This window comes from Vicugna pacos, chromosome 14 (genome assembly GCF_048564905.1).
Source record: "Vicugna pacos chromosome 14, VicPac4, whole genome shotgun sequence".
NCBI classification, from domain to species: Eukaryota; Metazoa; Chordata; class Mammalia; order Artiodactyla; family Camelidae; genus Vicugna; species Vicugna pacos.
In genome coordinates, this window is record NC_133000.1 from 65,226,762 (window position 1) to 65,298,850 (window position 72,089).

General features: G+C 41.5%; 1 long non-coding RNA gene across 1 annotated transcript; it reads left to right on the forward strand.

Moving 5' to 3' along the window:
• Positions 1-2,410: 2,410 nt before the first annotated feature.
• LOC140701177 (uncharacterized) lies at positions 2,411-45,918 on the forward strand. Its single transcript, XR_012080095.1, has 3 exons — positions 2,411-2,563; positions 44,785-44,856; positions 45,688-45,918. It is a non-coding gene; the product is annotated as an uncharacterized lncRNA (long non-coding RNA).
• The last annotated feature ends 26,171 nt before the right edge of the window (positions 45,919-72,089 follow it).

Sequence of the window (72,089 nt, forward strand, 5' to 3'; positions counted from 1 at the left end):
AAGGGACACAGTGAAGTCATTGCAGACTCACCATCCTTCAGTTCCCTTGGTGATTCATTAGCTTATAACGTATATTAAGATTTCTAACAGAGTATTTTTCCTGACTACTGGAGTTTTGGAGCAGCATTCCATTCAAGCAGTTTGCACAAGATTAGCCTGATAAATTCTAGAAAGAAAAGGCAGATCAAGATGGAAGAAGAGAGTTTTTTTCCCTACGATTGTATAAAAGATTAATAAACAGAAATCTGCTTATTTGTATAAATTAATAAACAGAAATCTGTTTATTAAAAACATAATAAAATTGATTATAGTTGGGAGACCAGAAGAGGGAGCTCTCACGCCCTGCAAGGATAAGGCCTGACCCCTTATAAGAACTATGACTCCTCTCTCCTGGCACGGCTTCAGCCAATAAAAAGCCATGGACTCTTTGTTTACGACAGCCCTCTCAACTTCCTTTTCCCCTCTAGGAAAGAGTTCTCCCTACCTTGCTGTTCTGGGACTTGCAGGTGGCTCACGGTGGTTGCAGACCCTAAACTGAGGTTCTCTACTGATCCCAAATAAACCCAACTTCGCTGGAGAAATTTCTGTCAGTCTATTTGTTTCAGGTTAACAGTTGTGAGAAAAAGGACACTAGCCACAATTAAATTACACTTTTCAGTTCCGGTTAGTCCTGCACAATTGATTTGTGTTCTGCTGGATCTTAGGTCAGCAGCTGGCTGTCACAAAGTCACCCGCTGCTGGGTTATAGGAGCCCTGGGAATCCTATCTCAGTCCCAGGTGGTGGCGTCACCTCACAGTGATGTCATGGCTTCATGAATATCAGGCTATCATTCTTATGATACTTCTGCCAGGAGATTCAATTCCTGGTCTGCAGTTTATAGCGTGGGCATAAGGGAAAAGAAGAACCTCTTTTTGGTTATAAGACTGAGTGATTCTGGTTAACTAATTACAGTAATGTCAAAGAAAGCCAGCCAACCAGCACTGGATGCTTGAGGCTAGTGGCAAGACAGTTTTTATCCAGACGACTGTCATAGGGAAGAGAGACTTGGGTACCAACTGAACTCAACTCCAACTAAGACAAAGTGGCTGAGCTTTTTAAGGGAAGAAGGAACAAAAGGTGGGAACGGGGAAGTTAAAAGTGGGGAACAAAAAAGGGACTAGGAGGGAGATGGGGAAATGGAAGATTGCAGAAGGAGAGTAAGTGGGGAATTACTGAAAATGACTTGGCTATGAGGATTGGGACAATGTACAAGTGGTGATTTGGCAGCATTATGTTTTCTTGAACACAAATGCAGCATGGAGGGCTGGGGTCGCCTTTAGGGACATAGCACAGTACAGCAGAAGCCAGGCTAAAGTTCAGTCCAGGTCCCTCAGCACAGTGTTCTGACGAGTTCTTTGTGCCATGTGGGAGTTCCCAGTAACCAGCGCTGGAACATAGTATAGGATTGTTTTTGGAACAATTGATTATCCGAGGGCAAAAACATTTCTATCATCAAGAACACTGACAATTCTCTGGGATTTTCTGATCCAACCACTAAGGAATATTTTAAATACAAGGGGATTTTAAATGGAGGTGGAAAAAAAAAACTTAAAAAATAAATTTATTAATAGTTAACGGGCCAATCTTTACATATCTGATCCATCCTGATAGGTCTCTGATGGTGAACACATTCATATTAACAACCTAGGTTTAATTTCACCTGCTGATGTGGGGAATTGAGTGTTTCTTTTTGATGCAGTAGTCCTCATATTGTTGACCTGGTAAACGGATCACCTCTCACAATAGTGCTGTTATTTAAGAACTGGAGGATGCCAGCCCTGCTTGTTTGGCTGCCCTTCCTTATTCCCAAGGGTGCTGGTCCCCCTCAAGGTTTCCTGCCTTGCCCTGAGCACCTTTCCTCGTCCACAGGTTCTGGTTCTTACTGGTCCCCAGAGCGCTCTCAGGATAGGGCTGAAGTACCTCGCTTCCACAGATTCAAGACCCTTCCTCCGCTCCTGGCTCAGTTCTCACCCCCACACCCCCCCAACCCCCCTCAAACTCTCAGGGTCCTACCTTTTCATTTTCAGGTCAGCTGACCAAACAAGAAGGGCTTAGGCGGTCCGTTACTGACCCTCCGGAGTCCGTCTCCATCAAGGCTTCTCCTGCCGGTGTCGGTCATGCCAGTAGAACCAGACTGAGTTCGGCTCAGAAGCAAAGGGAAGCTTTGTCCTTTGACCAGACAAGGCATAGGCGCGAGCTCCGGCTCTGGAGCAGCCGCTCTCCCGCGGGCGGCGGGCGGGGCGGCTTTAGAGGGATCCGGGGAGGGGGCGGGGTTCTCGCTGGCGGGCGCACGCGCGTTGCTCACGCTCCAGATCGCGGAGCCCAGGGCAGCGTCTCCGCACACGGCCCCCCGCCGCCATCTTGGGCTGTGCCACGCGCAGCCTTCTGCACGCGCCGAGCTGAGGTGTCGGCGCGGCCGCTTCTCACTTGAAACTCTGGTCTGAGCCGCCGGGTCGGGGGCCTCTGCTCGAGGCACCGTGTGAGCAAGTGAGACTGGACTAAACACAGAGGGGAAAAAAAGAGGTTAGACTTTGTTTTATTACCTAGATTCTATTTTTATTTCCTGGAAATTGTTCATGGGCTTTGCTGTGGCAGTTTAAATTCATCCTGTCTTTTTATTTTCTGTAATTTGGATGCTTTGGCATCTTGGGGCCTTGCTGACCCTGGAGGGATTAGCCACTTCCTAGAGATAGTAAATGGCTCGCCTGTGAGTATTGCTTTCCGCTGCAAACCAACCAGCCCAGAGCCCATGCCCCCAGCCTCCTCTTTTATTGAGCTCCCCCCTTGGGGCCACTTTCCATTTGCTCATCACCCCAGGGCCAGGTACCTGACAACTAGGGATAGCCCTGCACCCCAGAGCCTGCTGAAATGATCCAGATTTGCCAATCCTAAACCCTTACCTTGCACGCTCCTTCCCACAGAAACCACATTTTTCTCCATAGAGCCCTCGTAATTATAGCTGATCAGTTTCTTCTTACAACGTTTCAACAATATGTAATATAATTTGGGTTTATCTGTGCTAGTACCGTCTAAAATGATTCAAGAATAAGAGACTGTCTCTGAACGTTACAAGGAAAAAGATTTGAAATACTGTATACATGAGAATGGTGCACATCATTTTACTGTCAGAATTATCGGAAGTATTTGCAATTTACGTTAACTGAGGAGAATTGTTGGGATTTTATTGTAGGTAGTATGCTTACCCTTCATTTATTCCTGAAGCAACATGTTTGTTATAAATCATGCATCATTGTCATGCCCACATTTTCCCTTGCTCCCTTGGCCTCCCGTCCAACCCTGGCTCTTCCCCGTGTGACCCTGCACCATGGATGTGTCCCCTCCCCTTGGGTTCTGTAAGTATAACTAACTACCTCGTCAGTGAGAATCATCTCCTGATCTGTTGGCCTCACCATATCTGAATAATCATAAAACCTACATTTTAAACACTGTTAGAAAAACAAGGTGTTCCTTCCTCTCCTGAAAGTGTGTTAAGACTCAACCCCACCCCTGTCCCAAAGAACAAAAAATATTTCTCACACTTCCCTCTTGAGTTATTCCATCCCCACCCCTCTAGTGGTCAAGGGAAGTGAGGAGGGACTTCCTGTCACAGCAAGGAAGTTCTAGAAGTTTCATCCGATTAGATAAGATTTGGGGGTCTGCCCTGATGTACTGCTACCTTTAAAACCTCTTCCTGTTTTTGTATAAATTGATGCTTTGACATACCTGTACACTGTGAAATATTCACTTCAGTGAAGCTAATGGACACCCATCACCTCACGTGGTTACCTTTTGTGTGTGTGTGTGTGTGTGGTGAGAACACATAGGATCTACTCTTTCAGCATACTTCAAGTATCCAGTACAGTATTGTTACCTGTAGTCACCATGCTATGTATTAGAGATCCAGATCTTATTCTTTTTTGCATAACTTAAACTTTGTATATGTTGGCCAACATCTTGCCATTTACTGCTCCTGCACAGCTCCAAGTAACTACCTTTCTACTCTCTGCTTCTATGAGTGTGATTATTTTTGATTCCACACATAAGTGAGATCGTACAGTACATGTCTCTTTGTGTCTGGCTTATTTCACTTAGCACGATGTCCTCCGGGTTCATCCATGTTGTTATAAATGGTGGAATTTCCTTTTTAAAGACTGAATAATGTTATATTGTATGTATATACATTTTCTTAATCCATTCATCCATTGATGGACTTTTAGGTTGTTTCCATATCTTGGCTACTATGAATAATGCTGCAAGAAACATAGGAGTGCAGGTGTCTCTTTAAAATACTGATTTCAGTTTCTTTGGATAAATACCCATAAGTGAGATTGCTGGGTCATATGGTAGTTTTATTTTTAATTTTTTGAGGCCTCTCCATACTGTTTTCCATAATGGTTTTACATTCCCAACAACAGTGTACCAGGGTTCCTCTTCCTCCACATCCTCACCAATACTCCCTTTTTTTCATTTACATAATAGCCATCCTAGCAGGTGTGAGGTGATTTTTCTGGGTTTGGTTTGCATTTCCATGATGACTGGTGATGCTGAGCACTTCTCTGTGTACTTATTCGCCATTAGTATGTCTTCTTTGGAAAAATGTGTGTCTGGTTCTTTTGCCTGATTTTACATTGGATTATTTATTTATTTTGCTATTGAGTTATATGAGTTCCTTATGCATTTTGGATGTCAACCCCTTACTAGATATATGGTTTGTAAGTATGTTCTCCCATGCCTTTTCATTTTGTTGATTGTGTTCTTTGCTGTGCAAAAGATTTTCTGTGTGATGTAGTCCCACTTGTTTATTTTTGCTTGTGCTGCCTGTGATTTTGGTGTCATATGCAAAACTTTGTTGCTGAGACCAATGTCAAGGAGCTTTTCTCCTATGTCTTCTTCCAGGAGTTCTATGGCTTCAGATCTTAAGTTTAAGCTTTAGATTTATTTTGAGTTGATTCTGTGTATGGTGTAAGATAAAGGTCCAATTTTGTTCTCTTGTGTGTTGCTGTCCAATTTTCCCAACACCGAAGAGTCACAAAGAGGCTATCTTCTCCCCATGTGTATTCTTGGCACACTTGCTGATTAGTTGACTGTGTAATGTGCAGGTTTGTTTCTAGGCTCTCGATTCTGTTCCATTTATCTATGGTTCTGTCTTTATGCCAGTACCATACTGTTTTGATTACAACAGCTTTGCAATATAATTTGAAACCAGGAAGTGTGATGTCTCCCTCTTCATTGTTTCTCAAAATTGCTTTGGCTATTCAGGGTCTTTTGTGGTTCCCTGTGAATTTTAGGATTGCTTGTTCTATTTCTGTGAATTTTTTGCTCAAACAGTGCTTTGGGACCTCTCCACTGGACTCCCAGGTTCTCACAAAGGTATGTTTCTGAATGGTTGTCAAAATCGATATTTCTGTGGAGGTATGAGGGCTACAGTCTCCTGTTCTGCCACCCTCATGTCAGGCTTCCCAAGTCCCCTCTATGTGCTTATTAAGAATCAGCATTGAACTTGGGGTTGGAGGCCACTTGGCTCTGTGTCCATCTAGGTCTCTAAACTTTTATGAGACTCAATTCCTCAGGGCCTTGTTTTCTGATTCCATTGATAAGAATTTTGGGTTATATTATCAAATTCCTTTGTTCCTATTTCTTTAGGTTTAAAAGTTTTATCAAATTCTCATGCTTTGTCTAATTTGTGAACAGAAATCAAACAAATGCAGTATTTCCTTATCTTTGCTGGTAGACAGCAGTTGCAATGACTCACCAGTTTGACTTCCAGGACATTCTTAATTCAAGGGCTTGCTCTTCCCAATTTCTATTTGAATACCTATTTCTCCTCAATGATTTAATGATTTAATGGGTGATTTAATGAGTGGCTTCTCTTAGTCAATAAATTATCTATCCTCACTGCCCATAACCACCTTGGCCCAGAACTTAGTGCCTCTCATGCCCTCCAGGACCTACCAAATGCAAAAACTTCCAAACTGGTGTATCTGCTTCCAGCCTCTCTAAGTCACCCTGTGAAATAGTTTCCTAGTGGTGTCATAGCAAAATATTACAGATTTTATGGCTTAAAACAACACACATTTATTCTGTCACAGTTCTGGAGGCACAGTTCTGGAGGAACAGTTCTGGAGTCTGAAATCAAGGTGTCAGAGAGCCATGTTCTCTGACACCTATAGCCAAGGATCCTGCCTTGCCTCTTCCAGCTTCTGGTCACCCCGTGAATTCCTCAGCTGGGGGCAGCATCACTTTAACATCTGCCTCTGTCTTCCCATGAACATCTTCTCCCTGTCCTCACATGGCACACGTCTCTTCTTACAAGGATTCTAGTTTATATTGGATTCAGGGCCCACCCACTCTTTATGACTTCATTTTAACTAATTACATCAGAAAGGACACTATTTCCAAATAAGGTCACATTCATATGTACCGGGGTTAGGACTTAAACATATCATTTTGAGGGACACAATTTGATCTTATAATACCTGGCTTACTGTGAGCACGTCAATCCTTTGGCTGTAGTGCTGTTTTCCCCTGTGTCACTGTAATAGAGGGCACAAGGAAATGACCTTAGGGTATTTTGAGCAAGAAGTTGCAAAAAGAAGGGGTAATAGTGTCCTCAATAACTAAAATATCTGTAATGAGTTAGTGTAGAAAGGGGGAACATCGACCCAAAGAGATAAAGCAGATCCTAATCCAAGACCCAGCTGCAGCCTTGTCAACACTGTGGGGGGGTGGTATGTGTGTGTGTGTATGTGTGTGTGTGTGTGTGTTACAGTGGGTTAGTCAGCTATGGAAGCTCAAATAAGGGAGACAGGGAGACCAGTGAAGGGTGCATCTTCTATGCATCCATGAGGTGCAAGACCTGGACCTGGTGTCCTGGGAAGCTGGACAGAAAAGTGGTTAAGATGGAGATGGTTCTGGCTTTGTGTGTGTGCTCCCTTTCCTCATAGTTGGGTGACTTTGGACAATTTACACGATCTCTTTAAGCCTCAGATACCCCGTCTTTAGAATTTGAATGTTCATTCCTCCGTTTGGTTGGTTGTGTACCAAGAGCACGTGAGTGCCTGGCATAGAAAGTGCTAGGTAGTCATTACGATAATGATTGCACACAAGTATGTGTTAGGCTCTTGGGTGCAAATGGCAGAAGTAGCTTATTCAAAAAACAGAATTTGTGACTCCAGCTAAAATCACCAGAACTTTGTGCTTCTGTGGATTACTCAAGACCTTTTCATAACTGTGTTGCCTAGGTGAATGAAACTAGGTACTTCCCAAGTCTTCCTCCTTGAGCTTGGGTCAAAGAGCTCTTATCTTCCTCTGCGTCCAGCTGCCTACTCCTCTAAGGAAAAAGAGTAGGGAGAAAATGAATACTGCTCTGGCCACAAAAATGTTTCCAATAAAGATAACTTGAATTATTGAGAAGTTTAACTTGAAATGAAGCTCCATACAACAAAGACCTTCTTATGCATGTATATGATTCTCATTCACCATCTGCCTGGTTTTCGCTCTTGGTAACCAGCTTATCACTGTTCTGAAGTGTTGTCATATCTCTTTTGCGATCCCTGTGGGCCCTGAAAATGGAATCCAAGGGCTTTTTTTCTCTCTTTGTTTCTTTGTTTAGTTTACCACACAAGGCTTTGTTTTGGATAATTAAAATGCTGTATATGGTAGAATCTTTCTACTGGAAGGATGAGAAAAGATAAACTACACCGGGGCTTACTGTTTTCAATTTTGCTGTGACTTACTTTGCCTTTGCTCAATATCATTTCTTGCTCTTGGTGAAAAATGGAGCTCTCAATAAATATAGACTCCTGGGAGAAAGGTATCGCATTAATGAGCCCAAACCAGTGGACGCAGCCCATGAAAAGCGCAAGAAAAGCTCTCTTAGCTTCGGTTTCCGTTTCCTTTTTGTTCACTCTAGGCTATTTCTGAAGGAGGTGAAATACTCCGTTCTAATTAGTGGCCTAGGGAAATTATGTGACTAATACAGTTACTTCCTGAGAATATTTCTGTGAATGTTTGTGGAATATGAAAATACAATAAATATAATTTATAGACATTCACGAATACAGACACAAGTGCAAATTTAGTATCTGGCACTTGAATAGGTAGACCTAAGACCACAAAGGAATGATAGCTTTTGTAACTATCTTTGTTCCTACACCTGCTTGGGAGCTTTACTGTGTTAACGACAAAGCCCTATTGTGTCTACGTTCCCTCCAACCATCCTGGACTCGTTATTACCCTGATGAGACCGGAGGAAGGGTAGACGCACTCACTCCTTTCTGACCTTTTGTTCAGACTAGACCCAGGCTGTTGTGAGTGAAGACTGTGTAACTGATTTACTGCCGGGTTTGCAGGTCAACAAATGGTAAGCATTTTACTCTGCTAGTACCTAAAGAAATCCTGTTGTCTGTAGCAATTTCCAGTAGCCTCAGTTCATCCTGGGATTTAGTACTCATAATCCACATAGGATACAATGAGACTGAGGCACTTAGACACCACTGGCTGTTGATGGTGTCAAAAAAAAATAAGTCCATACTTAGTAAAGAGAGACCTTATTCCAAAGAATTGCAGGAATTGGGGGAGAGAATGCTGTAACCGTAAGGTCCGTTAAGTGTCTTGAGAGTTAGGCAAAAAGGGTTTTTCTCTTTCAGAGAGGACTGAGCAAGGCTAGAAGGACTGAGTGTGAGGAGGTGATGGGATAATGGATCAGACAATATCTGACCCAGAGGCCAGCCTGTTCTTAGGAAGGGTTGGCCGTCTGCTGCTCAGGCCAAGGGTGGGCCAACATTCAGGGCCGGGAGGAAGGAAAGAAGCTTAAACAAAGCTTGGTTAAAAAGCGTTTTGTTCCAATTTTTCATTGGGCACAAAAGCTAATCTTTTATGAGGCCAACAGTGGGAATTGGAGGGTATGTGTCTGGCCTTGTCCTAGGTCAACAAGGTGGGCATTCGTGAGTCTTATCTAAGTCATATGAGGAAGGAGGGTGTTTTGCAGTAAGCCAAAGAGTGAGGGGATCTCTTAACCTTCCCCTTTTTCCAGTATCTCTGGACTCAGGTAAAATCTAACATTGTCAGTGGTTGTGCTTCTAAGAGAGCTGGTATCTTTATAAATGCCAGGTTGCCAAGTCATGCTCTGACTTACCTGGGAGACGGTGGCTTCTCATCAGCTGGGGCAAAATGACAACATTTTCATAAGGAAAGTCAACCACAGGAGTGATTATAGTCAGGAACGGCTTTTGTTTAGGGAGTAAGATTGCTTTGGAAAGAGAAAAACTCTCCTGGAATCCCAGGAAGGGGCTGACGAGGCCCTTCTGCTCTTGGCTAAAGAGGAGAAAAGTGCTTAATAAGATAATTTTTAACAGAGAATCATGTTGGGGAGTGAGCAGTGATTCCAGTGATGAGAATGGATATCATGGAAGACAGGATTTTTTTTTTTGTCTTTTCACTTGGACTGTGTTTGGCATTGCTTATTGACAATGTCCACTTCTGGTCTGCATTTGCTTGAGAATTGTAAAAATTGTAAATATTGAGAAACTGTATTTCATATGTACAATAAATGTGGCAATCCTGACTGTATTCTTTGTTGTTAAAACCCGCTCTGCCCAGGGTTTGCTATATCACAGAAACTGGCAAGAATTCATTGCACAGCAATAAAGTCAGAGGAGAGCCCAGAGGAAGACGAAATCCTCTCTTGGGCTTGCCCCATCTCTAACCAGTGACAGGAATAGCAAACCAAGTGTGGTTGGCTTCTGTCATCTGTCTTTGGATTTGTGCCTCCAACATCATAAGCTTAAGTGATAATACAAATTATAAAGACTACCTGACACAGTGCTTTAAATGTATGTGTATTGCCTATGTTTCATGCAATTAAATAAGAGAATGATTTTGGAAGGAAGTCTTTCAAAACTCCAGGGTATATGTTGATCACTAAGCTTTGACCGTGTACTTGAAGACGAACAATAAAATTGTAACTCATCTTTTGTATTTACATGCATCATAGAGTGATTTTTAGTATGTGTGCTGCCGAAGCGAGCACATAGAGTGATTTTTTAATATGCAAGAGTTTTGTAAAATTGGATGGGACCTTTATTCTGGAGTCTCCTATGTGGCTATCAAAGGCATTTTCTCCTCTTCCCCTTTCTTTCTTTCTTTTTTTTTTTTCCTGCCTGGAAAGTTTAATCTTTCATATCCTTTAGCTTCAGTGTACATGAATTGATGATTGAATAAATTAAGGATAAGCATACTGTTCTGTTCTTCTAAAACCTGTATTTATTGCTGTGATTTATCTGACAATTTACATAAAGAGCTAGTTAGTACAGCTGAAATTATTAATTCTTCAGAGAATGAGATGTTCAACTGTTTCCACAGCTCCAGGCAATTTTTCCACATTGATATGCAGGAATTACACAGACCACAACTTGTTTTTTGAATTAAAAATGCATCATTGATGCTAATTTTAAGGAAGTCTCTATATTGTCCTCCTATTTAACCAAACATCACATTTCCTCATTAAAATATCAGCATCCATAATGAAGTACTTTGCTTTATAATTTAAAATGTCCCACTATGTTGAATGCACATTTGAACATTTAAATGTAATTCCGCTAATGTACTGATTAATTTATGTTATTCTCTTCCACTCACGTGGCAGATTTTAATTGCAATTAGTTAGCTGCTGTTGGATCTCAGCATGCCGAAGGCTAGGGGAAAGTCTGATCGCCGTGGAACAATTACCAGGACTTTTGAGCAGGGCTGGTATTAGAGGGAGCAAGGGGAACCATCAAAGTTGTGAATCTTAATTCTCCTGGTAATAGCTATGCTTGGGGGGCCAGCATTCGCTTGGAGGAAAAAGCCAAATAAATGGGAATTATCCAAGCACTGTAATACAATTAAGCTGTCACAACAACTTTGGGGACTGATCTTGTGCACTCTTTCCACGTCTGTCCCGGCTGCTTGGGGGTTGATGTAGCAGGGAACGTGCTCTCACTAGCGTCCTGGGCTTTTGATGTGTGTGATGTACAGCTGTGACAAGGCATGGGGTCCAACACCCGCCTTTCACTCAACGTTGTTGAGCTACAAATTCATGTAATTAATTTTAAAAAGCCATCACTTTGATCTTCATAAATATGCCCAGATTCAAATGGAAAACCTCGAGGGGCATTTTCTCAGAAGGATGATGATAGGGCCAAAATGCAATTTCCTTAGGGGCTACTACTTGTTCCTAAATGAGGCTCCCCTACTCCCCACCTCATCCTTTCTTTCAGCACCTGCTGTTGCCTGCTGCACGCTGTACTAGGCAGAAAATCTGCTTGCTTATCCTGCAAACACACTGCCTTGGTTCAGTGAGCTATTTGTAATGCTGTGCTAAACTTCACAATATATTGCTATAATTTGGATTAAAGCACCTTTAGTTCTTACGCCGGTTATATTGTCTTAACTATAGGGCACTGGCGTTTAGAAAGGAGATGAAAACATAGTCTGCAGTGCTTCTTAGTAGCGAGGCGCAGAGAAGGGAGCTCTTGGCCCCTTGAAATTGGATTCTAGTTGTACTTCTGTCACTCCCTGGTCTCTTTGGACCTCAGCGTTCTCAGCTCTTGGATGGGCATAAGAAGGAATGATTCCTAGCTCAGGGGTATTTAGTGGGGCACGTTGCAACTGCAAGTAAAATAGTTTGTAAACATGAGGTTGCAATGTAGGTTTAAACCTTGATGTTAGGGTAGCGTTTCACCTTTGCTTTTTATTATTGAAGTGCTTTAAAAATCTAACAAAAATGCTATCGGAAAGAAAGGAAATAAAAAACCAATATTCTCATTCTCAAGTACATTATTTCTAATAACTGTAATCAATAGCAGAGTTAAACAGTAAGAGTTTTAACTGTGGTTAAGTAGCAGAGTTCAAGAGGAATTACAGAAGCTTAGTCTACTCTGTGTTCAATAAAATGCAGCAAGATTGCAAGCAATCCCCAAATCTCACTGGCTTAACAAACAGAAGTTCATTTCTAGCTTATGCTGATCGTCCAGGGAACTTTGTTTATTGAAGCCACACAGGGACTTTTTTTTTTTGTTTATTTGTTTTTTTTTAATTGTGGCAAAATACACGTAAGATGAAATGTATCATTTTAACCATTTTGAAGTGTACCGTTCAGTGGCATTAAGTCCATTCACATGGTTGGACTACCCGGAGACCCGATCTATCTCAACGTGTGTTTCCAAGGCCACCATGGTGGGAAGATGAGGTGTGGGGACATGGGCACAGGCCCTTTAACCCGTCCCTTGGAAATGATGCAAGAAGCCACTGCCCTTGTTTCATTGGACCCCTCGAGTCACGTGGTCTTGCCTGGTTTCTAAGGGAGCCGGGAGAATTGGAACTATTTGGTGAGCAGCATGAATGACGACTACACTCTTCCTCTGCTGAACTTTTAAAAAGTATGTCATCAGCCCTTGGGGAGCTGGCTAGCTATTGACAGCCTGGGTGGGGCATCAGAAGACAGTCATAAACACGGGTGCTGGAGCCAGGGTGAACTTCTACCTGCCTCCGTCTCCTCCTTTGTGAACTGGGGATGCTAACGGCACGTGCTTCTAGGATCGGTGTGATGAGGAGACCACTTAGAGCCCTGCTACCGGGACACAGGATACGGGTGAGGTTGTTCTGTTAAGAGGACGGGGCGCTGCACTTGCCCTGCGGAGGCCAGAGCCTGATGTTTACTGAGAGGTCTGCTCCGTTTTCCTCTCCCTTGTCCTCAAGCCTCAGCCTCAGGCTTGGCTTGCAGAGTGCAGGAGCAGCTGCTGCTTATTCCACCCCCCGCGGCCGAGGCCGTCAGGAAGACTGAGCTACTGGTGGGAGATCTGCTGTAAAGAGGAGGAAACATGACACTGGGGGCAACTCCCCTGGAGAGGAAAGGGGTGAAAGAACACATATTTGGAACAGGACAGGCGAGGGTGTGATTGCAAGTTTATACCCTGCTTAGCTGCGAGCTTCAATTTCCTTACAAGTGCGCCTTGTCGGCCACGTGGCATGTGGCCCTCATGAGAACAGTGCCGATTAAACAAACTTGAGATAATCTCTAATAAACAAAAGCCAGCTGGAAAAACAACAAAAACCAAACTGAATCCCCGCCACCTCCTCCCTCCAGTGTGCTCTTGATGGTGGAAAGAAGACCAGATTTGGAGCAAGACTGATTTGGGTTGAATCCTGGCTCTTAACATGCAGCAGGCTCACTGCAGACTGGTATGTTTCATTAGCTGATAGCATAAAGTCCTCTTTTCCCCTGTTTGCCCCTTAAACATGTATTCAGCAGCAGGCTGGCCCCTGGCAGACATGAAGCTGGGCATGACTTTTGTCCTCATCATTCAGAGGAGTTTTCTGTATTTCCTGCCAAGTCTGCACCCCCTCACTTCTTTAAGTTTAGTCCTGTGGACCAGGAAAGGCTGCATCCTGGTTTCTGTCAATCATTTCCTTCCATTCTCTTCAGGAGATTTCCCTGCTGCTTCCCAGGCATGCTCTCTTTGTCCTAGTTTGCAGGATCATCACTCTCCCTCTGAGCCTAGCATCTGGCCCTTCTCATTACGCCCTGTCGAGTCTACCTCCCACGTGTCTCTCCTTCTTCCTCTCCATGCCCACTGTCTTAAGCCATCATTTCTTAACTGGGTGTGGATTTTCCTGACTCCAGGCTTGTCCCTGTGGTCCACGGTTCACAATTTGAAGACCCCTAGGCTCTCTTACTAAGCTGACACCTGAGTTAACCTAGTGGGTGGTGGTGGAGGTTCTTGGGGAAGAGGGGAGTGTTATCTGGGTATCATACTACCCCTCTCCTGGGGGATGACATCAGTCATCACAGCTATCTCTGCTCTGTTCGCAGCTCACTTTCCCACTGCTGCTTTGGGACATGGACCCTTTGTTTTATTTTCCATCACACAGCTGAGACCATGACTGACATGTCAGCACTTAGAAAACCTTTTCTCTTTATGAGAATATGGGAGATGACAATACAAGGAGCTGTTTTGTACTTGTTACTGGAGATGGCTCAGTGACCTCGTGAGAACTGTAGTGGTTCTTGTTGGATTCTGTGCTCCTGAACTAGGGCAGAGACCGTGTTCCTCTTCAAGCAAGAAGTTCTCCAAGCATGTCTAGGGATCTCCTTTTCCTCTGATCTCACAATAAACCTCTACGTCCTCAATTCCTGCCCTAGAATCTTGGTCTTCTCAAGAGGGCTGATACTCAGACTCCACTCCCTGCAGGGCAACTGGACCCCTCACCTAGAAAAGTGTGGCCTGACCCTGCAGTCTCAGTGTGAAAACCATATTCAAAAATGATAATTCAATGGAATACTACTGAGCCGTTAAAAATAATAAAATAATGCCATTTGCAGCAACATGGATGGGTCTGGAGATTGTCATTCTAAGTGAAGTAAGCCAGAAAGAGAAAAATACCATATGATATCACTTATATGTGGAATCTAAAAAAAGACAAGTGAACTTGTTTACAAAACAGAAACAGACTCACAGACATAGAAAATAAACTTATGGTTACCAAGGGGTGAAAAGGGTGGGAAGGAATAAACTGGGAATTTGAGATCTGAAGATACTAATTACTGTATGTAAAATAAATGAACAACAAGATCATACTGTATAGCACAGGGAACTGTATTTAATATCTTGTAAACAATAATGAAAAATAATATGAAAATGAATATATGTATGTACATGTATGACTGAACTATTATGCTGTACACCAGAAACTGACACAACATTGTAAACTGACTATGCTTCAATTAAAAAAAATGAGAGTTCAACCTCTTGAGAACAAGGACTGTAGCATCAGCATTGTTTCCTTACATCTTCCTAAAATGCAAATGCAATCAAATCAATTACTGTTTATGATCCACCTGTATTTCTCCATTGCCTCCTGAATAAAGTCTGAGTTCTTTGCTCATGACTTTCATATCTTTCCAAGGGGCTTTCCAATATTTACCACATTCTCTAGCCATATTGAAATGCTTGATGCTTCCTGAAGTCATTCTGTTCTCTCACGCCTCTGTACTTTGCACCTGCTGTGCCCTCTGCCTGGAATTCTTCCCACTTGGCAAACTCCTGTTTTATCTTCAAGCCACAGCAGAGACATCCCTTCTCTCCTCTGTGAAACTGTCTCTGACCTTTCTCCCCTTGTCCCTTCATAGAGTTAATCACTACTTTTTTTTTTTTTTTGCTCCTAATAGATATACACAGCTCTGTAGGGGAGGAAAAAACCATTTCTCCCACTCTCTCACATTCAGTGACTGAGGGCCTGTGAATGAAATTGACAAAAGACAGATTCACAGGAGAAAAAACATATGCTTTTTAAATAGATGTTAATATTTTTATAGGCACAGAGGCTTCACAGGAAAGGAGTGGAAAAAAAAAAAACCCGAAGTGGTTAGACTCAGAAGCTTATATACCATTTTAACAAAGGGCAATAAATTGTGGAGAAATGACTGCACAAATGATAGGGGGTTTGGGCTTCTAGGGATAGTAAGTTGTGGGAAGGTAAATATGTGGGGAAACTAATGGAGGACAAGGGTTATTTTAGTAAGGCTTGTTCATGCAGACTTATCTCGGTGCTGACTTTCCGTCTTCTTCCAGGCGGCGAAGCTCCCCTGGGAGGGATCTACGGTAGTCTCATTTCTCAGAAACTTCTGCTTTTAGTCAGATAAGGGAAGTTCTGAGAAGGCTTCTTTCTGCATCTATTTACTCTCAAATGACTTCAGCTTAAAATAATCCATATGCCAAAGTGGCATATTTTCGGATGGCATTTTCTGATCTCCTTTGGCTCTGTCACCTGGCCGAGGTCACATTGTGCTTTGCTAGTCTGCTTATCAGTTCCCTCCTCTGGTCGACCAGAGCTCATCCAGGACCAACGTTGTGGATTATTTATCTTTGCATTCAAATGCTGATGCTTGGGGCCCCTACCCACAGATCCTGATGTAATTGATCTGGGATGCTACCTGGGCTCTGGAATATTTAAGAGCTCCCCTTTGATTCTAACCCATAGACAAGGTTGAAAACTACTGCCTCCAACAATATTGTAGATCCTAGCATTTTCCAAGCATTGTCACAAGCTCCTGAGAAATTGTAAGAAATGGTTGGAGAACTCAGAGATGGAGGGAAGGAGGTTGAAACCAACCCCTGCCTTTGTTTTTGCTGTAAAGTGAGAGTCTATGTTTGGGACAAGGTAGGCATGCTAAGTAGAGACCTAAGAGCTGATGGGTGCCATATCGGGACCACCACTGCATTTTAGGCCTCATAATTAAAATGAATTTTAAGGTGTTCCCTAGACTTCTGTTCTGTCAGTATGAGGCTGAGCTATTCTAGAAGGCCCCTTCCTACTGAGGGAAAAAAAAAACCCTAAATTCTAAATAAAACCTACTTTTTGATGAATTGCTTAGCTTGAAGGGTGGAGGGGATTTTCCCTTTCTGCTTTCCTCAAAGGAGGAGACTGTGATTGACCCTGAGTAGTAAGTGGAAGGAAAGGGTTACCTGGGGAGCAAATGCCAACAGCAGCATCTTGATCTATGAGTGAGTACCAAACTGAGGGTCAGCAGCTGGAGCGCAGCTGGCCTAAAGACCTGGCATTGACTCATTGGAGCAGTGTTTGCTGGATAAAATGCACAGCTTGAGGGTAGCACAGAGCCAGACATCACAAGGAGGACCCTGACCTTGGGCGGGGAGGCTTTAAGCTACTTGCTTTGGGAAGGGATACAACAGCAACACGATGTGGCAGAACTTTGGCTTCAGAGCTGGTCTGTCAACTCAGTGTTCATGGATGAGGAAGTGCAGCCCATTCCCTGGCATGGTCAGAAGGCTGCAGGCCAAGCTTTGAGGCTGACTAGAATTGATTGCCTTAAGCACTGAGCCAGTGGCTGGTTTCTATAGAATCTTGCAGGCGGCCAAGTCCTTTTCTAGGAGACCAACTTTCAGGGAATCTGCCTTGGACATGTTAAGCCTTACCACTCACAGAGAAAACAATAGGAGACATCAGAAATGATCAAGGAGATTCAGAAAAGAACAAAATAGAACTTCTAAAAATGATAACTATAATTGTTAGAAAAAAAGAGAAAAATCTCAGTGGGATAAAGAAACAGTGAGTTTGACATACCTACAGAGAAAATTACTTGTAGCCAAGTTTGAGGAAATTACTCGGAATACAAACAGAGAAAGGAGATGGAAAATATGGCAAGAAATAAGAGGAAGAATAGAATGAGAAGTAAGTCAAAAATCTAAGAGTTTCTAAAAGGAGAGGAAAGAGTGAATCAAGGGACATAATATTTGAAGAGATAATTGCTGAGAATTTTTCCAGAATGTTGAAAGAGATGAATGTATAGATTCCATTCCTAGACACAGCATAGTGAAACTTCAGATACTAAGGCCAAAGAGAAGACTTTAAAGTTGGCAGAGAAAAAGATCACTAATAAAGACAATTAGTAGACATCCCAATGGCCATGACAGAATAAAGAAGATAGCAGAATAACATCTTCATGGGAGAAAATAAATGTCATCTAGAATTCTGTCCCTAGCAAAATTATCTTTTAAAAATGAGAGAGAAGTAAGGACACTTTCAGACTAAACATGGGTAGGATTTACCACCAGCAAGTTAGCATTAATCCTCTGAAAAGTATATTTCAGGACAAGTTAAAAAGACTGCAGAAGGGAAGTCTGAGAGGCAAAAAGGAGTGGTGAGCCAATAAAGTGGTAAACATACACATTTAAACAAAGAGTTTCTCGATAAGAGAATAATGATTAGTTTTTGTCCTTAAAAAAGACCCAGAATGAAAGCACTTGTCAACCGTAAGCTTGTTAACTGTATTAGGGAAAGGATAGTAGTTATGTAATTCTGCCCTGAAGTTCTTGTGCTTTTTTGTGAAGAGGTTAAGATATAATCTATTATTAGACTTTGTTAAGTTAAATGTACATAGTATAATTTCAAAGGAATCACTAAAAGAAGAAGTTGAGGATGCTTTAATTTCCAAGCTAGTAAAAGGAATAAATGGGAAAGTAGTACAAAACAAACAAAAATCTTCAGTCATTTCAAAATGAAGACCAAAAAAGAAAAAAAAAGCCATTGAAAGGTAAGGAAGGAGAATAACTGAGGCACAGAAAGGGAGAGACGAATAAAAATTAAAAAGCAAGATGGTAGAAGCAAGTCCAAGTATATCATTAACCTCAAAAACAAGAAACAGACTGGACTCACAATTTAAAAGAGAGTGTCAGAAAAATAGTAAGATGGAAAAAAACAAATCTAGTGCTATGATGTTTTCACAAAACACACTTATAAGAACAGAAAGGTTGGAAGAGGATGGAAAAAATCCATTCCTGCCAAATACAATTAAAAAGACTGCTGGATGGCCAGATTATTATCAAACAAACCTTAAGAAAAAAGGCATTATTAGTAAATAAGAGAGTCACTTCTTAAAGACAAAGATTCAGTTCACTAGGAAGATTTAGTATTTTAAATGTGCATATATTTAAATGCACAAAATAAAATATCCTCAAAATATATAAAGCAAAGTTGATAGAACTGAATTGAAGAATTGACAGATATATCAGCATCGTGGAAGATCTCAGTACATCTCTCTCATTCTTGATATATCAAGCAAAATTTGAAAATGGTAAAGAAGATTTGCATAACACAATGACCATACTTGATTTACCGAACAAATGTAGGATTCTGCTCCAAGGGGCATTCTTTGCAAGCATACGTGGAACATTTACAAAAATTGACCATATAGCAGGCCTTTGGCAACTATCAACCACTTTCAAAGAACTAGTATTATTCAGACTACACTCTCTTTCCTCTATGTAATTAAGTTAGAAATCAATAGTAAGAAGATTAAATTGAAAAAAAATCCTCATACATTTAGAAAGTAACCCACACATCTAAATAGCCCACTGGGTCAAAGAAGAAATCATAATGCAGATGAAAAAGGTGATCCACAGCTGGGAACCCTCTGATCTAGTCTTACAGGCCCTTGACCCAGGAAGCCAGGTAGGAGGAATGACTATGAGGCCCTGATAGTGGCACTGGGAAGATTCACAGGATTGACACTGAAGCAATTAAGGCAAAAGCAACCAAATCCCTGACCTTTGGAGATTTCAGCTCTCTTTATTGGTAGGTTAAATGGCTTAAATTCCCTAGCTCAGGTTGCTTCTTCTCTAATTAAGGATAAAAACATTTCTGTGTTGCATTGCATAGTGCTGGGAAAATAGCACACTGAGCGGAACTTGTGGATGTTGGAAGGATGCCCTAACCTGGCTTTGGGCATCCCTGCTGGGGTATAAGCCCTAAGCAGGCATCTGTAGTTTGTTGTGTGGCTACTGACATGTAGGCAGGACCTTCTAGACACCACAGGAAAGGGCATTGGATGCCTGGAGGCAGCTGGCTGCAAGTTAATTATCAAGAAGGTCATCTTCCAATCCAGTGTTCCGAGTCAGCTAAAATGCTTTTGAACCGGTGAGCTAAAGAAAGTGACTGTACCCTGGGCTTCTTTCTTCTTCCAAACTCCACTTTCATGCCTCTACTTTCAGCAGCTGTTTACCCTGGAGAGGAGCAGGTAGGAGAAGCCCACATTTGTTTCCCTGCCTTAACAGACTGCAAGGAACGAGGGGCATGTCTGTGCCAAGCACTGTGCAGAATCCTTGCGCCCCTGTCGTTTCGACCCTCCTCGTCTAGTATGTCGACCTAGAGAAGCTCTCTGCTGCATTATGCATCCAAAGGCCCATCCTGCCAGGCTAGGACCCACCAACTGAAATTCTTTTTCAACTCATTAAAATTAGAACACAAGTCTGTAGAGGCTGGAGAATCTTTCCTCTATTCCCAATGCACCAAATCTAACTCCTTCATATCACTAGTTGAAATAACTAATCCTAAATGATTAATTCTAAAATCATAAGGGAAACAAAGTTAAACCTCCCACTCCCCAAATGCAAATGATTAAATGCACAAATTGCTATGAGTCCAAATGCTGATTATTTCCATATTTTGTGTATGGTGCTTAAACATGAACTCTTTAAACCAACTTTTTGTGCAGATGAAATTGGACCTGTTAGAGGTGACACAACCAGAAAGCCTTGTTTGGCCTTCTTATCTGAATTTTGAAGTATAGCTACATTTCCTAGAAACTTAAACTGTGTTGTGTGCCTTTTCTGGGTGGTTAGTAACTGTTGTTTACTTCTCAAGATGGAATAAATTCACAAACAAATAAATTACGTCTCTAACCAAATCCTGCAACCAAGTCAGGGTAAATATTTTCATGCTATACATTTCATGTACAGTTCAAAATAGAGAAAGGAAGCATCTCTCTTAAAAATAGATAAGAAACCAAATTTCTTCGGTATAGCACAGGGAACTATATTCAATATCTTGTAATAACTTTTAATGAAGAAAATATGAAAATGAATATATGTATGAATATGCGTGACTGGAACATTATGCTGTACACCAGAAAGGGGACACATTGCAACTGACTGTACTTCAAAAAAAAAGGCAATTTAAAAAAATGAATTGAACTGAATAATATGTTTAAATGGTATCAATAAAAATATTACAGCACACCCCATGAAAAAATGGAGACAAACAATTAATGTCTTACTCAAGCAATACCTAGATTGTAGAATAAGAAGGTGGGAAAACACAGATGCATTACTTGAGGCAAGAAAATGATCTAAATGGAGATGATTCTTTTGTGCTCCTGACAAAATTGATATTATTTCCCTGTCTGTTTTCCCACTTGCTCCCGGCCAATACAGTAATTAAAAAGCCTCCCTCCAAGGAGCTCAAATTGCTTTCGAGACATGGGCTAATTAATCCTCCTTGCTCGCCTGTCATGTCCACGAGCTCCAGGCCCTCCTGCTCCGGGAGACGGGCGGCCCCATCTAGGTGCACGTGGAGAGGCTCATGGACACCAGCCTCTGCTTCCCGGAAGCTGTGGCTGCCTCACTTCGGCGCCAGGGCCAGCGTGCTCCAGCTGAAGGGCCACAAGCCAGCAGTCAGTACTATATGCATCATCTGCGGGTTCATTCTTCCACGTGAGGCCTCGTCTCCTCTCCTGCGGCTGGAGCCAGGCCTGCAGGTGGGCAGGGCTGTGTGTCAGAGACTTCCAGCCAGTTCATCTTCCTGAATGAATCTCTTTTGGCCTCAGATGTTGCTCTCTTCCTGTTATTACCTTACTTGCCTTCTTCTGCTTCCCCCTGCCCCCATTTTATCTCTTATGAGGTGGGAGACATCATTATTGGGTTGGCTGCGTTAGTATGATAGGTTCTGTTTTCTGTGCAGTTCTGATCCTGATCGTGTTAAACATTCTCTTGAGCATTTCAGCTGTAACAGTGTGCTGAGCTGATGGCTTCCAGCAGCCTTGTGCACTGCAACTCTGGATTTGTCTTCTATGTTGGGTAGTTGGGGCCCATCTTAGAACCCCCAGAACAGTGTCTGTCTGGTTAGTTTACTCCTATATGCTTTAAAATTTCCCATCCATCATTTTTTTCCTCATCCATATCATTGTCTGAGGTCTATGAAGGTGAAAAAAAATTGGGACAGCCTTCTAAAGAAGGATTGCAAGGCGAGTGCTTCCTAAAATCCTAAAGAATACTTTTAAATTCTATTATTTATTATACCATCTGGTAATCATACAGCACTTTGATGCACTCAATACGATCTTTAAAATAATACTGTGAAGAAGATATGATGGCAAGGATTAGCCTCACGTCACACAATAAAACAAAGCTCAGGGAGGTTGCATACTGTGCTCAAGATCACTGAGGTCACATTCAGATTCGCTCCAATTTTCTTCCCACTCTCATCTGTCAATATCCATTCTCTTTCCATCACTGCAATTACAATAAATTGTCATTTAGTCAATGGTTATTTACTTTATGTCTTTTTTTTGGTGCCAGACTCTATGCTAGGGCCTAGATATACAAAGATCCATAAGACTCTGTTTTACCCTAAAAAAGAAACAGAAGATATTTTGTATGGGCAAGGATCATGTCAAGGACTGATGCAATGCTGTGTGACTGAGGCTGTGAGCATGTGGTACGTACAGGGTAGAGGGAGTTCTTGAACTGGAAGTAGAGATAAGCAGGGAAGGCAAGAGCATTGGCAGAGACAGAAATGTGAACAGAAATCTGAACAAGACCACTAAGGGGCTCCAAGTGGTTCAGTCTGCCGGGGTGGGGTGGGGTGGGGTGGGAAGCAAAGTGGGAAGGTGGAGAGACCATTAGAAAGCCTTGTGTGCCATTCTGAGGAGTCTGGACTTGGTCCTCAAGGCCATGGGAAGTCGCTGAAATCTTACACACAGGAACGTTATGTGATCAGATCTGCTTACTTTATTAAGATCTCTCTGTGTCTTCTTTGAGTCTAACCAGCTGGCAAAGATGGAGGAAGGGGAATGTGCTTCTGTTGGGGAGAGGGCATTCAAGTGGAAATTCTTTCAGAATGTTAGCCAAAGTGTGAAGTGATGTATGCTTGCAGGAACAAACGTTGGCAATATGTATTCAGAGCCTTAAAAATACTCATTCTACTTGACTCAGTAGTTTTGTTTCTGCAAATATATTTTAGGAAAATTATTTCAAATAAAATGAACATTGCAGGGCAAAGTGGCTGTTTAGTGGCTATTTTTAAATAGCAAGTCACTAGAAATAACCTAATATATCCAACAATGGAGTAATAGTTAATATAATATTACTCTCGTCCCTTTACAACAAAGCTGATGAAAACTTTCGAATATAATGATATAGTGGACAAATGCACAGTGTTTTTGCTGCCTGACGCCCATTTATGCTTATTTTTTAATAAAAGAGCCTTGTTTTCTGTCTTGTTCCAGGGGTGGAATGGGGCACATAGGTCAAACCACTCAGAGACCGATTTGGTGTCAGAGGCTGGTTCAGGAGAGATCATGAAACCTAGGCCAGTTCTAATCACAGTGAATCTCAGGAATTATTCTGGAAATGCTGGGGAAAAGGTGCACCTATTTCCTGTTGGGTGTGGATGAGTTTGTGGTAATTTGTTGTTAACAACAGAAACCGAGTACAAATATAATACAAACACAAAGGTTAAAGCGGCCTTTAACTAGTCACCAGGAATGGCAACACTTAGTTAATCGAAGAATGTTTTGGAGGATGCGATGAGACTTGATCTGCCTTTTTAAGATTATTTGCCTCTGAAGAAATGTCAACTCAGTGATTCATTTATGAATTACATGTGTACATAGAGAAAAGAGGATTTATTTGGGTAAATTCTCCTTCAACCTTAAAATGTAGCTCTCCTATGTAATATACAGCATTGAGATGCTAGAACAAAATGCTAAGTTCCTCAAAGATCTAAAGTTAATCCTATTGTCACACTACAGAGTAATCTTTGTTAATTGAAATGGAAAAAACTCAAACCTTGGCTGCGCTTCAGTGACTAAATTTCCAGGTTTGAAGAATGTGAAGTGTTGGCAGCAACATGCAACTTCAAGGAGTGAGTCTGCTGCTTGTGTGACCTCAAGCAAAATTTCTTAATGTTACTTTTCCTAAAGCATAGGTTAATTTCCAAATCCTACTCACTCTAGGCTTGCCATGTGGTGAAGAACTGACACACCTCACACAATACGAAGTGAATATCAGAGAAGACATGTTTTTTCCTGGGTATGAATTTTAGCCTCTATTTGTCCCGCGAGTATTTCCAGACACATGTGGCCATTGGGGGATTTTAAGGTTGAAGGTGACTGGCACACCTCAAGGTCAGTGCTGTTCCTTGCAAAACATAATAAAAGCTTGTAGAAGGCTGAGGGCCGTATGAGAAAATTAAGTATTGATTGAGGAGGAGATATGATGTCGTGCAACGTAGTTATTAGGCTCAGTTCAGTGCTGTTAATTTGAGGGCTCACACTTTGCCAGAAGATTACACCGGTTAACAATACATTATTGAAGTCTGGGGAGCTTCCGCACTCTGATGGCCCCGTCCTCTTTTCTCAGCCATGGAAGACTGCTTTGCCCAATCGATACGCTTTTATTGAACATGGTTTATATATCCACTCAGCTCAGATACCATCACTTTCAGGAGTTTGTGACAGTTGGCAAAGTCAAATTTCCTTCCATATATTCTCTTCCTGTCAAGAAATCAGGAATCCTAAACTTACCCATTCCCATTTCCAGCTCCCGTGAATTATAATGGGACCTCAGAAAAGGAGAAGAAAAATAGATTCTTTTGCTTTCAGTGGTCCTCTCTCTACCCTAAAATTACTGAGGGCAGTGCCATTTCCAAGGAAGTTGGAATGGACAAGATCCCTGAACATGAGAAGTGAATGGAAGTATCTGAAACTCAGAATAGCAGACGGAAAAAAATCCTCTGTAAAATCTTAGAACTTTCTGGAAAGGGCCTTAGAAACCACGCAGTCTGTTTCCTTCAGTTTACAGATGAGTAAATCCATATCCAAAGTGGCAGTGACATGCTCAAACTTCATATCTAGTTAGTGGCAGGGCCAGGAAAGTAATTTGAGTTTCTTGACTGATTTTCTGCCAGCACAATTGCGTTTGCTGTGGATTGGGAGAGGATCAGAGCCAACAATCCCTTAATGAACATTTACATTTATAAAAATTCAAATTTACCCTAGATAACTTTCCTCCAACCTTTAATTTTTTATTTCTATATAAATTTTAAAAGTTACACTCCATATATTGTTGTTATAAAATATTGGCTATATTCCCTGTGTTGTACAATACATCCTATCTTACACCCAATAGGGTGTACCTCCCACTCCCCTGTCCCTAACTTGCCCCTCCCCCATCCCTCCCCTCAGTGGTAACCACTCTATACCTGTTCTCTATATCTGGAGTCTGTCTTTTTTGTTATATTTACTAGTTCGTTGTATTATTTAGATTTCACATATAAGTGATATCACACAGTGTGTGTCTTTCTCTGACTTATTTCACTTAGCATAATGCCCTCCAAGTCCATCCATATTGTTGCAAATGGCAAGATTTCATCCCTTTTTATGGCTGAGTAGTATTCCATTTTGTGTATGTATGTGTGTGTGCATTTTCTAACAACTCTGTTTCATAGAAAGGGGAGTTTTCAATTTTCCTCACTCCACTGAAGACAGAATTGAGATCCAGAAAATCTAAGTGGCTGATCTCACTTGGCATCACCATTTATGATTGGCACAGAGGTACTCAAACCTAGGTCTTTGTACTGTTAGTTCAGTGCTCCTTCTACTGCTCTGCAGCCTCCATGGCTTTCTCTAAAAATCTGTCTTCCTACCAGACTGCAGGCATTTTCTTTTCTCATTATTCTTCCTCTTTCCCCCAAGCCATATGCCCTAGAAGAGGCTAATGTGTGCTTAATCTTTTAGCATATAGTCTGACTTAATGCTCACGTTTAAAATTGAGGAAAGAACTCTAGTATTATTTCTGGCTTCTCTGGGCATGGAAAATATTAATGCTGATGACTTCACTCCATGTTTGCAATGTGTTTCATTATGGCTAATGTGAACATGACATACAACATAGGGGTCATTTATTAATCCCTTTGCATTTATGCTTGGTGATGTTCCTTGCAGCCTGCACAGGGAATACATTCAGCCTCACCTGTGATAGGAACCACGCTACCTTAGACACAGTGTTCCTTCCCCAGCCATCCTCTGTGACCAGCCTTCTTTTCCAAAGAAAATCACTCTGGTTGACAAGGGCTTCCTTCTGAAGTGACTGCAGTTTATCTTTCCAATCAAAGCAGGGACACTTTGTGCTGTCTCACGACTCCAGAGCCACTATAAATTGAGGTAACAGATTTTTTGATGCCTAGTAAGATAATTGCGTCGGAAAGAAGATTAAAGTGAACGCTGGGAGCTGTGAGTGCAGGACCCCTCCATCCTCCCGTTCCATGCCGCTTCCAGGGCGACCCAGAAAACAAGGCTGGAGAGAGCTTTAAATTCCTCGTGCTAAGTTAGCTCTGAGATGCTCCTGGGCAGAGACTGCCAAGTGAGCTCTGCTTTGACAGAGGAAGTGTTTATGATGAAACATAATTAAGTATACCTTAAGTCCCCAGTTGCCCCAACATGGAAGCACTAAAATTGCAATTCTGGTTATAGTGACACCTCCAATTACCGAAATGTGAAGTAATTCTCTTTGGAAAATGACTTCACTTTGAGGAAGTGACTAGTGGCTAAGGGTTATGACACACACACACTGGGAGCTTCAGATCTGCTCTCTTATGTTACTGCTGACCTCAGACAAGCAAATTAGGCTCACCATGTCTGTTTCTCCCTCTAGAGGCAATGATACTTAGCAACAAGCCCTGTTGTGGGGCTTACATTGGCTGTGAAGTTTTGTCAAACAACCCTAGAAAGGAAAAGACTGAGTACAGCTTGGGAGTTTTTGCAACAGTAGTGGCAGTTGATAGGATGTAATTTTAAAACCTCCCAGTGCTATCACCCTGATGTAAGTGACACTCACTGCTATTGTTTCAGAGCTGATTCTCAAGAGCAAAGAAAACTTCTGACACCAAGTCGACTTTGATATTTAGAAAATGAATTAGTCTGTTCCTTTATTCAACAAATATTTACTGCATCCTGACTGTACACCTGGTGTCGTGCTTGATACTGAGGACACAGCTGTGAATGTGAATGATGTGGTCATTTCCCATCCAGATATCAACCAAATATACAATCCATTCTCTATATTCAGGCAGTTTGCTCTATGGCCACAGTGGACACTGAACTGGGAGATACTGCACCACTGTGCCTGGGGGACACACAGGGCTAGGTTCCTGTGAGCCTCTGGTCACAATATTCTTGTCAACTGATCAATACATAACCTTGTTTTATGTGTGTTTCTGTTTAAAGACTGTAACTCATGCCTCAACAAAGCTTACCAAACACACACTCTCCCCTATTGATAGTACTTAAGTGCCGCAGTTGGGGCCACTTTAAATGTTGAAACCACCAAGAAAAAACACGAAGATGAGAAAAATATGGCACTGGATATATCATGAAAAGGACACCTGTTTGTAGCCTGAACTGAAATAAGAAGGCAGAGCATCACCTTGTTCTACCTTAGCTAGGAATGTGCATGTCAGGCAACTTGAATTTTTGTAGCTCAGAGCATATCCGTAAATTACTGTGAAAGTGCCTTGAGTGTTGGTTTGGGGGTTCAAATATATTTTAGTGAGAAGGTGAGTTTGCACGTACAGAATCTGTGAATAATGAGAATGGCCTATACCTGCTTCACTCTCAGCTTCTTAAACTCTTTGGCCTTGAAGTTAGGGCCACTTACCTTTCAGTTGGAGTTCCTCCATCCCCACCCCAGACATTCTGCACATAATAATGGGGCTGAAGGCGTGCCTGGCATTAGGATCTACTGTTTTAGTTGGGAATATGAGTTCCAAGAAATAGACACCCCCTTGAGTTGCTTCATGAAAAGGATGTTTATTCTAAAAGCACATTTGAAAAAGAAGGAAGCTTGAAGAACCCTCTGTCTCATGACTCTCAGGACCACATATTTCTTTCTCCAGGCATTTCTGCTCTACCACCTGTCTGCTTCATCTTCCTTTCCACCAAGCCTGAATATCTCTGCTTAGTTACAAATTCTGCTTTCTCTTGACTCCAGCACGAATGGTACCCATTATGGCTGCCCTGGCCCCCTCTTTCTCTTGTGGCTTTAGCTCCCTCTGAACTGGCCCAAATTCTCCACATTTCCTAAGTGTCAAAGAGGGAGAACTCGAGGATCTCATTCATTATTTCTATTCAGACTGTGTCATTGGTCCCTGCCCAATCTCTGTTCAGACGCTCACCTCTGAGAGTAGATGTGGCTGGGGCAAAGAGTGGGACACAAAATGTAGCAACCCAACCATCACCAGTAGAGTCAGTCTTGTCCTTGCTGCAGCATGACCGACCCTTGCCTTGTACTTCAGATCCTAAAGCCTGAAATCACAACGTCAGCAGGAACACACTCCCTCTAGAAGCTCTCGGGGAGAATCCTTTCTGCCTCTCCCAGTTTTTCTGGTGGCTGTGGGAGTTCCTGGGCTTGGCTCTACATCACTCCAGTCCTGCCCTCTCCTCTTCTGAGTGTGCTGTCTTCTGTGATTGGATTTAGGAAAATCCATGATAATTGCCCTATACCAAGATCCTAAATTTACTCTCATCTACAGAGACTCCTTTTCCTTATAAGGTAACATTCACAGGTTCCAGGGATCAGTGCTGATATCGTTGGGTGGCCATTATTCAGCCTACTATGTTATCTCATAAGACGGTTGTGAGAATTAAATCTGTTTACTCTAGTAAAGTTCTTAGAACAATTTTAGACTTGATAAGCACTCAACAAATGTTGCCAATGAAGAAGAGTACAATGATCTCAGACAACCAAAAGGTTGACACAGTGGACATTTGTCATTTTTGCTTGGTGGCCCAGCCTCTGGATCCCATTTCTCAGTTTCAGGTGTCCCCCACCTTATGAATCTTGGTGAATTGCCAAAATATCTTCTACTATAGAAGCTTAAAATGCCAGATACCTGCTTTGTTTCCTCTGTGGGAGGAAGGAGTGGGCCCTTAATCCAGGCTCAACCAACACGATGCCTCTATCCTGTACAAAGATACCAGGATCATGGAGGTTCCACCATGGCAGCTTGTCCCAGTAGAAGCAACGTCGGTTTGTAGAGGTCCCAGTGGCTATATTCCATGTCCTGTGCTGCCCCGTGTTGCGTGGGGAATGGGTCTTAGTGCACTAGTTTTTAGGGAGGGTTTTAGCGGTGGTGGCCACTGCCTGTCCACCTTGGTTCTGGTTTTGCAGCTGCACTGCCCAATATGGTAGACACAAGTCACACATGACTGTATAAGTTTATTTAAATTAAATACCATTCATTTTTTGCTTAGTGTACACTAACCACATTTCAAGTGCTCAGTCACTACATGTATATTGGGCAGTAAAGTTACAGAACATGTCCCATCACAACAGAAAATTCTACTGGACAATGCTCTTCTATAGCCTTCCAGTAATTTTGTGATTTTTCTCAATATTCTTTCAGTATTGCTGTTCTTACTTAAATCATAGATCATTTCTGCAAAAAATACTTGCCTGCCACGAATAATCTTGATTGATGCTGACAATATTGGCATTATCAGCTGCAGAGTATTACTATGACTTACTGTTGGGTAGAAATCTCCTTTTTAGGGTACATGGCAAGTGTATTCTCAGAATTGAAATCAGAGTGTAATGCTCACTCCTGAGAAATGGTCAGATAATTTGGAGGTTGATAACTCTATTGTGGAATGTAACTCCAGGGACCTAAATGTACATATCTTACATGGGAAACAAAACACTCTCAGTGAAACTCAGATTAAGGTATATAACCATGGATTCGTAAAATAATGCTTCTTCCAGGCCATTTAGCCCTTCAGTAAAATGTTTTGAATTAATTACTTGGAAAAATCTATGCTCCTTTGTAAAGCATTTTATAGTCAGTTTTATTAATCACTTTATATCCTTCTCTCTGACATATAATAAAATCAACCCTAAGAGGACAGTATTTTCAACACACATTACAGAGAAAAAATGATGTTAGGCAAGTTGATAAGATGAGAACTAAAGGAGGAAGGCACAATGTTGTGGATTCCTGAAAAGACAGACAGCATTTGCCAGGAGACCCTGCTTTTGTCTCCAATAATCTTTTCTTTGTTTTTAAGTCACTGAAGTCAAGGTTAGTCTTGTCCAGCTACCCAAATCCCCAGGTAAATTGACCTTGCTTTGTAAGAATTCAGTGTCAATAGAATTTGTATTTTTTGTGGGGTATTTAAAGCAGCACTTTAGTTTGTTATACTTATTATTTTTGGTAACTTGCTCAAAACTATTCCTAAAGGAGTATATCCTAATTCTGTCTTACCATTTTCAAGTGTCATTTTTACACGCATTGACGGCTGAGCCTGGTGTTTTGGTCCTGAGTATAGTAAGCCCCTGTCGTACATGTGATGTGCAAAGGAATATAGTGAAAGGACAGGACTCTTGTGCAGGCAGGCCCTTTATTACGGCTCAAGACATTTTGAAAATCTAACTCAGACTGGCATTAGGTAGCAATATGGAGTTTTTCTCCTCATATTTCGTATCTAGTTTTCACAAGGAAAACTACACTTCCATGTTTATTGTTCTACATGTTCTTTGCCAATGAAATTGAAGATGGAATAATTTAGAAATGTATAGACCCCCAGTGTATTATGTATAATTCTTTGGAAAAGCCCTGCTCAGAGATGGCAAGGGCTGGGGAGCCTGGTCACTATGTAGATTACTGAACACTAGTGGCTGAGTGAGGTGCAAAGGGAGTCCGTTTCCTGGGCAAAACAGCTGAGCTACAACCTCCAACAGGGTTCTCAGGGGGACATGACTGGGACTCGTAACATCTCAAGAAAGCTCTTTCTTCCCACCCCTCGCAAAGTGACTGAGACTCAATTTCCATCCCACCGTGGCAGCTAGTCTATCTAGTTTCCTAATAAATGAAAGATATTCTTTCCTATGCTTTGAATGTTATAGAGCAAAATCATACTTACTTCCTAGTGAATTAAGCAGCCACCTTGATTTTATATGTTCAGGTGGTTTTTTGTTGTTGTTGTTGTTGTTTTTTGTAATTATAGAATGTATCTGCTACAGCACTTTTTCTATTTTTGGCAAGGAAATGATCAGCCTTCAGTTTTCCTTATAAGCATTCTGTTTTTTAACAGGAAATTTTCAGTTTGGTGAGAGCTTTCTTGCTGCAAAATATACATAGCATAAAATTTATTATTTTAACTGTTTTTAAGTGTACAATTCAGTGGCATTAAGTACATTCACAATATTGTGCTAACATAACCACTATCCATTTCTAGAACTTTTTTTATCAACCCCAAATGAAACTCCATCCCCACTAAACAACTCTCCACTCCCCCCACTTCTGTTTTCTGCCTCTATGAATTTACTATTCTAACTGCTCCGTTTAAGTGAAATCACACTGTATTTGTCCCTTTGTATCTGGTTTATTTCACTTAGCATGTTTTCAAGGTTCATCTATGTTGTAGCACACAACAGAATTTCATTATTTTTAAGGCCTGATACATACTTCATTGTAGGTATGTACCACATTTTTTGAGCCATTCGTAATACATTGTTTTTCGTTTTTTTTTGCATGTGATTCTAATTCTTCCCTGGACTGTGAGTCCCCGGAGGGCAGAGATAATGTATAGTGTATCTTGTACTCCCAGCATCTAGCAGAGTTGTAGGAAAGAAAGGATAAATGGTTTTTATTGATAATTCAACTGCAAGCAAGGAATTAAAGCTCATTTATCACTTGGAGGGACTTGAACTTGTCAATAGACTTGGGTATATTGTCCTGAAAGATGAAGCTGTTATTTTCAGCTGTATCTGAATAGGGCAGCCCTTTGAGACCAAATGCTTACCCTGTCCCTGTGTCTTGGGGGAAGACCAGAGCACACAGTAGCTGTCCTTTTCTGGGGCTTTGGACAATTGAGCAGAAAGGAATGGAGTGGGGAGGGGAAGAGCCAGACAGAATTCAGGTAGAAAAGCCTGTGACTCACTGCTTCACAGTGTTCGAATGTTAAGTGCAGAAATAGATTCTGAAGGGAAATTTAATTTTTGCCTTATCTTGCATTTTGCAATACCCTCCTTTAGTCTGGGTAATCAAATGTAGCCTTTGGAGCACATCCAGTATTGGATGGGATTAAATAAAAGTTGATCTTGACAACTTAGTCAAAGATGGCCTCATAAAGGATATGCCTCAGACTTTAAGAACAGCTTAGGGAATTTCAACCAATACAGAAATAGCTAAGCTGCTGTGCTGTATGACAGCAGAAGATGTTTGCTTCAGTCCTCTAGTTCGCTGGTGCTTTTCATCTTCTCCTGTCTGGGACCCACACGTACATATATTTTAAGTTTGACAACAGTCAAATATGGCTTTATTAATTCCAAAGAAAGGAAGCTCTGGTAAAGAGAAATGAAATGTGTGGACAGCAACTTGTGAAGGAGCAGGAGCTGTGGCTCCCTGGGTGAGGTGAGTTACTCTCCAAGACTGAATTTCCTCCGTACAGAACTGATTAGAGGATTATAACACATCCGTGTGGGAACGAGGCATGTGATTGCCATATAGTGGTTTAAAAATTACTGGCAACAATGACTGTTGTATTTTTGGATCTGTATAATGTAGTGCTCTACGTGACTAGAGAACAATGAAGCTTGGAAACAAGTCTGACCTCTGGAGAGGAGAAATACAGAGCTAAGGTACTCGCGTCTGAAGAGGTCCAGGTAGATGGGGTTGTCAGATTTAGCTCATGAAGATGTAAGACACCCAGTTAAATATCAATTTCAGAGGAGCAACAAATAATTTTTTTAGTTTAAGTAATCCCATCAAATATTTGAAACATACTTACACTGAAAAATTATTTGTAGTTTATCTGAGGTTCAAATTTAACTGGGAGTTTTATATTGCAACCGGATCAGTAGGTACCTGATCTAAAAGATCTGTTTTAGATTCATTCCTGTGGTTCTTAAAGGGGGCTTTTAATTTTCTAGGGCTTTTCTTTATTAACATATCCATTGAAGGTTTAATAATATACTGGCAAATAGTGGCTTTGATGACACCTGGTTGAGAGCAAGGCATTGTGGGAATGGGGCCCTAGGAAGGTGCTGGGACTGTCTGGGGTGTGATGGGAAAGGAGGAGACTGGGGAGTGTGGGTGCCTGGGGCTGGGCCAGGTAACCCTTGGATTACTTTTAGTTTCCATTCCAATATTCTTCTTAAAGCATGGCATGTCTTTCATCTCCCATCAAAGGGAGGCAATGACATTCAGGGACAGGTGATGAGGTAGGTGGCAGCCCCCCTCAGGTGTACAGGTAGTGCAGCCCTGGCAGTTGCCACTTGCACATCTACTATTGTGCTGTCCTAACTGGCTGAAAGGAATACAGAGACTCTGAAGGATAAAGGGGACTGTAGCAGGCTGAGTAATGACCCCAGAGATGTCTTCGACCCTACTCTTGGAACTAGTTCCATGGCAAAGAGGAATTCATGTTGCAGGTGGAACTAAATTTGCTCATCAGCTGACCTTAAACTGGGGAGATTATTCTGGCTCCAAGTGAGCTCAGTGGAATCACAAGTGTCCTTGGAGGGGACAGAGGAGGGCAGAAGGGAACCAGAGAGCGGCCAATGGCTGTGGCTGGCTTTGAGGACAGAGGAAGAAGGACAGAAACCAAGGCATGTGGGCAGTTTCTAGCATCCTCCCTTAGAACCACCAGAAAGATAGGCAGCTCTGTCAACACCTTGACCTCAGCCCTTAAAACCCATTTCAGCTCCTCAACTACAGAACTATGAGGTGGTAAATGTGTGCAGTCTTAAGGCCCAGAGTTTGTGTTAATTACAGCAGCAGTAGGAATCTAAGACAGGGCACAAATCAAGAAAAGAAGAAATGGCCAACGAACAGACTCAAAGTCACTGGAGTTGGGAGTGGAGGTGAGCATGGGTGTTTTAGGAAACATAGTTAAGAGAACTGTCTAGACTCAGAAGGTAATGGAGCACACATCCTGCCCACACAGAACCATCAAACAGAGGCTGGAGAATGTTAGCACTGGGAACAATCCTAGGAATCGTCTAGTCTAGCCTCTTCGTTTCTCAGGTGATGCATCCAAGGCTTAAAAAGATATAATTGCTGGGGTTCCAGAGCAAAGTAGGAAATGAGCCAGGATGTGAATTCTGTTCTTCTGACCCTTTGGCCAGCATTCCTGGTCCCCCATCACGCTCACAAAACCATTATTTCACAGATGGAGGGATTATCTATTTAAACTTCAAAGAAATCTTTAGAAATGTTTTGAACCCTCCAATGTTCATTAGTAAATTGACTCAGAGCAGGAGAGCAGTTCTACCTCCTGGACTCCTGCTGGCTGTGTCTGCCATGGAGTCCTCTCTCCACTCTTTTATTTGGACCCATAGCTGCATGTACTCAGGACTCTGCTCACTCAGTGTCACCTGTTCAAGGAGATCTAGAGTGTGGTGTTGAGAGCATGTGTAGGCCTTGGGTCCAGACAGACCTGAGTTCTCATCTTTATTTTGCCCCTGACATGATATTTTATGTCCTTTAGAGTAATGTGGGTTGTCTCTCAGAGGCTCAGCATCCTTATCTGTAAAATGGGGATAATAATTGAATTTAATAGGATTCAATACGATAATTCACATAAAGCATTTAGCACAGAGTCTGGGACGTAGCATTCTTATTGAAGTCTATCACGGGGGGCTATAATATGTAATTTACTTGAATGTCTCCCTGCTCTAGATGGTAAGCAATGGTATTCGTGGCTTCTTATGTTTGTATTTTTCAGCACCATGTATAGTATATGACTCAAAATTTGGGCAAAAAAAAAAAAAGAATAGCTAACATTTATTGAGTACTTACCACAGGCCACTGTTCTGTGACCCCCACATATAATAATTCATTTTATCCTCATAGTACATCTAAAATGTAAGTACTGACATTCCCATTTTACAGGTGGAGAAACTGAGAACAATCAGTTTTTCAACCTTTTCTTTTATTTTCTTCTTCTACATTTTCAAGCATTTGTCAAGTCATCTCTCTCTTTTAGATAGATCATACTTCTGCTACAGAGTTTCTAGGGAGAATCTGGGGAGATGGCTGCTGAAGCTGGAGGGCCAATTACAAATGTTCCAGGGGTGCTTATACGCAGGCAGACAAAGCTTTTATTCTTGTTACTTAAAAAAATGTCTGTTGAATGGATAAATAAATGAACAGCATATATGCTGAATAAAAACAAAGCAAACCAATCAACCAGCCAAACAAAACAATAACCTGGTGTCGCTTCCTTTAATACTCTGAAAATAGCTGACTTTAATGTGGCCTCATTTGAAATTAAAGCACCAGTGTGAAATCTCCCAGTGTTTCTCATCTAAATTCTGGTTGATCTTTCAAGCACAGCAGATAGGTAATGACTACTAATTAGTTAGCTATTGATTTTTTGGGTTTAGCTTTCCCAAGGTGGGTAAATGAAATTCTCAGTGAGGATGGGAAGGAGTGATGCTTACTTTGAATTCCATAAGCTCTCTTCCAAGATCTTTCAGTATCCACCATTTTTATATTTCATAGGTGGGTTTAGTTAGACATTGGCTTTCTTGCTACCACTGATACTCTATATAGTATCAGATACTTACTGTGGAAATATTCCTAGGAATTCATGACACTTGAGGGGTGTGACTGACAGTTCCTAATAGTCTTAAACTTGTTATTGTTCCTGAATTCTGTGTCAGACATGTAACATAGTCATCCAAGCCGGCTCAATGTTCACATACTGTAGTCTGATGTGGAAATCTGTTTTCAAATGAACTCTGAGATATGGAGAATATACTGATTTTTCTCTAGCTAGAGAGAGTGAGATTTTTATCATTTTGGGCATTGCAGAACATTCTGTAAAGAAGCACCTTCATTTCCGAGGATAAAAATTAGCTGATACCAACTAAACTCTCCTGAGTTTGTTTTGGCTAAAAGTTCTAAGGATGATAAATGAAGGGAATTTCACTGCATCCTCAAAGTGCGGGGACTTGACTGTTGGACTTGGTCTCAGATGGGAAATACAGTGAAATAACCTCACTGTCTCCCTCACTGTACATTTCTGTGCCTCCAGTTCCAAGAAGTTCCTTCGCGGGTTTACCATCAGCTAGGAATAATTAATGTGATAGAAGCCATTAGAAAACATCTGTCTACAAACCTATGAGTGGGGAGAGAGTGTCTGGAAAGGGCTTAGAGAAGAATCATAAAATGATGAAAATCTTGGAAAAGAGGGTTTATTATTACTAAGGATCTCTAATTCTTCACAAGACAAGACCAAAGAGATGAAGTGCTTTTCTGGAAGTCTACAGGGCAGTTTTGCACACCACATGGGTAAATGGGCAAAGGACCAGCTGATTTTTCTCAAGAGAACTAATGATTGCTCTACCTTACTAAAAGAGTCAACATCATGAACAATAGAAGATGAAAATTAAAGACAAAATGTGGAATCGTATTTCACGTATCACATTGCAAAGATTGAAAAGATCTGCTCCCACCCGGTAAGCTGGAGTGAGGGGCGGGGTGTTCTCTCACTCCCATATGTTGCAGAAGTGGATGTGAGTCTATCTTAGTCTTCTTGGGCTGCCATAATAAATACCACAGACTGGGGGGCTTGAACAATGGAAATTTGTTTTCTCACAGTTCTGTAGGCTGGGGAGTCCAAGATCAAGGTACCAGCAGATTCGGTTCCATGTGAGAGCTCTCTTCAGGGCTTGCAGATGGCCTTCCTGCTGTGTCCTCACATGACGGAGATTTTTTCTGTCTCTCTGTCTCTCTTTCTCTTCTTATAGGGGCATTAATCCCATCAGACCAGGGCCCCGCTTTCATATCCTAATCACCTTGCAAAAGCTCCATCTTTTAATACATCACACTGAGAGTTGGGACTTCAGTATATGAACTTCGGGGGGAAACAAATATTCAGTCCATAAGTGCGCTTTAAATAGGGCAAATTTGTGGAGGACAATTAGGCAACACGTATTAAAAATTTAACAAAGAGTTTACTTTTCTCCAATTTGTTATTCAACGAATAGGATTTTATCGTAAGGAAAACTTGGAGCAGTGTTCAAAAGTATACCTACAGTTGTTCACTGCAGTGGTGCTTACCTTAGAGAGATGCTGGAAATGCCGAACTCATCCATCAATCTGGGATGAACTAAGTGAATTATGACACACCTGTACCAGGGGTTGGCACTTTTTCTTAAAAGGCCAGATAAAAATATTTTCGGATTTGGGGTCAAGAGGTAAAACTGAGGATATTACAAATGCAATAATGTAATAATTTAAAATGTAACCACTAAAAAATATAAAAATCGTCTTTGGCTTGTGGGCCATACCAAAACAGGCAGCGGGCCACATTTGGCCTACTTTGCTCATCTTTTGTCTGTATAGAAACAAAAGTTTGCCAGTCTTTGGTTTATAGAGTGGAAAACTGTAAAGCTATTGAAAATAATGGCAAAGATCTATATTCATTGACATGAAAAGCTGTCCACAGCAAATTATTAAGGGGAAAAACATGTATAACTGTATACAGTAGCATGTGTATGTATACAAAGCAGCATGTAGAATATGACTCTACCTCATAAAAATCAATTTTTGCATATGACTATATAAAGTCTAAAAGGCTACAAACCAAAATACTAACTGTGGTTAACTCTGGGTTGTGGACTGGGGGCATTTGTTATTTTCTTCTTTAAAAATTTCAGTATCTTCTAATTTGAGGAAGGCAATGAGCATGTATCATTTCTATAAGTCTAAAATAACATAAAACTATTAAAAAAATCCATAAACACCTCCAAGAAACAGCACACGTAAATAAATAACCAAAGTGCTATTATTATACAGAAGACTGCAAATTGCTAAGAATTATGCCTGAATTTAGGGGTTGCAAATAAAAAGAACTCAATGTATTTTTTCAGATGACAGACTTAGGATAACATTCGGACACTGAAAGGGTTAGCAGAATTTTTTCCCCCTTCATTTTCTTGAAAGTTACAAGTGCATATCTGAAGGCAGGAATGGTCTGTTTAAACCCTCAGTACCCATTCCAAACATTCTGATCCTTGCCATTGCTTACGTTAAATGCAAGTTTAAAATGTGACAATGAGTGTGTATATGTCCATGAATGACTGAAAAATTGTGCTGAACACTGGAATTTGACACAACATTGTAAAATGATTATAAATCAATAAAAATGTAAAAAAATGCAAGTTTAGAATCCACACTGTGATAAAAATCTTGTAGAATAACCTTTGTGGGGGTGGAAGATGTGCTGATATTTTCAACCATAAAGAAAATGGAAAAAACTTAAGTTTAATCACAGCTTTCAGTTTTAACATGAGAACACGGCAAAACCAGTGAAATACAGTCACGTAGCCAGAATGAAGATGTGACCAGGGAACAAAAATTTCAGAAACATGTCACTAACCTATCTAGCTATAATCAATAAATAACTTACTTCTCATCTCAAATGAATTAGTTACCCAAGGCTTGTGAAATATTCCTCTTGGATGCGTTCTTTAAAATTAGCTGTTTAAGTTTTTATCACCACCATCAGAGGGCCTTCCTTCTATGAGTGATTTCTCTGAATTGTCAATTATCCCTAGTGGTAGCGGCTTGTTTCCGGTGGAAAATGCAGATGTGTGCATACAGCCAATAAAAACATACTGAGTGAGAATGTTTGTCCCTAACTTTGAGGAGTTTTTAGTCTGGCAGCAAGATAGAATGTTTTGAGCTAAATAGTTCTATTACGTAGCAAAGCCAAACAATGATGACAATGATAATAAAAACTTTGATTTATTAAATTCTTATCAGGCCAGGCACAATACCAGATAGCACAGGTATCACCATACTCATTTAAAGTTGTGCAATCAAAGCTCAAAGAGGCCGAATAACTTTTGAAGTCACACAGCTAGTGAGCAGTAGGGTTGTGATACAAACACAGACCTGTTCTAATTTTGTGCACTTTCTGTTAAGCCAAACTGCCCAACGTGTAGTACAAATATAAGCTATAATTGTATTACCTATTAGTTGGTTCTCACCAATCGTTAGCACACTGAATGTCTTAGTTTGGGCTGCCAGACAGAATATCATTGACTGGGTGTTAACTGCTTAAAGCACAGACATTTCTTTCTTACAGTCTGGAGGCTGGAATTCTGAGATGAAGGTCTCAGCATGGTCAGGTTCTTGATGAGGACCCTCCTCCAGTCATACTGGATTAGGGCCTAATCATAAAATCTCATTTAATTACCTCTTTTAAAGGCCCTATCTCCAAATAACAGTCAAACATTCTAAGATACTAGGCGTTAGGACTTACATGAAATTTGTTGGGGACACAATCCAGCCCATAACAGATAGTGCTAGTCAGTCTTGGCTGGGTTCAGGCTTGGCAGGTCTCCCATCTCTCAGTTTCCTGGAGAAGCAGGGTAACTGGGGTGTGTTTGTCTCATGGCAGACATTGGAAGCTTCCAGAAGGGTGAGGAGAAACATGAAATTTCTCTAAAGACCTTAACTCAGGACTTGCACCATCACTTCCACCCTCATTCCGGGGGCTGGAACAAATCCCATAGCCAAACCTAACTTTAATGGGATGAGGAATAAACTCCAGTAGAAAAAAAACCCTGTAGTCCCAAGACAAAGCGTGAGGACCCAGGGAGGAGGAACACTTGGGAGCAAGGATGCAGTCTTTGTGGATGCAAAGTGGAAGACAGTCATTCATTCTGGAGTTTTCTCTACCTGACATCAACTGAATATTTATTTTGCCTCTTAGTGTTTAGAATTGAGTTGTTTCATTCAGGTTCTGAAATGTGTGACAGTATGCTTATACTATTTGGGTAATTCCAAAATTCTTTTCTGAAACACCTACATTAGCAGTCATATTGGTTGAGTAGAAGTGCTCACAGCCTAGTCTCTAGTTGCTTTGCTCAGCAGAGGGAGCACCACCTGTCTAGACAGAGCAATGAAGCTGATGTCCCAGGTCTGATGCACACACAGCTGCTGCAGATGTCCATTGTCATGACTGTGAAAGTCCCCCGACAAGGGGTCAGTGTATTTAGAACAACATGATTAGGTAATAATGATCTGTGAGTTATTTGAATACCCTGGAAGCAACCGTAGTGGAAGGAACACTGAGAAGAAAGTGTCATCAGTGCGTTCGCTGAGAGAATTGGAATGGCGCTTCTTGTGGTCACCAGTAGGCAGCCCTGGGCTTCTTGTATTTCTCAGCTCTTCCAGATGGCAGGGGCTCCACCATTGATCAGGTGGGAAGGATTACTGGGTGGGAAATTAATATCTGTGGGGTTTTCCATAAGACAAGAGAGAGGGAAGTAAAACAGACTGGGCCACTTTAGGGAAGGAAAGGAAATTTATGGGAACGAAATAGTTACAGCAACTGGAGGAGAGGGAAAAATAAAGTAGAGCAATGAGAGAAGGCTAGATTAAAAGTTCCCAAAATGGCTTTTCTGGCCCCTGGGGCTTATGGTTACATTTTCCAGGGGCTGTGAATTTTATGAAAATTTACCATCTTTATATTTTCACTTCTGTTTATTTGATGGCAAACTGTGTGGCCCACATGATTCTCTTTAACTGGATTGGCCCAGAAATGTTAGGCCTGCATTTACTCTTCTACTTGCAATCGTATTTGTGCTAAACATAAGTCAGAAAAGAATGTGCTAGGACACTGAATGAAAAAAGTGATTCATAGAAGTTCAGATATAAAGAAAGTGGAGTTTGAATTAATTAACACGTGGCATGTAGCTGCTCAACACGAAAGAACCAACAAGTTAATGTACTGATTGATGTTGCTCTGACCCTGAATGGCCACATACTTCTTTTCAGTAATTTACTGGCAACAACAATAGCATTAAATATGAAATTATAAATTTTCTGCTTTAAGTGACATTGTAAAAGATTGCAGTATTTTGTGTTCGAATATGCTACAACTTTGCAGACCCATGGATGAAATGGATCAGGGTTACATTTCAGGTTAGTGCTGGAAAGGAAAAATATCAACAGAGGTAACAGTGAGAGAAAGCTTCGATGATGACCCACATTACTTAAAGTCAAGAGAATCCAGCCAACAATAAGTGAAACCCAAAGTCATGTATACATCTTTCTTCTATTAACCTCGAAGTTGGTGATTTGCTCTCAGTAAACTTCATCCATCACATTAATGGCTTTTGAAAAATCATATTGGTGTTGTAATTTTATTGGTACTTGCTCTATACATTTATTTTGGCTGTAGAGCTGTCTAAGAGCTGTAACTAGAAGGAGTTGATACTTAGTTCAATATTTTATGTGTTTTAAAAACATTACAGTAAAAATGAATTAAATTAATACCAGTGGTATTTGATAATTTCTTTTCCCCATAGAAGTAATTTGTTCATAAGGTTGACAGAAGAAGGAGTTGATAGGATATGGGTGCCAAAGTAAAGATTTTCTAGAAGAAGAATAATGGATACTCAGAGAGGATATATTTGTTTCCTATGGTTGCTGTGACAAATTACTACAAACTTAATGTTGTAAGGCAACACAGATGTACTCTTTTAATGGTTCTGGAGGCCAAGAGTCCAAAATTAGACTCACTGGGCTGAAGTCAGGTATCAGCAAGGCTGGTCTCTTCTGGGGCTCTACGGGAGAATCTGTTTCTGTGCTGTTTCCAGCTCTGGAGGCCACCTGCATTCTTTGATGCATGACCCCTTCCTCACACTGATCCTCATGTTCTGTTGTCATGTCTCCATTTCCTCTGTGACCCTCTTACCGCCCTCTTAAAAGAACCCTTGTGATTATATTTAGAGCCCACCCAGATAATCCAGGATAATCCCCATTCCAAGATCCTTAACTTAATCATATCTGCAGAGTCCCTTTGCCATGTAAGGTAGTGTTCAAAGGTTCCAGGGATTAGGATGTAGACAGCTTTGGGGACTACTATTTAGCTCACCACACAGGGACACTTCTATTAAGACCCAGGTTGAAGAAGGAATGTGAAATAGGGTTGGGCAGGGGAGGTGGATCCTTCGTTGAATAATGTATCTAGTATTTAACTTGATCATTTGATGGATGAAGCAATACTTGTAGGTAGTCTCTTTAGAAAGAAACATTGAGAGTTTGGAAAAGAAAATATCGGGATATGGTAAAAATTTTTTATTTAATGTAGAAAGAGATATGAATGTTGGTAATCAGCCATTCTTCTTATCAACATCTACTGGATATTAATAACCACCTGTTGTTCTGAAGGGTAGCAGGAAATGCCACCCCAAAATACAACTCTGGCATAAGGATTATTTTAAGCTGATTATTTTTGAGAAACAGGAGACAGAGAAGGAGCTCTGAAGACAGAATAGAGATGATCTTTCTGTGAAGGAAATTTTCATTTGTGAGCATATATATCTCTGCACCAAGAAGAGGAATGGCTCAAATCATAAGAAACTCTTAACAGGGGAGAAAGTTTAGGCTTAAATCTTCATAATGAACCTCACCCTTGTTTACTGTGCTTTTCCTGGTCACCTCTCCTTACTGCCCTCCTCCTGTCTTTCTTTTTTTTCTTTACCTGAAGATGGCATTTAAGGTGGTGGCTTGAACCATCTTGGGGAGTTACTGAGTTTTCCTGGGTCTTTGTGATGTATGCATGAGGTAGACATGTTAATAAGCTTCTATTTGTTTTTCTCTTGTTAATCTGTCTTTTACTATAGGGAGTCTCAGCCAAGAACTCAGAAGGGTAGAAGGAAAATTATTTTTCCTCTCCTATAATTCACATAAACCACAGCAATATTGGTTTAGATTCTCAAGAAAGGAGGAAACTGTTTTTTTGTTGTTGTTGTTGTCATTGAATAAAATTATGTTTTGGAATCTTCCAGAACAATTTAAAGACAAAGATGGAACACTATACCATGGAAGGTAGTGGGAGACTTTTAGGAGAGGCATGTGTGGTATAAATTTAGAAGTTTTTGAAAGCAGTGAGTCAGAACTCGCTCTTTTTGTAGTACCCTTCAAAAAATGTGCTTGTTCTCAAGACTTACTGGTTGTTTAGCTGACTGGGAAGAACTTTCTGGCCAACAGTGACTGGTTATGTGTTCCAGGGAGCAAAGTTACAGAACTCTGTTAAAGGCCTCTTGAGGCTTGGATTATCATGCCCAGGTTTGCAATAACACAACGGGGTGGACTTGCTGAGGTCCTCCTTCACTGTGTTACAGGGACCTCCCAGAGGAAGGGTCCCATCAGGGCTGCTGTGTGCACTAGTGCAGACTAGTGCCACTCGCCCAGGGCCCTGTGCTTAGAAGAGTCCTGTGCTCCCTTTAATGTTCTGCTGTTGCCATCTTGAAAATCTTAATAATTGTCACTTTGCACTAGGCCCTGCAAATGGTGGAATTGGTCCAGCTGCACAGCCTCATCCAGCATTCTGTATGGTCAGATCTATCCAAATCAAAAGCAAGATGCATGCACCTGAAAAATCATATAGTAAGAAGGATAGAAACAGCAATTACAACAGCCACCATGTCCTGAGTTACTACATCAGGACTTTAGGCAATATTTCCCCCTTTCCTTCGTAGCAATCCAGCGAAGTCCATATTATTGCTCCCATTTTATAGGCTAGGAAACAGCCTTGGCTTTGAGAAAACTAGATATGGAGCTGTTGTACAGTGGGGCCAAAGTCAGACAGAAATCTGAGGTTCCAGAGCTCATACTTCACCAAAATTAACTGTTTTCTCCGTTACTTCCCTGGAAGGCATTGTCTATCCTTGCCTATCTTCATAAAGGAACTTGCTTTACTTCTGAAGATCTCCAACTGCAAGAAAGTTCTAACTCATTCTGAAACAGAAAAAGCTTCACACAGAGGGGTACTTTCCACAGTGTTGTTTAAATATATAAAACATTTTGAAACAACCTCAATAGCCAACAGTTAGTGGTGGTACATCCACAAAATGGACTGTTATATAGTTACATAAATTGCATTTATGAAGATTTTTAATGATTTAGAAAATAATTTTTATAATGTAGATAAGCTAGGATAGAAAATTGTTTATTTAGACCATGTGAAAAGTGCATGAAGAAAAAGACTTGAAAGAAATATACTAACCTATTAAGAGATTATCTCAGGACTCAGGGTGATTTGTATTTCTTCTTTGTGCTTTAAAATGCTTTCCAAATTTTCTACAATCAATGCAAGTTCTATTTATATTTTTAAAAGATAGATGGAAAGTATGTTCTTTATCCAGTAAATGTTTATTGAGTCCCTACTGTGTGTCACTGTTCTTGGCACTGGCACTGAGAAAGATGAAGTCTGGGCCCTCATTTAGCTTATATTCTATAAAAATTCTTATTTTAATGAAACCTGTTATTGTTACGTATTCATCCACATCAAGCTAATAGGCACTCTTGGATTCACAGGCAACCAAAACTTTCTCCCCGCCCCCAATGAACTGTTAAGTCATTCTTGTTCTTTAAAATGGTTTTTTTTTTCATTGAATAGGCTCAGTCTCCAGAGATGTTTTAATTTCAGGAGTTTTAATTCTAACAAAGAGCGTATTGGTTGTCCCTTCTAGTACTGAGACATTTCTACATCATTCAAGCAGATTTCCTCCGACTTTTGTAGGGAAGGAAAAGTCTCTTCCTCTGCTCGTCTTAGGTGCTCCATCTGGAGCCCTTTAAGTGAGACTTTCAGATTAACAGAAGGAAAATGAACAGAGGCTTCTTCACATGTGCACCATAAATGTAACACAGGGAGTACCCAGGCAGGAGACACTCAAAGGTTTGGTTAGAACCTGAGTTTATGTAGTATGTTAGCACAGGAACAATATGTTTTTAGACAAGTGACAAGACAAAGGAAAGGGACATTGTGACCCTTGGGGCAACAAATCGAGGGAAGTCAGATGCATAGAAAACTAATGGTAGATGAAGGTTAGTCAGTAAAGTTGATTCCATAGATTCCTCTGGTGCCATCTCCAGGCTGATGAGGGCCTACAGGTGTCACCAGTGATCAACTTTTGTCTTTCCTGGTAGAGAGGAGAAGAGGCACCCCTTTGTAAACTGATGTCCTGCTTTTGGCAAATCGGGGGAGAGGCAGCAAGCTTTTTCCATGATTGCTGCTGCTTAACTGCCTTCAGTTCAAAATAATTCTTTTGTCAAAGAGGCATATTTGAGGGTGACGTTCTGGTTTTCTTCACTTTATTCAGGCCAACGCTAGAGATGATGATGGAACGATACCAAGTTTGGAGTCAGAGCTTACCTGGATCTCCCACCTTCAGGTCCCTGCTAGTCCAATAAAAATGCATGTGACTGTTCAAACAACTGGTTCATCTACTATATAACGTCTACTAGGAAATCACAAAAGATTTTTCCAAAAGCCTCATTGACAGTGAGATATATTATATTTATGGAGTGTTCCTGTTATGCCAGTTAGTAACTCTCCCAAAGAGGGAAATGAGGTCAGTTGGGCACGTCTTGTTCTGAAAGCTCACACCACTTCCTTGGGTCCGCTGTCTGAGTGCAAAGAATTTCCTAAATACCTACAAACCATCTCAAGTAATTTGTTATAGAATTTCCCAGTGAATAATACTAAATTCATCTGTCACGGTTTGGGAGTTTGCTTTTTTGTAAATCAGAACAATATTTTCCCATAACAAAGTCCTTGAAGGGATGAATGGAAAACTACAAATACCTTGATAGGTGGTCCTTGAGATGGAAAATAGTCTTTAATCCTGATTAGCCAGACAACTGTAGAATGTCTTGGCCTCCTCTCTGTGGTCCTGAAGGCCTTCAGAGAGAGGTGTGCTCTGTTAATTAAACACTCTTCATCTAAAACAAAGCTTGCCAGCACAGGGAGACTTCAGAAGAACCATAAATGTGAATTTTATTTTGCATTTAAAAAGCCGTGCTTTATGCAATTGACATGTCGGAGAAAAGATTGATAGAGAGAACTTCTTAAGAAGACGAGAGGGGCTGGTAATTTGCATATTAATTTATGTACCCAAAATGAAAGCAGACAGCCATAAAATGCACTTGTAATAATTATGCTACCATTGAACTGTAGGCTTTTAATTAAATGGAATGTTTTTATCTTGTGTTTTTCACGTTAGCCACGTTGCTATGGGTGTCAAGCTGTTCTTGAAAATCAAAGCGTCGGAGATGCCTGATCCTGGGCTTTCATTGCTCTGCAGCCCACGGTGGCCCGCATTCCAGGACTGTGGCAGCTGGGGCCGGGTCTACTGCTCTGGGCAAGCTCTGGGCATCTCTGCTTTATGCACGCTTTAAAGAAGGGCACCGGAGATCCAGCTCAGCCGCACTGGCGCGGGGCAGGCATGACAAACCCTTTGGAAATGAGAAAGAAAGGATGCTTGCAACCTGTGAGCCTTTTAAATAAATCCGAAAACAAAGCCTTGGGTGTTCTTCTTGAGACACTTTGGCATTCGTTTGCCGGCGCTGTTTTGATCTCCATCTACGTTGTAGGCATCTCAGTGTTCACGGCAGAAGCTGTGTTATACAAATGGTCGTTTTCACACTCCTCAATGCAGCAACAAGAATGCTCTTTTCTCCTCTTTTTTCTTCAAAAAGGCTGTTAAGTGGAGCCACTGGTGACTGATGTGAACGAGTGCCATTGGGTTTTGATGTTCTGGGCTGCATGCTGCTGAGACTGGTGGTTTTTATCCGAGTTGCACTGTCCCGAACCATTATCTTCATGGAGACAGGAGTGACTGGGCAGAGCCAAGCCAATGACAAGCAGCCGTATTTTCCAGGAGGGGCTGAGGGCACTCGAGTTCGGGTTGGAGAATGTCTATTGATATAAAATGAGTTGCTTACAGGCACTGTTCGTGTGTCCTAGGGAATTCACAGGGAGAGTGACATCACCTGTGTGTAAGGCATTACTGTTCATTATGACTTTTGCTACAACTTACACGCCCAGGGATTTTTTACAACAGCTCTGCACTGAATTGATCTCTGGATTTCAAGTAACTAAAACAATTTAAGCGGAAAAAAAGGGGGGGAATTTATTATGAGAGCACAGTGTTACGTTAATTAAATAAGGAGGCCGTAAGACTGAGGTAGCTCTAATGCTCTGTGCGGTGGCATAGTAAGCAAGCCAAAATCGATGGAGCCTGCAAATGCCTCAAGGTTACGAAACCTAAGGACAACCAATCACAAACAGCTAACTAAGTAGGCTTCAAGCTCCAGCCAATCAGTCGTTTCCTTGTTTTGCTGCTGTCTTTTCCCTACAAAAGCCTCTCCCCAGCTCCTGATGGTGGAGCCCTCCTAACGGTGTGGCGCTGCCTGGAATGATTTTTGCTCATGTAATCTCTTAAAACTTTTAATATGCCTCAGTTTATCTTTTAACAACAAGCAGGTATGTTTTATAGAACTTAAGGTCAGGGATGGGCTGGGATTCAGAAACGATCATTACAGGAGCCAGGAATTGTACTAAAATCCCAGGGAATGTTTTTGCCCATCTCTTGGGCTCTGTTTCTCTGTGGTTTGTTCTTCATTCTTTTGGGTCCGCCGGCTCTCCCTGCTGCTCTGTCTATGGGAAGTGCGGATCCAGCCTCAAAGCACGTCCTTGGCCCCCTCGATCCCAGATTCCCAGAGAAGGGACCCTGGCCCAGCCTGGACCCACTGCCTAAAATTCTAGTCCAACCAACTGTGACCTGGGGTGGGGGATGTGTAACAAGTATGGGTGGGTGTGAGCACGTGGGAGCAGGCCAGGCTGACAAATACGACTGTGGGCTGGTGGGGACAGTTGTTGACACTCACACCAGGTGCCCTTGTCTCTCTGCCTCCACCTTTTTTAGTGTGACACACTCATCGACACCGTTAGGAATTTTCCTAATAAGGCGGAGGATCGTGAGAAGCAGGACTGTGATGGTGAGGTCTCAGTGACTCATAAAGACAAGGGAACTCTACATGCATGACGAGTTCTTCAGACGAGTCATTTAGAAGGGCGTTAGTGTAACCACAGTCTGGTACACAGGGCTGACAAGCTAGGAGAGAGCAGAGAACAGTTGTGATCTCTCAGGCTGAATCCAGGTGCTTCTGAGAGCTAGATCAAAGCCCACATACTGTTTCCCCTTCTACAGAAAAGGAACATTGCATCAGAGAGCCCTCTGGAATTATACCCATCATATACTGCGTGGTCCAAATAAAGACAGTCCTTATAGCAATAATGAAAAATTTGAGGGCAGGGCCATGGATTTTATCTATGATCCCCGCAGTCCCCTAAATTTTAGTTTGTGCTTTGCCCTATTATTTCAAGCTCTCTTCTCTCTCTTTTTCACCCAGTTTGTTGTGATGAAGTTGCATGTCCTATGGCTTTTGCACCATATTTTCGTGCAATTCTCGAAAGCCTGAAACATTTTTTTTCAAGCTGTGAGATTAAAAACTGAAGAAGGGAAAAGCTGAAACTGTGAAGTTTTAATTATTGCTATTATGACATGAATTATCAGGGAATAATCAAAACATAAATTTCTGTCTAACCCAAGAAACAAGATAGAATAAGAAGTCACAATGGTGCCAGGATTCGTCAGGGAACATGGAGTTACTCTGTCACCTTCGCTGTTATGAATCCCTGAGTGACATTGTCACAGAAGGTACATGGGAGTTGCCACAGAAACACACACCAAAGAGGGCTGGCTGATCAAGTGATTTAGTTTCTATGTACATTTCACCCCTGCTTTCTCTCTCATGGTCCCATAGCACTTTCTGTCTCTTTAGTGCCACAGTGTGCTGTGTATTAAAATCATGTGTACTCACGACTCATTTTCCCTAATAGATTGTAAGGTCCTTGAAGGCAGGGCATGTGCCAAATTGTACCGTTGGTAACTGTCTTATTAGGGGTTGGCTTACATTTTAAAAAATTCTGTTTCCTCTATTCAGGTGCTATTGGTATCTTTGAGGGAATTATACATCACCCCCTTCTCCATCTAAGTTTTGGATTGGCTGGAAAATAAGATATGGAGAGTCACGATGGGAAAACTGAAGTATCACCATCAGAGGCTAGGACGTGGAACTAGAAGGTGAAGGTTGATGTCTGTGCCCAGGTGGGTGAACACCTCCCTTTCCCTCTGTTGAGTCCTCAGACAGCCCTTCTGAGAGAAACTGAGAGTCTTCAGAGCATCTACACTCAACCAGATGGCTGTTTCTGCTGGACGAGGTGGAAGAGGAAGAGGACAGATGCCGCCGTCCTCTGTCTGCACTGGAATCTTTGAGAGTTTAGCTCCACACGGTGGAGACTTGAACCAAACTAGCAGGTGAGTCCTTCTGCCTCCTCAGGGAGGGCTTAGTAGTGGGGCAGGAGGCCAGGAGTGTCTGCAGTAGGATTTCCTCATGGAAACCAGAGGTAGGAAAGACGGTGAGCCCCACAAGTATGGTAGCTAAGGCTTTGATACCCCGAATCACACCCAGCACAGATCAAGGTGCCTGGAACGGAGAGAGTTCTCAGTATATACAGCTGTCAGGATGAATGGAGAAACTTTCCAATTCCAGTCCCTGAAAGACAGCAGGTACCTCACAAATATTTGTTGGATGAGAGAATGCTTAAATGCTTTATACAACAAGTTGACCCTGAAGAGAATTATAAGTGTTAATGGTAATAATAATAATAATAATAATAATAATAATAATAATGTTATATGATCTTGTTCTATATCCTTTGACAACTCTTAAAAATAGCAACCCACAGAGCATTGCACTCAGGACCAGGAACACAGAATTTGGTCTCCAGCATTCCATGTGACAAGATTTTTGTGGCTGTGACCAGCCAGTCTGTGAGTCCTGAGGTCTGTATGTGTGAATCATGAGGATGACCTGCCAGCCTGAGAGGGTCCCCAGGACTTCTCATTCCCACTCCACAGAGGTGAAGGTGAAGGGTGAGGTTTGGTTAAGACAAGGGGCCCTTCCCTTGGAGACTCGGGGTGTTACATCAGTGCTCTCGTGTTCTCAGCAAGGGCCATGGGAGGGAGAGGGAACAGTTCCTTATTCAGGTCTTTGCAAAACGAATCAGAGTTGGAATGGGAGGCAAAACTGGCTGTTTTTGTGTTTGTGTTTTTTCCTGTGTGAGTTTTGCGATGGCTGTTACAACAAGGTACTGTGGACTGAGTGTCTTTATGTCTTTATATCGTAAAGATGTATGGTTTTTATGACATAAAGACAAAATGATGCCTTCAACTTAAAGATGTCTTTAAATACTCCCTGTTTCCTAATAGAGCACAAGGTACTGGGGTTTAGGGCTTCACCTTACAGGTTTAGGGGGTCACAGTTCACCCCTCAAGGAAGACTCCTTGGGCATGGGCTGTATTTCATACAGTTTGATGTCTCCAGAGCCTAACACAGAACCTGGGCTCAAGTCAGTGCTCAATTCTGTTGTTGAGTGAATGTACTTTGATTTCTCAGGGGAAAACAAAAAACAAAAACAAATCTGGTGTTGGCATCTGCACTTGCTGCACACAGACCCCGGTCCCAAACTGAAACCCATGTTACGTGTTGGACACGTACGTATGGGAAGAGGAGAGTAAACAAGGAAAAGGGGCGAACATGCCGGATGGGAAAGGTTTGCCCGTGCAGAACAGTGATAGTAATGGCATATGGCTTATCGTTGTGGTTCTCAGCGTAATTCTCCTAACTCTGTGATCATAGCAAAAAAACAGAGACAAGACATGTTCCCCACCTGGGTGTTGCAGAGTCCAGACCGCCCCGCTGTGCTGAGTCGCTCAAGGCTTCAGCAAGTCTCTTTTGCTTTCTTCTTCTCCCCCTCTTCCCGGTTGGTCCAGTCCAGGCAGCTCTACAGAGTTTCTGGGCCAGCCTGTGGATATCCCAGTCTTAAAATAGCAAACTACTTATAAAGTTGAATTAATTTCCCCCCAAATAGATAAGAAGTAGGTGTGGATATGTTTAACATATTTGTGAAAATACACGGATGCCTGCATGAAAGAAGTGAGTCTTTTACTCATTTGAATTTTTTTCATTATTTATTCAAGCATGCATATCAAGAGCCAAACACAGAGTTAGGCACCATACGTCTAGAAGATTTTTCCTTCTTGTAATGTTGTGCCCACTCTTCCCTTACCTGGTTTCCCTTCTGTTCAGAAGCAGGTCTGGGTAAACACTACGTCAGTGCTTCTTACACCTTTCTGTGAGTGAGCTTCCCCTGCAAGCTCATTAAAAATGCAGAGATTCCTGAGATTCTGAGTCACTGGGTGTGGTGTGGGGCTGAGGAGCTCTCCAGGAGGGTCCCCTCCAGGACGAAGCCCTGGAGCCACACTGCTGCAGGGTTGGAAGTATAAGGGAGGTGCCGGCCAGACTTCAGCTGCGCTAGCACATTGCTGTCAACACTGAAGGGGCAGCCCACGGAAAACGTGGGTTGGATAGGACCTGTGATGTGTGCCCTGAGGCTGGAGTGTGTGCCTGTGGGTTTGGAGAAGGGGTAGGGGGGATGGAGAGGAGCCTGCCTCAGTTGGGAGTTACCTCCCCTCTCTGTTTCCTCTGGGAAGTCTCAGGTTCTACCGCCCAGACCATACATTCCTTTCTTAACTTTACTTGGAGCACCTCGCCAGAGTTCAAGGTTCAGCTGTTTCCCTTAGTAATGGAATCTGATTTTCAGCTTGTGAAAACATAATCAAGTTGCATGGCCCTTTGACTTGGGCCTTGAAGTAGCTTCTTACCGGTTTATACTAACTTGTCAGTGATATGAGCCGAGCTGTACCTGGAATTCCCACCAAGAGTTTTTCTTTGCTGCTCTGAGAAGCAATCATTTTCACACCCATTATTTCCAGCTTAATTTAAAATGTTTGTTGTGGAGGGAAATGGCCTTTGCTTATTATGCTGAGAGGTCTTTTGTTGAGATCTGAGGCTTCTGTGTTTACAGAACGAATATTCTAGCTCAGATGGACAGTTATTTTTATACTCTTCCTGTATTGAAAACGAAATGGGAAATAAACCCATGATAACTAATAGGGAACTGCACCACCCATGGCAACTCATTTCAGCATATAAATTTGTTTTCTTTTACCTTCGACATAAAAATCCTTTGTAAGTCTCCCTTGGTAGTATCCAAAATTGCATGTCTGAGCTTTTATGCGCCAATCACTCCTGAAAATATCCCTGCAATTTCAATGCTATCTGGAGGAGTTACTGTCCATATTCTACGTAAAGGTCTAATGGAGGAAGAGGAATAAATATTATGGCAATTATTACTATGAGCTTTTATTTTAAGCTGCAAAGCCCAAGATTTCTATGGAGACACAACTATATCAAACTGTATTTTTTTATGTTCACATCTAAACTGGGCAATAATAGTATATCAATAAACTTCGATTACACTCAAGAAAATACTAAAAGTGAACCTCTAGTGATACTCAATAAAGTCTACAGGCACATTAGAGTTATACAGAGCAGTGATATCCATCTGGTATTTTTCGGTGACTTCTAGTCAATTACTACATTTCATCATGTGTAATCCTCTTTTATCTCCAGTTCCTGCTGGCACGGTAATTCTCACTCTGCTACATCTGTGGCTTTACTGTGAATTTTTATCGCCCACGAGTCAGTGCGTCCCTTCCCGCCCCCGGATGTTGTTGAACTGTATCTGTTGAAGATTTAATTGCAAGGTGGTATAAAATATATATTTAGAGACACATAGGAAATATGTAAAGCGATTGGCAACATGTTAAAAAAAAATGGGCATGCCTTGAAATAAAAGATTGCAATTCTCACAAAGTATGGATTCCATCAGCGTTTTGGACCTGGGGTCTGCAGTGGTGTTCTTAGAGGGCAAAGAGTAAACAAAAGAAAACAAAGAAGCAAAATGAACCCTGTCCAATGGTGATCTTTTGGAAAGAAGATTTTTGTACACATGTTTTATGTATGTGTGTGAAGTATTTTTTGTGTATAAGAACATGTACATGTGTGCAAATACACGAATATGTTTTATAAAACGTATCGCTTATATTTTGGAAAGTTGACTATTTTTTTAAAATAGACTTTAATTTTAGACCAGTTTTAGGCTTACTGGGAAATTGAGAGGAAGATACAGAGTTTGCAAATACCCCCGTCCTCACCTTGTATAATCTCTCCCACTGTCAACATCCCCCACCAGAGTCATATGTTTGTTACTGAAAGGGAGAAGGACACTTTATTCTTCTGGGTTTTTCTGGCTGGACTAAGGTTTAAACTGACATGAGACAGATTAACAGGAGTGAAATCAGACAAAAGTTTAATAACATGAATACATGGGAGAGACCTAGAAAAACTGAAAAACTCACCGAAACGGCCGAAAAGAAATGAAACCCTCACCTCAGATACCATCTTCAGTTAAAGACAAAAGAGGATGTTGGGGGTGGTGGTTTGGGACTTCAAGAGGAGGAAAGAAATTCACTTGGAGATGAAAAAGCAAATGTTTGGTAAATACATGTTTGCTTGGGCTGTGCAGAGACAATGGGACACAGAGAGGAATTTTAACAAACAGACTTGGCTGGTTTCTCCCTGTCTATCACACCTCATTCATATTATTGTGACCTATGGTGACAGTTCCCGTCCTGGAATATGTCCTCTCTCTATAATCCTTCAGACGGTTAGTGGGAAGCTCAAAGTTTCTTCCTGTGTGTCTTTAGCTCGGAATAATCCTCATGTGAAAGAGACATTTTGGGGTGACATATCTGCCCCCCACATAACAACTTTACTGGCCACCTTGTTACCACCCTCATCTGTAGTTCATATCAGGGTTCACTCTTGATACTGTATCTTCTGTGTGTTTGACAAATGTATAATGACATGTATTCACCATTAGACTATCTTACAGAATTGCTGTGCCCCAGAAATCCTCTGCACCCCATCTGTCCATGACTCACTTTCCACTTGCCCAGTCTGATTCTCTTCATCCTACGATATTTGCTCTGTTGTAATATATATCCACTCTTCCTTCCTTCTCTCTCTTCCTGTTTTCCTCTCATTTTCCTCCATCTCCTCCTTCCTCCCTTTTTCCTCCTTTCTTTTCAAAACGATATATTGTACAGCGGCTACGTGCCACATTGTCTGCTACGTGAGGAGCAAAACAGACATGGTGTCTGTCCTCATGGAGCTTAGAGTGTGTTCAGGAAGAGAGATTTTAACCAGCCTTCACCCAGTGAAAATACAGTGGCATATTTGCTGGGAATAATGAGGAAAGGATGGTGTGAGAAGTAACAAAGAGGGGACCCAAGTTAGGAATTAGGAATAGTTTTCAGGAAGTCGCACTTTAGCTGAGGTGTGAAGGAAAACTAAGAGTTTACCAGCGTTGGAGTGTTCCAAGCAGAGGATGTATGTCCCCTCCTGGATCAGGAAGCTCCTTAGGGTCTTTTTTTGTTTGTTTGCTTTTAAATAGACTTTTCACTTTAGAATAGTTTTAGATTCGTCGATGGTGCAGGGGTAGACTTGCAGAGACAGTACAGGGGACTGCTGTGCACCCTCATCCAGTCTCAGTAAGATGTTGTTATTAGCTTAACATCACCATGATACATGCGTCCCAAATAAGGAGCCGACATTGGTAGATACTATCAGTGAAACTCCAGACTTTATTTGCATTTCACCAGGCTTCTCTTAATGTCCATGTTCTGATCTGGTTTTCAGTCGAGAATGTCACATTGCATTTAGTCATCATGTCTGCTGAGCCTCCTCTGGTCTGTGACAGTTTCTGAGTCTCCTTGTTTTCCAGGACCGTGGCAGTTTGAGGAGTACTAGTCCGGTATTTTGTAGACAGTCCCTCTTGTTGGCTTTGGCTGCTGTTTTACTCATGGTTAAACTAGGTTCCTTGGTACCGGGAAGGAGGACAACAGAGGCCAAGTGTCATTCTCATCAAATCAGATCAAGGGGACATTCACTTGCTCTCAGCATGACTTACCACGGATGACGCCAGCCTTCCTCACCTGGCTCAGGTCGCACTTGCCAGGATTCTCCACTGTGCTTTTCCCCCTGACTTGCTGTTCTCTCCTTGTTGGAAGCAAGTCACCAAGTGCAGCCGACACTCAACCTCTTTGCCGGGGGAGAATCTACATAAATTATTTGAGATTCGTCTGTATGGGAGACTTGCCTCTTCTTCCGCATTTATTTATTTAGTCAGTCATTTATATTGTTATAGATTCATGCATGTTTATTTGCTATATTGGGTTATAATCCAATACCACATTATTGTTGCTCAAATTCTTCTAGCTTTGGCCACTGGGAACTCTTTCGGGTTGTCTTCCTTGTCCCTTTTGTATACCCTGTCATTTTTTTTTTTTTGGAGAACTTTCTGATTTTTTGGCATTACCAGATGTTCCAGGCTCATCCTACATAATCCCTGTCCCAGCCCTGGAATCAGCCAATTTTTTAAGAAGTCCTGGTTCCTTTTATTGGAGAATGGTGTTAGAAGCTAATAGGTGGCCCTAGGTGTGCTCATTGCTACTGGGGTGTCATTGCTTCCAGGCCCTCCCAGCTGAGAGAGCAAGAAAATGTATGTGTGTATACTAACCCATGAATATACATATATCTATAAATATTTCTATATGTATCCATCTGTATCTAAATTAGGGTAGCATGAGTTCATGCTGATGTTCTTGAACTCAAATTCATTACTACGTGGATCGTTTTAGTCTTCTTTTGCTTGTCTGTAATCTCCCACTCTAGCAGAGAAAAATCTAGCTCTCACCATCTGCTGGATATTTACTGCATTGTTCAATTCCAGTGTCTGTCTGTCTGTCTGTCTGTCTGTCTTTCATGGTTTCAAAGTTGTTAGCCTATTCCCCCGTAAGAAAGACATTACTGGAGTACCATGCTTGTGTGAAGCTCCTTTTGCTTTTAGTTTTGCAGCTTCTACTCATTTCCAAAATTACTTAGGCCAGCACTTTTTTCCTACCACCCCCATAGTGAAGGTATTTCATACATTCGTAATAAAGTTAGGTTCTTTTGTTTCCATCCCATCCTGGGGTATCTTGACCCCCTAAGTCATATTTTTTCCTCTTTGCTTACACTAAGATTCACTCTTTGTGCTGTAAAGTTTATGGGCCTGACAAATGCATAACATCTTGTCTCTACCACTACTGTACCACATAGGTTAGTTATATGACCCTACAAAGTGCTCTGTGCTTCCATCAGTCAAACATTTCCCACTCCTCAAATACCTGACAGTCGCTGATCTGTTTTCTTTCCTTAGGAGTTTTCCTTTTCCAGAACGTCGTATATATACATAGCCTTTCAGACTAGTTTTTTTTTAATTTTGCAAAATACAATTACGGTTCATGTCCTGTGAATTACTAACTTGTTCCTTTTTATCACTTAATAATATTCCACTTTATGCACGCACCACAGTTGATACATTTATATATTGAAGGACACCTTGGTTATTTCTAGTTTGGGGCAATTATGAATAAAGCTGCTACAAATAATTGCATATGTCTTAGTCAGTTCAGGCTGCCATAACAAAGTATCAACAACAGAAATTTGTTTCTCCCAGTCTGGAGGCTGGAAGTCAGACCAGGGAGCCAGCATGGCCAGATTCTGGTGAGGGCCCTCCTCCAGGCTCCAGACGCCACTTGTCTTGTCATCTCACATGACGGTGAGCAGAGAAGGGTAGTAAGCTCTCCTGTGACTTTTATAAGGGTGCTGATTCCCTACGTGAGGACTCTGTTTGCATGATCTCACCTAATCCTGATTACCTCCCAAAGCTCCCACCTCCTAATACTATCACATTGGTGGGGAAGGATTTCAATGTATGAGTACTGAGGCGGCACAAAAGAAACTGCCACACTGTCGTCCAAAGTGACTGCACCATTTTGAATTTCCATCAGGAATGAGTGAGAGTTCCTGTTGGTTCCTGTTGCCCCGCATCCTCTTCAGTATTTGGTGATGTCACTTTTTTTTTGATGTTAGCTATTGAATTAAATATGTACAGTAGTATCCTCAAAGTTTCTAATCATTTTTATAGCCTCAGTGGTTAGTGTAGGACATGCCAATGGTAGTGAATCAATGAATAATTAAATGGAACAAGGAAATGTGATTTTAAAATTTATGTCTTAGAGTTTCCTCTGTTATTGAAGGAGGTGCATTTGGATAGGGATTACATGTGGAAAGGGATTGCGAACTCAAATGCCTTACAAAGTGAAAGAGACCAAGTGTAAGGACAGAAGGGATTGGTGGGGACTGTGGCAGTGTGGTGACACCAAGAAAATCAGTGAACCCAGTATTGCCAGATTTTCCAAATTTTTAACTTGAGACATAAAACCATTGGAAATTCTCCAATTTGTAAATTTTAGTAATCAACTGAATTTTTTAAAACACTTTGTGGGGTAGATAATATATGTTTGTAGGACAGATATGAACAGTGAACCACCAGTTTTTAACTTGTATGCTTTGTCTCTTGTGGTGTGGCATCAAGCAGTGTGTCCTTAAATGGCCTAAGATTTTAGTCATTATTTGATTCTTACTTGTTACTTGAGATTATTTTGATTATCTGAGATAATCAAAGTGAGTTTGGAATGTAGGGGATAGAACTGAAGAGGAGAGGAAAATCAATGCGAAGCTTTCAGTATTAGAAGGGAAGCTAGAAAATGTGATTCGATGCCCAGTTTACAAGCTTACGTTTGGAAACAGTATTCAGTGGTTATTATTTGAACTTTTGTTAGTGTGAGAACTCCAAGTTAGGAAATCACTTGGATCAATCAGTTTCATCATGGAATGTGGAGATTTCGTTTAAGCTACTGCCTTCCAAAGCTTTGAGAATCTTTCTCTCTGCAGAGCAGAGGTTCTTGGGGGAAAAGAACCAGACAGGCCATCAGAGTGGGGCCAGCCAAGTCAATGACCTGTTTCGTTTACTGTCTTCCTGCACTTTTCTCCCCCTCACCTGGTGATGTATAAAATGTGAGCCCATTTTATGATCTATGGGGACAGAAGAAATTACATCACATGCAACAATTTAGTAAATATTTATGAACTTTCTGCTTCTTAATGTGAGGGTGTGAAAATAACTTAGCTCCTGATTGCACATCAGTAATCACTGTGAGCCTGGAGAAGACGAGAAACCCACAGACCCAAATAAGTTCTCTGCTTCTGCACAGAAATTTTCCTGTTGAATTCTCTCTCCTTTTTGACATGCTGACCCCCTTCCATTTCATCACTGTTCTAAGAAACCCTGAAGCTGTGTTTCAACAGAACCAGTGCATTCTCTAATCAGAGACAACGTGATCCATAGTGAAATGATTTCTGCACCCTGCCTGGAATGGACAACAAGCAGGAAAAATACCCCCTGTCTAATTTTAATTAGAATTAGAAGACTCCTCAGGCCTTGCTCAGTTAGTGAGAGTGCCCTGCAGGGGCCACGTTCTGACCCTCCCACAGGCTGGTTAATTTTTCTTAGTTCAGTAGCCACAGCTTGTGCCTCCGGCTCTGCACAGTCATCTGGAGAACGTGTCCCCTTAATCATTAAGGAAACAGAATGTCTGAGCACGAATGCATCCCTACTTCTGCAAAACGACTTGAAGTGCAGGAAGACCTGTTGATGCCTGTGGTCAGTGCCATTATCTTGTCAGCCAAAGAAGGGAACATTATGTGGAAAAAATCCCACCTGTTAACTGTGTGATAATGGCTTTGACCTTTCAGAGCCTCAGCTTTCCTATCAGGAAAGTCAGGATTTAGTGACATCATGTGTGTGAAAACTCTCAGCACGCGAAGAGGGATACAAATCCAGAACGGGACGGTCACTTAGGACTCCTCTCCATGGAAAATAATCTCTGTTCATGGCAATAGCTTTAAACGGAAAATCTGCATTCTGTTTATTTCAAGAAATAGTATTTTGATCTCATTCCAGCTCAATGCCATAAACAAGTGGAGATACTCAAAATCTCACTATGAACAGAAGTCTATGCTTATCTACTAATTCTCCACCCCAGGGTTGTTCAGACCCACGGCCCCACAGCAACTGTGGTGCAGCCCTGGTTCTGGTGTGGTGGGAGGGGTCGCACGGAAGTGGGCGTGTTTGGACTCTCCCAACCTGCCCCCCGCAACGCGAAGGCTGTGCCTTCCTACGCCGTATCTACTGCAAGTGTTATTCACATCGTATTTTGTTTAAAGAAAGAGTTTTGCTATTTTAAAAATTGTGCCTAGAAACCACAGTTCTGGACCATACATGGAAATGCAATGACCGACATCCAGACTGTGAGAAACTGTACAGGATAAATGATCTGGTGTTTTTCACAAATATATTCCAAGGGGGAATGCCCATACATCCTGCCTTCTCTCCATTAATTCTTTTCTCTCTCTCCTCGAAACATTGGTTATTTCCTCTCAAACAGATCCTTGCTATCAGCATCCAGGCATCTTACTGGTTTTCCCATTTCTCCTGGCCTGACAGAGACCACCAATGGCCTCCTTTCTTTGCAACCAACCCTTGGAAAGTGTTGTCTATAATTGCCTCCAATCTCCCTCCTCCCATTCTCTCTAGAAAAGAGTCCAAACAGATTTTTACCTCCATTGAAATTGATCTAATGAATGTTACCAATGGTCTTGGTGACATTACTGAATTCAACTGTCCGTCTCCGGCCTCATCATAGTTGACCTATTTGTGGATCGATCACTGTTTTCACCTGAATGTGGCTAGCAGGACATGTTGTTGCCTGATTTCCCCCCTATTATTCTGTTTCCTTATCCTTTAAACTTTTCTGAGCATTAAGTCTTCTTTAAGCATTCTGGTATTATTCTGGTTAAAGAAAAAAATTACTCAGACTCTTGTTAAAGTCAGTAAGGCAGACTTAATTCAGGGGGACTACTGCAGTGGAGTCTGCAGGAGGGGAGAGAGAGAGATTGTGCTCAACTCTGAGCACAACAAGGAAAAGTGGGAATTTATAGCCGAGGGGCAGAGTGGGAGTCAGTGGATGGAAAATTACTAAAAGGAAACATCAAAGCTAGGGGAATTCATGCTAGATCAACTCAATATAATTCTTCCTGAAAGCACGCCAGGGTGATAAGATACTGTTTTAGTTTAGACTGGGTGGCTGATAAACAACAGAAATGTATTTCTTATGGTTCTCAGGAGCTGGAAGTTGAAGATCAGGGTGCTGGCTGGTTAGGTTTTGGGGAGAGTGCACTTCTGGATGGTGGGCTGCCGACTTCTCCTTGTATCCTCACGTGCTGGAGAGAACAGAAGGAAAGAGGAAGCAAGCTCTCATGACACTTATAAGGGAAGCAATCGCACTCATGAGGCTTTCACCCCTATGTCTTAGTTACGTACCACCACATTAGGGGTTAGATTTCAACATATGTGCTTTTGGGGAGGGAGGGTCATTATTCCATAAAGATATCAAGGGTGGGAGATTTTCACTAAACTGACTTAGCAGAATTCTTGCTGAAACTGACCTAAATGGGCCAAGAACAGAGCCCAAGACTCATCCTCGAGGGCCCAGCAGAACCTAACCAGTTAGGTTGCAGAAAGAACCTCTGTCCTCCTCTCTTTTGCACCTACTACAATTTGATTTTCCAGCAAACTTTATGTTTGACCCTTACTTTCAAAGTAAATCCAGAATTTGACTACTTTTCACGACCCTGGCCACTCCTCTGTTCCAAGCCACCGTTCCGCTTGATTTTTGCAATAACCTCCTGCTTCTGCCTTTGCTTTCTTTCATTGGATTTGCAACACTGCAGCCAGAGTGACCTTGCCCAAATCAGAGGGCGTCTCTCCTCTGGTTAGGACCCTCCAATGGCTCCCAACTCACTCAGTACAAAAGCCAAGGTCATCACTCACCCACATGGTCCTTCATGACCTGGCCCCCATCACTTCCCTGACTTTATCTTCCACTGCCCTCTGTCTTTTCCGCTGACCTCCTTGCTGGACTGTAAATACCCACAGGCCATCTTTATTATCTTTATTGATTTTCTACTTTCACTTGAATGTAAATTCCATGGGATTATTGTCTGTGTCATACTTTGCAGAATCCCTGCTTCCACAACAGTGCCCTACACAGAGTAAGCAGGCATTGACTGTTTTTTGAATAAATAAATGAGTTAATTTTTGCAAAGCTTTGGAAAATATGCTTAAAGGTGCATGCTAACAATTTTAAGGTAACCATTTAAAGAATAAGCAATAGATATAATTTCCAAGCATTTAAAGGAGAAAAATAGAATAGAGAAAATTTTACCAGTAAGAGACAAGGGAAAGAAAAAAGTAAAAAGGGTGCACATTAAACAGAAAACCAAAACAGGATAGCAGAAAGTGAAAACATGTCAAGAATCATAATCTATGCGAATGACACAGACTCTCGGCATTGAATTTAAAAATCCAGTTATGAGCTGTTTACAAGAGGCAAATGTAAAACCAAATGGTGCAGAAAGTTTGAAAATAGAGGGAAGGAAAATTATATGCCAGGCAAATGTTAATAAAAACAAAACAGGAGTAACAATGTTAAAATGACAAAATATAACTCAAGGGTAAAAGCATTGAGGAAGAAAAAGAAAAGATGCATTATATTAAAAAAAACACCTACCAAGAAGATAGAAGAATCATGAAGCAATTTACAATTTTCATCAGAGTTTTGAACTATAAATAAAGCAAGAGAATAAATTCAAAATCTACATTCGTAGAGAGAGATTTTAACACCCCTTTTTCAGGAACTGGCACATAAAGTGAACAAAAAATGAGGGCACAGAGTACTTAAATATCCCCATTATAGGTTTTCTTGAGTACTAGGTAAAAATTGTGCTTCAAATATATATCTAGTGAATCGTGAGGATTTAAAAAACAAGGGGACACAATTGGGCATGATAAAAATAATTGTATGTTGTATATACACCATCTAAATGTAAAGAATCAATTGAGAATCCAAGTTCTACTCTTTCAGTACACCTGGATCTAAGGATGGAACAGGGGTTCTCGAAGTGAGAGCCTTGAATCAGCAGCAGCTGTGTCCTGTAGGAATCTGTGAGAAATGCAGATCCCTGGGCCCCGGCCCCAGCCCCTCTAGGTCAGCAGCTCTGAAGATGGGCCCAAACTTAACACATCCTCCGGGGACTTCTGATGCCAGCTCAAGTGTGAGACTCACTGGCACACACCTAACCTCAGGAGGCTGCCTGTCTGCCTTGGTTTGGATGTCCTTGAGGCAGTAGAAAAAATACACGTTACACACTGTTCACATTTCTATCCCATTGGTTAGCCCAGTGGCAGTCTCTTTCACAGTAAACCTCTTGTCTGGAACCCTAGGTCTTAGGTCATTCTGCCAGTTTCCTGGGCTTTGTTCTCTCCTACTTTACACCCACCTATCATGACTGAGTGGACCCTAGGGATTGACTTATTCATCAATTTTGGTGGTGGTTCTTGGTGAGTTTACAGTTTTCATCAACCACTGTAAAGAGGTATTTAAGCACTCAAGTGTGTAGACACTGTTATGGGCTGGAGAGTTTGAAAGGTAGAATTGGCTTACTCTGTTAAAAACCTAGATCCACAATCTAATAAAATGTGGAACAGAAAGTTTCCTTTAGAAATAACTGTAGCTTTTGAGCATGGAACATAAGCAGGCAGACCTCATTTTATTACGCTTTATTGCACTTTGAAGATAACTGCGCTTTTTACGAATTGGAGGTTTGTGGCGGTCCTGTGTCAAGCGAGTCTGTTGGTGCCATTTTTCCAACAGCGTTTGCTCACTTCATGTTCCTGTGTCACATTTTGGTAATTTCCTGCAGTATTTCAGACCTTTTCATTATTATTATACTTGTTATGGTGATCTGTGATCAGTGATCTTTGATGTCACTGCTGTGACTCACTGAAGGCTCAGATTATGCTAGCATTTTTTAGCAATAAAGTATTTTTTAGTTAAAGTATGTACATTTTTTAGACATAATGCTATTGTACACTTAGTAGACTACAGTACGGTGTAAAAAAAAACCATGACTTTTACATGCACTGGGAAATCAAAAAATTCCTGTAACTTGCTTTATTGTGATATTTATTGCAGTGGTCTGGAACCAGACCTGCGTGATCTCTGACATACACCTGTATAAATTTGGAGGCTAAGTATAGGTTGACTTAAACTGTGGGCCTGATATGATTTTGGGCTTGAAAACAAAGATATAGCTCAGGGTTTGAGGTCGGCAGTCATGAAGCTGAACACTAGACAAGCCACTTACTAGCTGTGTTACCATAGACTTGGTACTTACTCATTTTCAAATTCAGTTTTCTCTTCTAAAAGGCAGGGATAATTCTATCCATTTTACAGGTTTATTGCAAGAAATAAGTGGGAGTACATATCTCAAGAAACTAGCAGCGTGTTAGGTACAGAGTAGGTGCTATTGCAAGTCTGTTTCTTTCCGCCTCAGTGGAGAGAAATAAGACTTTCACTAGACTGTAAGAATGGGCTCCCACCACCTTGCCTGCTTTTTCAGACTGTGATTGTATTGTTTACAAGGAAAAATGTGGATAGAAATGAAACAATCTTTGTGAATTGATTTTATTGGAACCTAGCTAGCCTGAGAACTGTTTTCAATGTTCTTAAAGTTGTGAACCACGCTCTTTAACTCAGTTATGTAGACGGGTGAGAAATAAAATCCCTCCCCTCTTCTCTTCTCCCTGCTGGGCTCCCCTCCCCTCCCTTCCATCACAGCACACACTGCAGGCACTTGGGATCTGTACTATCGTGTCTGAAAAATGGGAGCCAGACCCTGCATCTTGCACTACTCTGTGGTGTGACTCTGGATGAGACCCTTAAGCATTCCTTGAAAATGAAGAGTTTATTCTAGATAATCTCTTAGGTCCCATCTCACTCTAATATTTTCCGATTCTGTATCTAAATCAATCCCATGCCTAAAAACCATTCCTTGACCATGGAAAATTAATATGCTTCTTAGCTTTGCTCCTCAAAGTGTGGTCCATGGACCAGCCGCATCTCCATCGCCTGGGAGCTAGTTAAAGGCGCAGAACCTCAGGCCTCACCCAGGTCTCCTGAGTCAGAATTTCAACAGGATCCCCAGGTGAGGTACATCCCATTAAAGTTTGAGAAGCTCTGCTTTAGAGAACCACAGCTCACTTTTATTTGTTCATGTGAAATTCACTGCCTTCATCTGCAAAGTATGTCTCCAGAAACCACATCAATCCCAGAAAATTCCTATGAGGAGGCTCACATTTTGGACATTTTTATAAAGGGAAACTGAGTCAGAGAAAAAAGAGGGCTTGGGTAGGGACTGGGGATGATGACCGTCACGGGGACTGCGACCATAACCATGTGCATACAGTTTCCTGGCCTGCTGTATGTGATGCTGGGGTTCCTACTGGAGCCACAGCTGTCTTTTGATACCTGAGCTAGTTAAACAATTAAAATACGGGTGCCATTTGCACAGATGGTGACCTTTGGAAGCTGTCAAATTTTCTTTGAAAGGAAAGAGACTGATTTGTTCACTGGTATTTTTAAGCCTTGATTAATGTCATTCTATTTATTTTGGCCACCCCCAACTTTTAATTATAAAATTTATGCAGTTTGGAACAAGACTGTTGGCCCTCACCTGTGCCAGGTTTAACTGAGCACATTCCTTCCTGGTCTCCTGTTGTGGTGTGCCTTCAAAGTCAAAAACAAGCTGCCTTGCTCCTGACTCTTGATCCTCCCTTCTGTAGTTCACAGCCATGATTTTTTGAGCACAAACGCTGATTGCTGCTGCTGTGGCACCTGCCTATGCACCCCCTTTCAAATGGGCTTCTGAGGAGGCAACTTCACTTGGCTGCCAGGGGCATGGGTGAACCTGAACCGCCCTCAGGTCATTGGTTCTGAATTTCTGTTTTTACCAGAATGCGAATCCTCCCTTTGTAAAGGGAATTTCATGGGGACGATAATAGTGTGTCCACCTAACTCACCAAGAAATGCAGGGGGAAAATGGCAGCTTGTACAAATCTGATGAGCAGGTGGGAAATGGGGAACAGGTGTTGCTTTCTCTTAAAGTCCTCCTCATTCTTCATGTTCTGTATGGTTTTGCAAGTTGCCTTTTCGTCATTTGGAGACTCTTTTAACTCACGGTTTTAAAAAGAAAGTGTCCATGTCTCATCTTGCTTCTACCCCTGATTTGTAAGGAAACCAGAACAAGCTCTTGGGTAGAAGACATGGAAAGTAATTCTTGGACAAAGTCCCTTTCAAATGCTTCTGAAGCCAGATGGTTTTTGGTGATACATTTCCTACACATGGTTATTTCAGATTTCTATCTGTCTCACCTGTTTCCCCCCACTTACCATTTTTGGTTTTATTCAAAATTACCATATTTTAGACTTCAGTTTCCTCAGATATTTAAAAAAAAGATAAATGGAGGCCAACCCTATAATCTTTATTGTATAGATCATTTAGATTTTCCATTCTTAAATCTTCTAAATAAAATTCCAACATGCTTTTTAACACCTTGTCTCTGGTGAAAATTAAAATGTTGCTTAAAATCACACCATGGCAATTTTGTGCTGAATCTGAAACTTTCACACCGCTTGATGCTGTTATAGATCATTCATATTGAGTAAGTGTCAAAAATGACTAGGATTTAGTAGCTTAGGGGATAAAATGCTTTTTTAAAAACTCTTATCCAAAGAGTTCTGATATAGTTTGAAGATCTTGAGAGATGAGTTTATTCTGTGATGATGAAAACGTTCTGTATTTGTGCTGTATGGTGGCTACCAGCTTCATGTGGTCACTGAGCACTTGAAATGTGGCTAGTGCAACTGAGAAACTAAATTTTAAATTTTATTTTATTTTAACTAAGTGTAAATAGCCACATGTGGCTAGTGGCTACAATATTAGTTTAGACCAGAGGTTGATAAATTATGGTCCATGAGCCAAATCCAGCCTGCTACCTATTTTCATAAAGAAAACAGGAATATGGAATATGACTACACCCATTTGTAAAATTTTAGAAAAAGAATGAAAAGTGAAGAGTAAAAGTCCTTTTTCATGCATCGATAAGCATGTGTGTTACAGAGCAAATAATATCATTCCATATGTAGTGTCCTACAAATTTCAACTTACCTCTTTGTAACACTTTATCTTAACATTTTAAAGACCTCAAACATTAATCTATGCCACGGCCAAGGTAAAATCTCACTTCAGTGATCATTTCCTTTTTTAATTATCTTACTCTCTAAGCAAGTTTTGTAATATTTGTGTACAAGTGTAGACATGGGAGTGTCAAGCATTTAGCTATGTTTGAAGTCTCAAACAAAGTTCTATGCAGATATATATGTGCACTCCAAATTTCAAGGATAAGAGTTTTGATAATATTTCTTATTAGTAAGAGTTAAATGTGAGAGAAAATTTATTTTAATTTTTAATTAGAAAAAATTTTTTAAAATTTATTTGGCCCTATGTTTATTACAGTAGCTGAGATGTGGAAACAATATGTGTTCATCAGGAGATGAATGGATAAAGATACACACACACACAAAATGGAATACTACTCAGCCATGAAAAGATGAAATCTTGTCATTTGTAACAACATGGGTGGACCTTGAGGGTATTATGTTAAGTTAAATAAAGCAGTTGGAGAAAGAGAAAAATTAAACTTACTATGTACTCCTGTATCTAGGAACAAGCAAAATAAGAAAATGGACATGTATGAGGAGAGATTTTTATTTAAATCTTAGAAAAAAAAATCACACAGGCTTATTTTTCCAAATACTGGGAACTGGGTGCACTGTATAAGAAAGACATTGATTCAACCAAATTCTTCGGGCACTAACTCAGTGACAGCTAACAGGGCTATAATATGAAGGGAAGATATGGTAGTAACTGGCTTATGGGCTCTCTGGGTATCTAGTCATATACGTGTAAAAAGATAAAGTGCAAGACAATATGGAATTAGAACTCATTCAAGTAACGTAGTAAATGTCAAGGAACATATCTTGTTGCTGCTAATTTTAACCTGTGCGATGGTGTACAAACCTCAGCCCGGCACCTTGATGTGAAGCTCAAGAACAAGAAGCGAGTCCTGCCTTCTAGGAGTCAACATCCATTTGGTCCGTGGGCAACACGGAAGAGCTGGTGAGCACAGGGGAGGACGATGTAAAAGGGAAAGGGAAGCAGTGTGAAAGGACGAATGGCAGAAACACAGGGAGGAGGGTCAAACAAAATGATAGTTATAAATATAGAGATCACACACTGGTGGAAGTACTGCATATTTCCGTTTTTCCCCATAGCCATCCTTTGCCAAGAATGCACAATATTGATTTAAACTATATTGGAAGTTTTATGAAAAGCAACATATTGGGGAGAGGCTAAAGAACTTATGTCCAAGGTAGAGAGAGGGGAAAACTTGGAGGAGGTAATTAGCAGCCCATGTATACTTAATGAGCTGATGACAATTAGCCTGGTACTTATTCCTGTGCCAGAAGGAAGTCATTTCAGCTAACACCAGAGTTGGTTTGTGCAGATTGCTATAAATAACACTTTTCCTTGGGTGGGAAATGACTCAGCAATGTCCTTCTGCAACCCTACTGTGTCATTAAGAGGTTGTGAAGGAAACATATTCCAGGCTCCCTGCGGACAAGGTGAGCAGGTAATGATGGAAGAGAGATATGGGCTGGCAATGTGAAGGCAGCAGTCTCCTGTGTTTTTGCCTTGGGTGGCACTGTGTGCTTTCGGAAAAGAACCAGAGAGCCTTGTTCGAAGACTTAGACCCTGGTCATGTGACCCTAAGCAAGCTACACAACCTTTCTGTAGGCCAGTTTCCTCTCATTTCTCTGCACCACACACCTCGAATTCAATAAGAAGAATGATAACAAAGAATGATTTGAGGGTGGGTATAGCTCGGTGGTAGAGCACATGCTTAGCATGCACAAGGTCCTGGGTTCGATCCTCAGTACCTCCATTAAAAAAATTTTTTTTTAAAGAGAATGCTTTGGAAGTATAATTTACAAAAATATTGACTCACTATGTTGTACACCTGAAACTAATATAATACTGTAAATCAACTATATTATAGTAAAAAAAAATTAAAAAAGAGTGCTTTGAAAAAGTGAAAATACCAACAGCAAACCTATTCACAGTTAAGAAATCACCATTACCCTAGAGTCAGGTCCAAAGGTGAAGGTCAGATTGCTGCCTAGGAGCAGGGCTTCTCCATGATGGGTTAGGGTGCACGTTTGGCTTTCTCTGGTTGGCACTAAGCAGGAACTGAGGTCAACAATCAGGAAAGCTCTCAGTTATTAATGAAGACCTGACTATTTGGGGCAGACGGTTACAGAAGTGATTGTTTAACTTCCTGTATTGTTACTAGGGATGATAATCTGGCTGCTGCAAGTCCGACTGACCGCAGGCTGGCTTCCCAGGCTGTTTATTGTAGACACGGGGTTGGCTTCCTGGGCAGGCTACTGCAGGTTGTGAGTCAGAATTGTCTTTTATAGATGGTCTGGCCACTGTCCGTTTTATATTCAGTCTCTCATACTTGAGACCAAACACTGACAAATAGCTTCATTTAAGTCTGTGTTTTGTTATAACTTGTGTGATCTTAAGCAAGTCAGTCAGCTTCTCAGGTGTAAATAGGGTCACATTACCTGCTCTGTCATAGCTCACAGGGGGTGATGGGGGTCAAATGAGATGAACGAGTACCCACTATGGCAGCCTGTTCTCTAGGGTATTGAATAAATTCCAGTGACAACAGTGATAAAGACTAGTATGCAGTAACAGCTGTCCTCACTTTTCCCTTCCCTGCTCTAAGATATACAAAACCATATTGTTATTGGTTGAAAAGGTTAATATTAATTTAGCACCTCTGGCACTCATTAAATTTTGAACTGTTTTCTTTATGAAGTCTCCTCATTACTAAGTATATAAGACAAAATGCACTATCTCTTAAACCCTCATATTATTAAACACTTTTGGGATAAACAGACTCATCTGAGAATTTGATGGAAGTTATATGTAGATCCTCTTCCAGAAAAATTCACATTTGCACACATACTCAATTTTATACAAAATTTCAAGGGGTTCATGCAGGAGGAATCCATTTATTGAGACTTTCTGAGGCAGAGGTTCTTAGGCTGGGTTGCACATTAAAAACCTCTAGGTAGTCTTAAAAATGATGGGAATTTTTAAGCAGGCTGACTCCAAGCCAATTAAATCAGAATCAGAGACCCAGACATCAGTCTTTCGAACACTCCTCAGGTTTAAACTGTTGGTCTAAGGCAGTGGTTCTGAAGCTCTAACGAACAGCATAATAACTAGGAGAGCTTGTTAAACCCAGACTGCCCAGCCCCATCCCTAGAGTCTCTGATTCGGTGGGTCTGGGTCGGGAAGTGGACATTTGCAGACTGAAAATGCTCCTCAGGTGATGCTGATACTAATCCCCCGTGAGAGTCATAACCTGGAGGAGGGAAACCGGGGCCCAACCTGAGACCTGATATTTGAGTAGCTCAGAGGTCAAGTTCATGCAGCAACACACTGTTCTTAACCGCTGGGGCCCATGGCAGCATGTGGCGCAAATGCTTTGAGTGAGTGATCACCAAGTGTTTGTGTTTCTCTAGGGTTCACAGCCCAGAGAGGAATCAGAAGATAGAAAACATCTCCAGAGCTCAGTCCTAACAGTGGGTTTGCTAGTCCTGTGCCTCCCCCAAGTCCTTCCATCCTGCATGGCCTGTTGTCTCTCAGGCTGCAGGGAGGGTACCCAGAACTGAACCCTCCTGGGGAACTAGAAATAGAACTAAGGACAGAATCTTCTCCCAGCCCAGAATTCTCTCCACAAAGGCAGTAGAGAAGGAAACCAGTTTTATTGTTGAGTAAGCACTGAACCAGATCATGATGCACTTCACAGGCAACCTGCTAAGAGGCTGCAAAGACAGAAAGCCATCTCACCTGTTACACAGCCGAGCGGATACAGCACAGTACTTCCCTCAGGGGGAAGTACTGCTTCTGAAGGTAAGATTGAGGCTCCCAAAGGGCATACTCACAAAAGTATGCCATCACTTTCCTTAAAAGAGGTGGCGTCAGTGAGCTCTAGGGGTAACTGTTTTGCTAACCAGAGAGCCACCCACCAGAGCCCCTGTGCTCCTGCCCTCCCAAAGGTGGTGCATGTTTGGTTCTCCAGGTAAGTGGTAAACAAATATTTAAAGTATGCTGGCTTGGGGACTTCCAAATTATGTTTAGTCCAGCTTCCCCTCCTGTCTCAGTCTGGCCTCTGTCTTTAATGACCACATCCCGCCACCGCCCACCAGCACAGCACACTTCTTCCTCTGAACAATTGTCTTCTTCTTGAGTTGACTGAAATCCTGTGTTTTTCATCTAAACTTTACTACACTTATAACAGTAATGTCTTGAAGACTAACAAAATCAAAGTGGTTGATTAAAATATGACACATGGCAACATTCCCCCAAATTACTCTTTGTATTCCTTTGTCCAGAATCTCTCTTTCTATGCTTTTGTTAACCTCTTGGTCATCTGGTTTGGTTCAAATTCCCATCCCAGTGGGGCAGGCTGAGACTTGCCCCATGTGTTCTTAGCTCTATGCCTCTTTCGTACATTAAAAATATGTAGAGTTGTTGTCTTTCTTCTTGACAGGAACCAGGGGCAGAACCACCAGGGTAGCGTAAAATGGGAAAAAGGAGAAGTGGGTTTTTTTACTTTGCCCAGGGGTAAGAAAAGCAACAGAAAAGTGACTAAGAATTATGAATGCTCACAGTACTTTATATGCGTGACCTCATTTAATTCTCACTGTAGCCTTATGAAGGGAAGACAGTTATCCAGGGTTTACAGATGAGGAAGCAGAGGATTAGAAGGGTAATGCCCCACAAGGCCTGGGGTATGCAGAGCACCCTGGAGATAGAGGCAGTGCCTTGTTTAAATTTCTCCATCCCCAGATCTTGGAGCAAAGTCCAGAACAGTGCTGTCCAATAGAAATATACTATGATCCATATCTGTAATCAAAAAAAATTTTAGTGCCACAGTAAAAAAGTAAAAGGAAGCATGTAGAATTCATTTCAATAATATATTTTATTTAACGCAATGTATTAAAATTATCATTTTAACATATAATCAATACAAAATTATAAGTGAGATGCTTTGCATTCTTTATCATACTAAGTCTTTAAAATCTGGTATGTATTTTACACTTACTGCACATCTCAATTTGGATCAGCCACAGTCCAAAGCACCCAACAGCCATATGTGGCTGGTGGCTACCATGTTGGATAGCATATTACACACCATATTACAGTGCAGGTCTGGAATTCAGAGACAGTAAGGCTCACCAAATGTTCCATGCACTCCACTGAATTTCCCAGCTTGTCTTGCAGCTGGGAGAGTGCATAATTAGTTCTAGTCAATGGGCTGTAAGCAGTAGTTAACATGTGCCATTTTGGGGTCAAAGCATTTAACTGTCAGTGAGAGCCTCCCCATGATAGATTTTCCTTTTGTGGTGGCGGCTGAGGAAGCCTTGTGTGATGTTAGTGGAGGAAGCCTGGGTCTCTAAGCTGGTGCGTGGTGAGCAGCTGCCCTAGAGATACACTTTGACTTTGCAAGGGGAGAAATGAACTTCGGTTGTGTTAAGACACAAAGATTTTGGAGTTGTTTTTTTTGACAGCAGAGCCTAGCCCTACCTGACTTACGAAGTGATCACAGATTCTGGTGAATGAATGAGTGAGTGAAAGGATGTAAAGAGAGAAGAAGAGCCATATTCTTCCAGGGACCAGGAGAACAGAGGGAGTTTGGACCAACCAGCTAATGCAATCCCAACCCAGAAGTATTGCTGTGATTACAGACCATGCTAGGCCTGGTCCCGCCCACTTTGTGAGAACTAATGGAGCAATCTGAGACCAGGTGATGAGCACCAGGGCTCTGGCCCACTTCCACTGATGATTTCACTTGAAGAAAGTTGGTGTCTTGACATCTCCTTTTCTTGTAACAACATTTACTCTCGTCTTTCTATTATCTTGTTTGCTGGACTGCACTAGGTAAACTGTAAAAAGAGGGCTGTATTAGAAAATCCACAAAGTAAAGAAAACGTTGTGGGCAAGAACTTATCTGCTGGTGGGCAAGAGAATTCTCCATTTTTGGTAGAGGAAACTAAAGAGAAATCTTATTTCATCCAGTAAACTGTAAACCACAATCCAGTAAGTCACAATGGCTGGATTAGGTGCTAGGGGTTTAAGACCTAAATAGTTTTGCAATTAAAATCTGACTCTCTTTCAGTTTTCAACGTCTCTTGGAAAAGTTGTAGAAATTTGCTGAATCCGTTGCATCTGTTTATTCCCGAAAGCATCATACTTAACTTATGAGGCTGTCAGCATAACTATCGTAACTCATCCAAGATACCTTCAACTCACGATGACTCATGTTCCCTTGATGTTGAACTGCTTATAAACTGCAAAGATTGACATTTCCAGCATCCAGACAGGTTTTTTTCTTAATGTCATTGCTGTTTATATTCGTGTTCTATCAAGGTCAAAGACTTGTGCAGCTGTCAGTGAGTCACTGTTATTGGGCACTTGGCACGTGCCCAGCATTTCTTGGGCATTATCTTCTTTAATCTTCATAACAGCTCTGTGAGATGGGCATT